This window comes from Sparus aurata, chromosome 5, assembly GCF_900880675.1.
Source record: "Sparus aurata chromosome 5, fSpaAur1.1, whole genome shotgun sequence".
NCBI lineage: Eukaryota > Metazoa > Chordata > Actinopteri > Spariformes > Sparidae > Sparus > Sparus aurata.
Window position 1 is genome coordinate 5,552,284 of NC_044191.1, and position 72,089 is coordinate 5,624,372.

General features: G+C 42.2%; 2 protein-coding genes across 4 annotated transcripts in view; both read left to right on the forward strand.

Moving 5' to 3' along the window:
• Nucleotides 1-26,848: 26,848 nt before the first annotated feature.
• uqcc3 (ubiquinol-cytochrome c reductase complex assembly factor 3) lies at nucleotides 26,849-56,010 on the forward strand. 2 transcript variants are annotated; one of them, XM_030417833.1, is made up of 2 exons: nucleotides 26,849-27,118; nucleotides 55,725-56,010. In XM_030417833.1, the coding sequence occupies exons 1-2, from the start codon at nucleotides 27,005-27,007 to the stop codon at nucleotides 55,851-55,853; spliced, it is 243 nt and encodes an 80-aa protein (XP_030273693.1). In that variant the 5' UTR covers nucleotides 26,849-27,004; the 3' UTR covers nucleotides 55,854-56,010. The 2 variants fall into 2 exon arrangements, 1 of the variants encoding a protein (XP_030273693.1); XR_003984133.1 differs by having other exon boundaries at nucleotides 26,851-27,118; nucleotides 55,697-56,010.
• Nucleotides 56,011-71,638: 15,628 nt separating this feature from the next.
• LOC115582047 (uncharacterized) overlaps nucleotides 71,639-72,089 on the forward strand; it is a 1,600-nt gene continuing 1,149 nt past the window's right edge. For both annotated transcript variants that reach the window (XM_030417760.1, XM_030417761.1), the window contains exons 1-2: nucleotides 71,639-71,936; nucleotides 72,083-72,089. The exon at nucleotides 72,083-72,089 is cut by the window's right edge and continues 176 nt beyond it. In XM_030417760.1, coding sequence (XP_030273620.1) covers nucleotides 71,745-71,936; nucleotides 72,083-72,089 — 199 coding nt within the window. In that variant the 5' untranslated portion in view covers nucleotides 71,639-71,744. The remainder of the gene's footprint in view (nucleotides 71,937-72,082) is intronic.

Consider the following 72,089-nt stretch of genomic DNA (forward strand, 5'->3'; position numbering starts at 1 on the left):
CGAGTCATTAAATAATGGCATACTACCACCGACTTTAAGACTCGCTACAATAATTCTTATTTTGAAACCTGGGAAAACGCCTACCGACTGCTCCTCGTACAGACCTATTAGTCTTATGGGAGTAGACACAAAAATACTGTGTAAAGTTCTTGCCAAAAGGCTAGATCCATATATCCCTTCTTTGGTACACAGTGATCAGAATGGGTTCGTACAGAACCGTCAGGGATTTCATAACATTAGAAGGGTCCTCAACATATTACACTCTAAAAACAATACCAGGGATACAGCGCTGTTATCTTTAGATGCCAGACAAGCGTTCGATAGAATCGAGTGGCCTTACTTGTTCAATTTGTTACCAAGATATGGTCTTGGGGGAAAATTTCTGAAATGGATAAAATTATTGTATACCAACCCTACAGCACGTGTAATGACGAATAACAATTTATCAAGCCCGTTAACATTAGAGAGGTCAACTCGTCAGGGCTGCCCGCTCTCCCCATTATTGTTCATTTTAGCCATTGAGCCCTTAGCCATGACCATTAGAGCCGAGGCCAATTTGTCGGGTATAATAATTGGAGATCATGAACATAGGATATCGTTGTATGCAGACGATGTGATCCTTTATTTGTCAAACTTATCAAACAGTGTCCAGACATTATTACATTTAATTGATAGATTTGGTCAGTTTTCTGGTTACAGTATTAATAATGCAAAATCTTCTATACTTTTCTTGAACAAACATGAAAGAAGTAACCCAGTTATAAATACACCCTTTTCTAATGCGAGGGAGGGCTTTACCTATCTTGGAATTAAGATTACCCCCCAAATTAATACAGTTGCTAAAGCAAACTATGACCCGTTGATGAGAGAAGTACAGGACTTACTTGAAAAATGGACAACAATGCCAATATCATTGATTGGCCGGAACAACATAATTAAGATGACTATCTTGCCAAAATTCTTGTATTTGTTTCAATCACTCCCAATTACCATTGCCAAAATCCTTTTTTAAAGAAATGAACTGTGCGTTTTGTAGGTTTATCTGGAACAACAGAAAACCTAGACTAAGACTCAGATTATTGTATTTGCCATATGAAAGGGGTGGATTACAGATGCCCAGTTTACAGTGGTATTACTGGGCCGCTCAGCTGCGCAGTGCTATGTTTTATTTTGTCACACACTCCCCTCCAGCATGGGTTTATATTGAACAAGCATCAATATCCAAGCTGCCATTAAGCCTATATTTATATTCAGCAGATTTCAAAACTTTAAAGAAAAAAACAACAAATCCCTTCCTTAAAAACTCTATTGATATATGGTTTAAAGCTCATAGACATATCGGTGATACACCCCCCATCTCTCAGTTTTCACCTATTTGGGATAATGCACGGTTTACTCCTGGCAGGGCAGATGGTGGTTTTCAGGTTTGGGCCAAAAGGGGAGTGCAAAAAATTGGAGACTTGTATTTTCAGGGCATTTTACTAACATTTAACGATCTCTGTTTGAAATATTCAATTCCAAAAAAACACTTTTTTAAATACTTACAATTGAAACACTTCATCTCATCAAAGCATCGCCAGGCTATGCATGAGCCACCGCTGCCTTGAGGGCATTGTGTTAAAACACATGAATGGGAAACGGCAAATCTCCACACTATATGCAGCACTTGTTTCGCATGATGAGGAATCTAGTCACGATAGAAGGAGGGCATGGAGTTCAGATATTAAGAAAGCGATTGAAGAAGCTGAGTGGGCGACAGCATGCTTAAAAGCTCAATCACAAACCATTAATACCCGAATGAAACTGCTACAACATAAGAGGTTAATGAGGACATACATAACCCCTGAGAAACTCAATAAATGGTCCCCTGGCATTCCAGATACATGCATGAAATGTTTGATTGAGAAAGGTACTGTCGATTCATTGTGTATGGGAATGTCCTAAGCTGGTAATTTTTTGGAAAATGGTTGTCCGCACTCTAAGTGAAATCACAGGTACCCTGCATAGCAAAGCTCTGTATTTTAGGGATATACCCAGATTGCTTTTTTGTTAACTCTAAGTGTAAGACTCTGATCAACTTTGGCCTCCTGCAGGCCAGGAGGATGATTGCTCTGTCCTGGAGAGAGACTGAAGTTTCCTCTACACAATCTTGGATTAGAGAGATGGCAATGTGTGTTACATTAGAAAAGCTAACTTATGTAATTAGGGGTAAAGTGCAAGAATTTGAAGAGATGTGGGCACCCTTAATGGACTTTCTCAGGCAACAATGGATTACATTTATTTGTAAGGTGATTGAGTGTGACCATTTTTATTTGTATTATTTTTGTTTTATTTTATTTTATTGTATTTTTTTACTTTTTGCATGTGTGTGTGTATGCATCAAAGTCTGCCTGCATCTCACTGTGCAACTAGTGTGTTATGTGTTGATGCGTTTTGTATGTCCTTATTGAAAAGCAATTAAAAAAAATTGTTAAAAAAAAAAAATTAGGCCAACCTAGTATTTATTTGTCACAGATAATGAGTTAAGTTAATTATTTCTTTGATGTGGCCATGAATAAACTGATGAACTGATCAATGTTTCACCCGTTGTAGGGCAGTGTACGCCCAAACACAAATCTTACAGGCTTGAGCTATTTTCACTGTCAAAAAGGTCTTTATTGTCATTGTACAGGGACAGTAGCTACATTTGCTTGTTCATCCCGACACAGTGATACAAAAACAAACAAACAAAACACTGAACATTTATAGCCTACGCACACTCAGCCTCGCTTTCAATAAAACACAAACGCACATTCTATAACTGAGATCAGTTAAATGTGAAAACAATATAGACATCATTCAAAAATGAAAAAAGACAGTTGTTGCTTCAGTTTATTTTTTAAATGGATGAGGGTTAATATGTAAAAGTTGCACAATGTTGAGCTTTCAGAAATGAAAACACTAAGGGCTTAATATAATATTGATCATAATATTAATCATTGTTAACCTACGCATTTACACGGTCAGCAATTTTCTGCCAGCAGCCCTCCCTCGCTCTATTGGCGGCGACAGTGTTACTTTTTGCCGTGATGGTTTCTTTGAATTCTTTATAGCCTTGCATAATAAGAATCTGCTCATCTTGAGTAAAATATGTGGCCCGGGATCGATCCATTTTCGCACAGAAGTAGAATAATATGACGTCCAACGCCCCCTTTTTATGGAAGCAAATTTGTACCATAATTCAAATTAAAATGCATTTACAGAAATGCTTTTTCATTTTCAGAATGTAGCTGCATTTTTTGACTCATAAATAAAATTAGTAATAAATCATCCAAATTGCATTTTCATTTTCTTCTTCAAGACTGCTCATTTTGTAACTTAATTCAAATGATCAAGAAAAGGACATTTAAGATTTAATATTCAAAAGATGGCCCAGCAAATAGGTACCAAAATTCAATTTGAAATGTCAAATTTGAAAATTAAAATGCATTTACAGAAATGCTTTTTCATTTTCAGAATGTAGCTGCATTTTTTGACTCATAAATAAAATTAGTAATAAATCATCCAGATTGAATTTTCATTTTCTTCCTCAATACTGCTTATTATGTAACTTAATTCAAATGATAAGGAAAAGGACATTTAAGATATAATTTTCAAAAGATGACCCAGCAAATAGGTACCAAAATTCAATTTGAAATGTCAAATTTGAAAATTAAAATGCATTAGCCGAAATGCTTTCTCATTTCAAAGTCAGAGCTGCATTTTTGACTCATGAATAAAATTAGTAATACATCATCCAGATTGCATTTTCATTTTCTTCTTCAAAACTGCTCATTTTGTTACACAAAGACAAAGAAAACTGCTTTTTCGTTTTGAAGCCCTCCCCCCGCAAAAAAGGTCCAAAATTCAATTTGAATTCGCAATCCCAAGCGGCGCAGGAGAGTGACGTCAGCGGCCTCTCTTCTTCTTTAGCCCCCAGTCTGACCGACCGTGCTACGCATCTACGTTAGGAGGCGGCGGTGTGCTTATTCGACACTGGAGCAAGAGAAGGGACAAGAGGAGAGTGTGAAGGCTGTGTTGGTAGCATAGACTGTGGTACATGTTTTCAGAAACAGCGGGGAAATCACCACCATGTCCAGTTCTGTACTGCGGTCAAGCCAGCCATGGTTCGCGTTTGCTTGGTTAAATCAGCCGCACATTTTTTTTCCAGTGCGAAATTCTCTAACATTTACGGTGACATTTAATGAAGCCGCTCTGAAGAGCTGCTGGCAGTGACGGTGGGTCAGACTGCAGACTCACAGTCAGACCCATGAAACACACATGGTACTTTACAGTCAGTATTCCCGGTAATAAACTGAAGGTATCAGCGCTGGACCGTACATCGTCGTCGCCCCCATATTGGATGTGGCAGCTCAGCCCCGTGAACTAATACAAGTCAATGGAGTGAACTTTATAAAGCTTCTTCTACAAAGTGCTATAAGCTAATGTCTCTCTCTCTCCCACACCCACGCACCTGCAGCAGGTCACAAAATCACCGGCCGCTTTATAGCCTGGAGCCCCGCCTTTCCGAAACCCCGCTGTTCCGAACATAGACTTCAATTCATCGTAATGGCGGGGTTTCTCTTTTTTTCAAAGACCCCGCTATTCCGAAAAGTCTATTGGGGAAATCCCTCCATTCCGAAACCCCCCACTCCGAACGGACACAATCAGAAAGGAAACGGAGGCTGCACATTTATCCTTTTTTCCTTTGTGGGTTCAAACGGATCATGTGGCGGATTAACCGCAAAACAAGCCTACTTCATATTATTGACATAACGCTCATTATGCTTCAGCTGGACAAATGGCTATGTTGAATTGAAATTATTTTATCATGCTAAATATCCGAAATTGTATGAAAATTGCTCCAATGTGTTATACCGATCTTCGTGCATATTCAGACACAGCCTGATATGGGTTCTGAGCAAAGGAATGTCTATTTTCTCCCCCGGTCTGTTGTCAGCAGGAGCGGGGGCTGCAGGCTCGCGCCTGGGTGAAGTGGGCTCAGGCCAGAGTTCAGCCGCGCTCGAGCCGAGCGGGGAGAGAAAAAATGTGTATTACTTTTGCTCTGTGGGAGATCTCCCACAACAGAGTAGATGAGAAACCAAGGGGGACAGATCTGCCCAGCAAACATCAGAACGCAGAGTGCAGCCTTTGTCTGTCACCTGGTTCAGTATGGAGGACCAAACCTGACATAAGTATAAATAAATAAATAAATAAATAAATGCATAAATGCATAAATAAATAAATAAATAAATGCATAAATGCATAAATAAATAAATAAATAAATGCTGAAATAAATGTATAAATAAATAAATGCATAAATAAATACATGCATAAATAAATGAATAAATAAATAAATGCTGAAATAAATGTATAAATAAATAAAGTATGAATAAAAGAATAAATGCTTTTTATTTATTTATACATTTCTGTTCACCTACATTTATTTATTTCTGTATTTCTGTTCACCTACATTTATTTATTTCTGTATTTCTGTATTTCTGTTCACCTACATATATTTATTTCTGTATTTCTTTGTCCATATGTAAATGAGGAGGTAGGAGGTCCTAACCTCAGTCAAGAGCATGATTGGTCAAATCGGAGAGCCAGACAAAAGCAAACGATTCCTGATCTCAAGCCTCCCTCTCTGTAACGTTGTAAACAGCTCCAGTTAGCTTAATGGCCTCGACCAGTGTGACAGGTTAACTGGCGTTCATTTTAACTTGCGAGGGTCCCAGATGTGCTGGTGGTGTGGTTTGAGAATCCTGTCTGGAGATCCATGTCCGCTAACCAGGAAAAACATTCTGCTCATCGCTCCAAGTCATGTATATGTGTATTCGTTTTGACGTGGCTTGAACACTTCTATCCACACGGAGAAGCCGGGGCTGCGACTTGCAAACCACTGCTAGACGAGCGCTACAGAGCACAAATCGTCCAAAAGTGCATGTTGTCGGTCTCATATCTTTGTCTTGAATCTCTGTACTCTTAAACAACTCATGTGTGGAACAGTATCAAGCATTTGTTCACGCCGAGCAGCTCATGAGCGGCGTGGACACCGCTGTTAGCAGTTAGGTGCTAGTTAGCTATTAGCTGCTCGCTGTAGCGCTAAGAGCGTAGCGTCCAGGTTAACTGTTGACACATGTTACCACCGAGAGTGAGATACATGTCTGGGCTTTCCTATGAACCATTGTCGCTACTTGTGTTTGTATCACAGGTTGATCTGGACGTCTCACGATTTGCCACAGCTGATTGACCTGACGCTGAGCTCGGGCTGGATGTCAAAGTACTCTGCAGACTGTTTGACCAGCAGGCTGTATGACAGTGTACAGTTTTCACACTGACTTAGCTTCAGCTTAATAACGATGTATGCGGCTCGGAACGATGGCTTTAAGCGACCATTTGAACAGTGCGGAATGAAAAATACCCGATGGTAACCTGTGTCACAAGGTAGCCTGGACGCTGCGCTACAGCGAGCAGCTAACAGCTAACATAAGAGCTAAAAGGGGTCTCCACTCCGCTCTCGAGCCGCTCGGCGTGAACAAATGCCTCAGCCTGTTCCACCCATGAGTTATTTGAGAGTACAGACATTCACGACAAAGATATGAGACCGACAACATGCACTTTTGGATGATTTATGCTCTATAGCGCTCGTCTAGATACACATATACATGACTTGGAGCGATGAGCAGAATGTTTTTCCTGGTTAGCGGACATGGCTGAGGATCCCTCTCTCTCCAGACGGGATTCTCAAACCACACCACCAGCACACCTGGGACCCTCGCAAGTTAAAATGAACGCCAGTCAAATTCATAACTATACCATAGCTACATGAACAAATGTCAACAACTGCAGCTAACAGTTAGCTGAGCGGGCTTGCTGGTAGCCAGCAACATTCCTGTACAGTGTACAGGAATCAGCGCTGCTAGTAAGGCAGAAGTAGTAGACCCTCATCGAGCACACTCCTGTAACCAATCATGCTCTTGACTGAGGTTAGGACCTCCTACCTCCTCATTTACATATGGACACAGAAATACAGAAATAAATATATGTAGGTGAACAGAAATACAGAAATACAGAAATAAATAAATGTAGGTGAACAGAAATACAGAAATAAATAAATGTAGGTGAACAGAAATGTATAAATAAATAAAAAGCATTTATTCTTTTATTTATACTTTTATTTATTTATTTATACATTTATTTCAGCATTTATTTATTTATTCATTTATTTATGCATGTATTTATTTATGCATTTATTTATTTATACATTTATTTCAGCATTTATTTATTTATTTATGTATTTATTTATGCATTTATTTATGTATTTATTTATGCATTTATTTATTTATTTATGCATTTATGCATTTATGCATTTATTTATTTATTTATTTATTTATTTATACTTATGTCAGGTTTGGTCCTCCATAGTTCAGCACCCTGGACAGCTGCCTGCGTAACTGGATGTGGGAATTTGATGCATTTGAAGCCGCGACATTTGGTCAGAAACGTCATATATAATAACATTGTTTCGAGTCGTAAACAGTTCTGTAAGTGTAAGAAATAACAATCAATTAGGCTATTAGTGTTATTCCTTCTTCATATAAAGTTGTGTTACAGTCGCACAGCTGGAGACCGCTAACAAAGTTAGAGACAAGAGAGAAAATGTATGAAATCCCGCGAAATGATGTGCGGTCAATATGACTGCTTATGGCGGAAATAGGTCAAACAAATCACATTTTCTTCTCCTTTTGTGTAATTTATTAAAAAAACTATTCTCAATTAAAATACAGACACTTTTAGAAAATGGTTAGAAGTCTGTAATGTTTGCATTTTCTTTACATCGCAGATTGATAACTTAATTGTGATAATGTTCAAAGTTATTATTATTATTATTATTATTATTATTATTATTATTATTATTTCACATAAACACACACACAGCAAGTATAATGGTACTGTGCTAGGTATTCTTTTCGTGGTTCTTGGTGCTTGGAGCAATGTTGTTGTTGTGGCATTCATGCCAATAAAGCGAATTTGAAATGAATTGAATTAATAAACCTTTAGATTCTTGGCTATAGACTGATAAGTGTTGTGATTACAAATGAGCAATACATCCATTGTCAATGGGAATTTAAATTTAAATGTCAGGCGATGTTTTCTTCATGGAAATTATTTTTCGGGCAAACAATTATGAGGGAGCGCGGACGGGGGATCCGTTGTGTGACAGCGGAGCGGAGGGTCAGCAGCTGGATTTTGCACGCACGGTCAGTATTAGTAGGTGTTTGAGGTTTATTACGTTTGCGGACATTATTACATTCAATGTAATAATGTAACAGCCTTTGCGTGCGCACAGTTTGCGTGTATAGGCCCGTGGTCATGATAATCCGTCTATGGCTATAAGAGATGGATACACAATCAATTTCATGTAGTTTTTATTGAATCAAAAATACATAGGTAGCCTATTGTCTTCTCCTCAGCTTTTTTTTTTCTTTCTTCAAAGACAAACTGAGCAGCACTGCTCAATCCACTCAATCCGCTCCAGCTCCACCCGCCCGGCGCTCCTCCGAGTGCCGACAGGACTGCCAGCTCTCCGGCGCGTGGCTTCCCCGTGCACACCCCCTCATACTCTGACTTTGTCCGTGTTACAATAAACACTCCATGCATCCAGCTACAGCCTCCTGTCCGCTTCTGGGTCTCACCTTTGCTAAAGACACCTAACATTAACAGATCAAAACAGAGTAAACGGCAGCTATCCGATATCAGATCCACGCTCCTGCCTGCCCCAGCCAGCCCCCACACACCGGCCTGTCGCCTGCGCAGCCGCGCGGGAGGGGACAGGAGAGACCCCGGCGCTGCTGCAGAGGAGCCGTGGACTGCGATGACTCTGAGCAGCATGTGAATTACAATATAATCTATTTCTCGCCTTTCCCCCGATGATCTGAATAAGTCGCTAAATTTGTCGCTAGTCGCTTTTTCGAAATAACGTCGCTTAGAGGGACTGAAAAGTCGCTAAGTCCAGCGAGACAGTCGCCATGTTGGCAACACTGAAGAAGAGAGGCCGCTGACGTCACTCTCCTGCGCCGCTTGGGATTGCGAATTCAAATTGAATTTTGGACCTTTTTTGCGGGGGGAGGGCTTCAAAACGAAAAAGCAGTTTTCTTTGTCTTTGTGTAAAAAAATGAGCAGTTTTGAAGAAGAAAATGAAAATGCAATCTGGATGATTTATTACTAATTTTATTTATGAGTCAAAAATGCAGCTCTGACTTTGAAATGAAAAAGCATTTCTGCTAATGCATTTTAATTTTCAAATTTGACATTTCAAATTGAATTTTGGTACCTATTTGCTGGGCCATCTTTTGAACATTAAATCTTAAATGTCCTTTTCCTTATCATTTGAATTAAGTTACATAATAAGCAGTCTTGAAGAAGAAAATGAAAATGCAATCTGGATGATTTATTACTGATTTTATTTATGAGTCAAAAATGCAGCTCTGACTTTGAAATCAGAAAGCATTTCGGCTAATGCATTTTAATTTTCAAATTTGACATTTCAAATTGAATTTTGGTACCTATTTGCTGGGTCATCTTTTGAATATTAAATCTTAAATGTCCTTTTCTTTATCATTTGAATTAAGTTACAAAATGAGCAGTCTTGAAGAAGAAAATGAAAATGCAATTTGGATGATTTATTACTAATTTTATTTATGAGTCAAAAAATGCAGCTACATTCTTAAAATTAAAAAGCATTTCTGTAAATGCATTTTAATTTGAATTATGGTACAAATTTGCTTCCATACATTTTATGTGAAAGCGCCAAGAGCACAAAGCAGAGAACCAGACTTGACAAATTAAGCTGATAACCACCCTCGCAGTACCGTTTAACTCTGATTGGGGTCTTGGGGCTTTGTTGAGCTCCATCATGAGCACAAAGCCTGGCTATGTTGAGCCCCCTTCGCAGTACAGGCCTCAGGAGGCAAAGAGGGAGACAGCGAGCGTGTACACAGAGACCGCGAGCGCGTAAAGAGTGACCGCGAGCGCTCAGAGAGTGACAGCGAGTGCGCAGACAGTGGACGCGAGCGCACAGACAGTGGTCGCGAGCGCACAGACAGTGGTCTTTATGCGCGCGGATATTGGCACTGAAATGACGCCATACTGACCCACCTTACTATGTTTTCAGTCTCACTGTGGTCCACACAGTACTCCTGGCCTGCAGCATCACTGGTGCTCCACAACAAAGTGCTCCTACTGTAGATTCCCAAATATACACACGATGATATAACCTGTTAAGGACATTTGTTTAGTATGACTGCTTGAAAAACATCACATTCATAATGTGTTTTCAGTCTCACCATTATCTACTTAGCCCTAATATAGTAGGCTATTGTGTAATTGTATGGGCTGCAATATATGCACAAAATAGCTCAATTTCTATATATATGTGTGCTAAATTTTGAGGGGCTCTATGCTCCGCCATTGCTGGGAAAAAGCTGAACCATTGCAGTGAACAGAGGTGGCGCCACTCTCTCTCTATAGGACTCTACTCCTGCTAGAAACCGCGTGACCAGTGGGAGTGTAAAATGGTTGCCATGAGGCGAGTTCAAGATCAAGCAGCGCTGCGCAGCGCTGCCTAAATCGTGATGCATGCTGGGTAAAATGTGTCCACGATGACCTGGATGGGAGTGGTTTCTGCTCCGCATCTGGTTATCGCGGGAGCAAGGCTGCTGCAGAGCATTCGCGCAGTTGCTCTCCAGGTACTGCGCGACCCTAGACCCACCTTCATGACGTCAGTACTTTGCCCTAATTGGCTCTCATCTGCGCTGACGTATATGACGTCTGTTTCGATGAATTTCCATATCCATAAGCGCCTGTGCCTCTATTCTACTCAAATATCAAATACTTTCAGATAAGTAGCAGCCGTGTGGCTGCACCTGTGGGATAGTCACCATGAATAAACCTATAAAATCCTTCATCTGACGCAACAACCCTGAAAGATGTCGTCAATAAACCGCTCAGTTCTGTCAGCTTAGGGTGATGATGGAGAAGTGGTTAACTGCTGTGTCCAGAGTTATCTGTATTATCCACTCTTATTAATTAACCCTTTCTGTTCCCGTCCCATTAACAATACAAAGAATTATCCTGAGCTATTCTGTGTGTGATGAGATGGCGCAGCGGGACAAGGCATCTGATTCAGTCATTTGTTCTGATTATTGTATTTCATTCATTCAGTGAAATGTATTTCATTCATTGTGAAAAATGTTGCTATGAGAAAATGCTTCATCTTATGTGTCTATAGTTATGCTTATTTGTTAAATGTAGTCAGCAAAATTCCCCTCAGCTGTGATATAATCATGCACCTAAGCACAGTTGTCATCATAATAATGAATAACTGTTGTAATTGTATTGTATTGTTATTAGGCAAGACTTACTATAATGTACCAGTTAGACAAAGTTCAAATGTATTTAATGGTGACATTACAAGGAAAACAGAACATGATCATTTACAGTAAGACAACATTTAGGCTCTTCATCTACTCTTGATGAGCCACTGTGTGACCGTTTTGAAGTGAAGCAATTACAAAGTATCCAAATTTGAAGTTGTTATTGTGACAAAGCTGTCACATTCTGTTGTCTCTAAATATGAACTGTCTGTCTGTATATATATATACATGTTGAGGGGGTTGTTTTACTGCAGCGTCTGGAGTAGTAGAACATACTCGTATTTTCTCTTTAGCCTCTTAGCAAATTTATTTAACAATAAACTGCGGACCGATGTGCGGCCGTCTCATCAGCATGGCTCACACAGAACAACAACTTGGCGCTCACACAGGAACGTGGTGACGTCATGTCTCATGCGCACCGTAACCCTTTCACAATAAAACAGTATATCAGTCTACCGTAATACAGGGAGTAAGGGCGCCATCAAATCACAACACTTAACACCCCCACTCGCTCTTAGCTCTCTGGGTTATCTGAAATACAAATAATACAAATACAAAAACATGGTTTCCCTTTAGCCATGAAAACAAAAACACTCTGCACGTCTAAGTGCCAAATAAATCCTGAGCAAATTTCTTTAGTTTTATCTTGGTGGTTGGCTTTGTCAATACTTCAGCGATCATTTGCTCAGTAGGACAATATTCCAAAATGACCATTCCACTGTTTACAGTTTCTCTTATGAAATGGTACTTAATGTCAATGTGCTTGCACCTTTGCCTGTTTACTGGATTTTTGGCTAGTGCAATGGTACCTTGATTGTCTTCGTACACCTTTGTTTGTGCATATTGGTATTTGTCTATACCCCTGAGTAGTTGCTCCAAGTACATACATTCCTGTATAGCTGATGCTAAGGATATGTATTCTGCCTCGCAAGTAGACAGTGCTATTGTCGCTTGTTTTCTTGCCTTCCATGAGATGAGAGAACTTCCCTCACTCAGACTGGCACAATATCCTGATGTACTACGCCTGTCTGTTACATCTGATGCCCAATCAGCATCACTGTACACTCTGAGACCTAGTTTCTCCGTTTCACTCCTTTTAAAGCATGACTCCTGTTCTGCTGTACCTTTGAGGTATCTGAAAACATGTTTTACTGTATTCCAGTGTTCTTCAGTTGGTTCAGCAAAGTGCTGAGATAATTTACTGACCACAAAAGTGATATCAGGTCTAGTACATGTGGATAAGTAAATTAAACTTCCCACTGCCTCTCTGTACTTTCTCGGCTCTTTCATCTTTTCAGCATCTTCTGTGTACTCTAGTTTTGGCTCACATGGGGTCTCTCTGGACCTGCAATCCTGCATTTCAAATCTCTCCAGTATTTTGGTCACATATCTCTTCTGTGACATTTTAACCTGACCATCTGTTTGGTTAAAATCTATCCCTAGAAAATGCCTCAATTTTCCCAGATCTTTCATTTTGAACCTTTCAGTGAGCATCATCTTTACATTGTTGAGTACACCCTCGTTGCTAGCTGCAATGATAAAATCGTCAACCCATACAAGTAACATCACCTTTTCATTTGGTTTTTCCCTTGTATACACACACAGTGATCTGCAGGATTCTGTACAAAACCATTCTCAGTCACACATGTATGTAACATAGCATTCCAGTTTCTCCCTGACTGTTTTAGACCATAGAGGGACTTTTTCAACTTGCATACTAGCGTTTCACCTGTTTCTGACTTTTTCTCATAACCTTCTGGTTGCTCTATATAGAGTTCACAGTCAATTGGTGCATGCAAATTAGGGGTGTCAACGTCTACACGTGTAAACGGGTACACGCATAACAAATCATAACCGTTTAGAAAAATCAATAACCATTTACACGTCTTTTTTTTCCTCCTCCTCCTCCTCGTTCATTTCAGGGTTTCCCCTACATGTAATTGACTGTAGCCCACCGCCATGGAAAAATAAAAGCCGCCACACCTTAAAAATTCAGGCATAAATAAATCTAGTGGAAATATTTTACCGTCGGCTTCCACCGCGGTCTTTGACGTTAACTAGCATGTCGGATATTTAGCTTGATAATTGGCTAGAGGATTATGGTCACTTAGAGCAGAGTCCTGCACAGGTCACCGCATCTGACCCGTTTTCCGACAGTAGCACAGATTATATTCCGTAACAGAGCCGACCCGCTATAAATTGATACCGATGCCTGAAGGAAAATTGGACGGACGCAATTTTTAAAAGTGAAAGTATGATAATGTTACCTGAAAGCTTCAGATAATAACATTAACTAACTATACACTTAAATGTTCCCACTAGTGCAGTTATCCGCATACATAATAGATGAATGGGGCACAATGTTACGGTGATATACAAAAAATAAATAAATAAATAAAACCCGCAGCCAGTGTCGCGTCACGTCACTTATAGTTGACCGGTGGACGCGATGGCGGCGGTCAACAAGTGGAGCACTGTGTGATTTTTGAACAAACTGCCAGTTGAAATCAAGTTGAGTGTAGGCTATGTCAGGCAAAGTTGGCTTACAACAACAGCACGGGTTCCATGCTAAACCACCTGCGATGGAAACACCCGAACAAGTTGGAGGGAGAGACTGCTGCTGGCATCGGTGCTACCGCAACTGCGATAGAAAGAGATCATAAATCTCCGACGTGTAACCGGGTACACGCCGGTTAAAAGCCCCGTTTACACGTGTAGAAAAAAATGTAAACGTTGACACCCCTAATGCAAATAGGCCGTTTTAACATCCATCTGGTGTAGGATTAAATCCTCCTGTGCTGCCTTTTGCATGATCACTCTCACACTTGTCATGTCAGCTGTGGGTGAGAATGTCTCCTCGTAGTCAGTTCCTGGTTTTTGACTGTAGCCTTTTGCTATGAATCTCGCTTTGTATTTATCTGATCCATCTATATCAGTCTTTAGTGCGTAGACCCATCTGCCCCCCACTGCTTGCTTGTCTTGTGGCAATTTGGTGAGGCTGAAGGTTTCGTTCTTGTCCAGTGATTGCATCTCCTCGTTCATGGCATTTTTCCACTGCCTTGACGTTGTTGATGCTATGGCGTCCTGGTAAGTTTGAGGAATGTCACATACTGCTCTATAACAAGAGTCCACACATGTTTGCAGTTTGTCCACTGTATCCTCAGTCTCAAACTCCTGCAGGTAAGCTAGTTTCTTTCTGATCCTCTGTGGGTTCCTTCTGTTTACAGTCTCAGTGACTCTACTTGGCTGTGAGCACTCAGTCTGTTCAGGTAACGTCCCAGAAATACTACTCTGCATTTCTTGACCTGGTACATTTTGCATTTTGTCATCAACAACATTTTCTTCACTGTTATTGGTCTTTTGATGTACATCCCTATCACCATATCCTATGTGTGACTCAGGTGTTTGAGTTCCTTTTTCAATGGCTGTTTTGGTTGTGAACTTCACCAACCTGTGTTTTTGGACCCTCTCTGTGCCTGGATAGTACACTAGGTAAGCTGGGCTGTTTTTATCGTAGCCAACAAAAATACCTTGCTCACACCTAGAGTCTAATTTCCCTTTCTCTTGCTTGTAAGCGAAACACATTGATCCAAATTTCTGCAGTTTGGATATGTTTAGTACTTTGCCTGTGAACAGCTCGTATGGCGTTTTCTTTGTGCGCCTGCTGTAGCACCTGTTTCTCACATAGGCTGCTGTCTGCACAGCATAGTTCCAAAGTTTATTTGGTAACTTACTATCTAACAGTAAGCATCTGCCCATGTTGTAGAGGGTTCGCCAACCTCTCTCTGCTGTGCCATTTTGGTGGGGTGAATAGGGTGCAGATGTCTCATGTCTTATCCTATTCTTGGTTAACAGTGCCTGGAAGTCTTGGCCTGTAAACTCAGTGCCGTTATTTGAACGAATACACTTGACTTCTCCGTAAGGTGCTACGTCTGCTAAGAACTTTTCAGTAGCTTGCACAGCATCACTTTTTGACTTTAGAAAATATACCAATATGGTACCTGAGTAGTCGTCTGTAAAAGACTGTGTATATTTATGCCCTTCTATGCTCATTGTTGGCATGGGACCGGCTAAATCAGTATGAACCAATTCTAAGGGTTTCTTGGCCTTTGTGTCTGGTTCTCTGTTTCTTGTCTGGGTGAATTTGCCCTGTGTACGCACTTCACACACCTGATTTGGCCTGACTGCACTTCCTTTTATCTCCATGCCTTTCACTACCCCTTGTAACTTTTGCACATCTTCATAATTACAATGACCCAAAATTTCATGCCAAGTTTGGATGTCATGAAATTGTTTACATTGATCGACATTCAACTGAACAGTTGGCAAGTAATACAAATTTCCACTCTCATGGATGTCAAACCTGCTACCATCCTTGGTAACCATGTGACTGTCTCCTTTCTTGAAGGTGATTGTCGCTCCTCCGTTTGTTGCTCTTGCCACTGAAAAGATGTCATATGGGTATGAAGGCATGTACAGTGCATCCCGTAGCTGTGCTCTGTGCTGTTGTCCAGCGCTGTCTAGTAGATCTATCATCGCCGTTCCCCTTCGCTGTGCTGTTCCACTGCATTTGGTGCCGTCAGCTAACTCCACTGAATGGGTCTCCGGCTGGAAGGTGTCATCAAAGTTTTTAAACTTTCCTATGTCGTTCACGATGTGGGATGTCGCTCCTCCATCCACCATGATGCCTTTCATTTTTACGTTGTCTGGTAGTCTTTCATTCTTTGTGTGCTCGGCCTTGAAGAGATGATCTTGGTTACCATTTTCTTCCTCTGCGACCTTTCTGGCACCGTCTTGTCCCCCCTTTTTCTTACACAGGGATTCTTGGTGTGTATTATTTTTGCGGTAATTGCACCACACTTTTCTGTAACACTTTCTTGCCTTGTGACCTTTTATTCCACACTTGTAGCATGTCACATTGGCATCTTCATCTTTTCTGTAGCCAGCATGCGTTTTAGTGGGACCTCTGTCTTGTCTCACATGTGTCTTCATCACATTATCTGTAGACTCTGCGGGGTTCATTTTCTCCACCTCTTCATAGACTCGCAGTCTTGTTTTAAAGTCTGCCAACGTAACATTATCTTCATTTTGCATTACATGGACAGCTAGAGGCTTGAATGTCTCTGGGAGCCCGCCTAGTATCATGACAACAGTTAGTCCATCACTCATGGTCTCGCCCGCTTCTCTCAGAGCCATATTGATGTTCTCTGCCCTTATGAGGTAGTCAGTAACACTCTAATTGTCTGCCATGTGCAACTTGGTCAACGACGTGTACAGGTTTATTATCCTTGGCTTACTTTTTCCAGAATAATGTTCTTTCATTATTTTCAGGGCCTTTCTGCCATTATCAGCTGCTTCATGCCTTATTAGCGACAGGCTTTTATCATCTATCAGTCTGATTAGCTCAGCATAGCAGTCAGCATTTTTCTTTCTAGCTTCAGTTTGCTGTTCTTAATTACCGCCACTTGGCTCCTTCAGGATAGTGTCTTTTAGCTTCAGAATATGTAAGTGACCTAGGAATCTTGTTTCCCAAAGGTCATACTTATCTTCAGATCCGTCGAAGAGAAGCTGTGCTGCAAGGGCTCCTACTGCTCTGCTTGCCATTCTGTCGACGCGCCAGTTTTTACTGTGGCCTTTGTCTTCGCTAACCTAGCTTCTTAGCTTCATTGACTCTCGCGTTATACGTCGCGTAAAACTTCTTTCGAGTTTATATTGTTCACTTATCTCCAAGCTGGTTCACTCACATAGTCCATCGAAGCGCCGTGTAATACTTTACGTTATACTTCTTCACGTTAACTTGTGTCCAACTCTGCCTGGGCCCATAACCTGTTGAGGGGGTTGTTTTACTGCAGCGTCTGGAGGATAAGTAGAACATACTCGTATTTTCTCTTTAGCCTCTTGGCATATTTATTTAACAATAAACTGCGGACCGATGTGACGTCGTCTCATCAGCATGGCTCACACAGAACAACAACTTGGCGCTCACACAGGAACGTGGTGACGTCATGTCTCATGCGCACCGTAACCCTTTCACAATAAAACAGTATATCAGTCTACCGTAATACAGGGAGTAAGGGCGCCATCAAATCACAACACTTAACAATACATATATATATATATATATATATACATATATATATATATATATATATATATATATACATATATATATATATATATATGTATATATATATATATATATATATATATATATATATATAAGTAATCAGATGAATACATCCTCTGAAAAAGTCACACTTGACACGGGTCTTGATCCCTGTCGTCTGCATGCAACACGGCAGCAGTTCCAATGCTCTATTCCCTCAGCCTACATGTTTTGATTGACTACTATTTTGAGCATCTCAGATTGAATAATTTCTGAAGGAGATTAATATGAGAAAAAAGCCAGCAAAGTTCCCATAGCATCAGGTAAGAAAACTGATCGCAGTCGTTGTTGTTTGTAATCAAACATTAATGGAATTTCAATTTCCTCCACTTCTTCGCCGACGAAGAAGGCAAACACCGCAACCTCAGCCAGGTCACGTCACGTCTACGGGAAGAGAGAGTGTCCGACTTCATAGCAGCGTTTGTATCCCCGCCCCTGCCGTCGCCAGCAGATCTCGCTGATGCAGTCAGGCAGCAGGAGGTCAACTTGAACACGCCTATTGTAACCAAGTCAAATCTGGATCGATTGAGAAGTTTCTGGTTTTTAGATCCAATGTTTCGTTATAAAAGCATCCGTGAATCAAAATGCTTGTTTGTTGTCGTTTATGTGTTGATGAGCCAGACGTTGGCAGACGACCAGGATTTTATGGAGGATTTTCTGAAGCGAGAATATTCACTGGCAAAGTCATACCGGGGTAAGTGAAGTTTACTCTATTTTGGGATTTCATCAGTTTAGACGTGTAGCTGAGCACTGAGTAAAAATTAACCCATCCATCCATCCATTTTCATCCGCTTATCCGGGGCCGGGTCGCGGGGGCAGCTGCCTGAGCAGGGACACCCAGACTTCCTTCTCCCCGGACACTGCCTCCAGCTCTTCCGGGAGGACCCCAAGGCGTTCCCAGGCCAGCTGGGCGACATAGTCACACCAGCGTGTCCTGGGTCTTCCTCGGGGTCTCCTCCCGGAGGGACATGCCAGGAACACCTCCCGAGGGAGGCGTCCCGGGGGCATCCGAAACAGATGCCCGAGCCACCTCAGCTGGCTCCTCTCGATGTGGAGGAGCAGCGGCTCTACTCTGAGCTCCTCCCGGGTGACAGAGCTCTTCACCCTATCTCTAAGGGAGCGCCCTGCCACCCTGCGGAGGAAACTCATTTCGGCCGCTTGTATCCGGGATCTTATTCTTTCGGTCATGACCCAAAGTTCTTGGCCATAGGTGAGGGTCGGAACGTAGATTGACTGGTAAATCGAGAGCTTCGCCTTACGGCTCAGCTCTCTCTTCACCACGACAGACCGATACAAAGACCGCATTACTGCGGCCGCTGCACCGATCCGTCTGTCAATCTCACGCTCCATCCTTCCCTCACTCGTGAACAAGACCCCAAGATACTTAAACTCCTCCACTTGAGGCAGGAACTCTCCTCCCACCTGGAGGGAGCAGGCCACCTTTTTCCGGTCGAGAACCATGGCCTCGGATTTGGAGGTGCTGATTCTCATCCCAGCCGCTTCGCATTCGGCTGCAAACCGCCCCAGGACATGCTGGAGGTCCTGGCTCGAAGGAGCCAACAAGACCACATCATCCGCGAAAAGCAGAGATGAGATCCATTGGCTCCCGAACCAGATCCCCTCCGGCCCGTGGCTGCGCCTAGAAATTCTGTCCTTAAAAGTAATGAACAGAACCGGTGACAAAGGGCAGCCCTGCCGGAGTCCAACATGTACTGGGAACAGGTCTGACTTACTGCCGGCAATGCGAACCAAGCTCCTGCTCCGGCAGTACAGGGACCGTACGGCCCTTAACAGAGGGCCCCCGACCCCGTACTCCCGGAGCACCCCCCACAGTATGCCACGAGGGACACGGTCGAATGCCTTCTCCAAGTCCACAAAACACATGTGGACTGGTTGGGCAAACTCCCATGAACCCTCGAGCACCCTGCGGAGGGTATAGAGCTGGTCCAGTGTTCCACGGCCAGGACGAAAACCGCATTGTTCCTCCTGGATCCGAGGTTCGACTATCGGCCGAATTCTCCTCTCCAGTACCCTGGAATAGACTTTCCCGGGGAGGCTGAGGAGTGTGATCCCCCGGTAGTTGGAACACACCCTCCGGTCCCCCTTTTTAAATAGGGGGACCACCACCCCGGTCTGCCAGTCCAGAGGCACTGTCCCCGACTGCCACGCGATGCTGCAGAGACGTGTCAGCCAAGACAGCCCCACAACATCCAGAGACTTGAGGTACTCAGGGCGGATCTCATCCACCCCCGGTGCTTTGCCACTGAGGAGCTTACGGACTACCTCAGTGACTTCGGCTTGGGTGATGGATGGGTCAACCTCTGAGTCCCCAGCCTCTGCTTCCTCTATGGAAGGCGTGTCAGCGGGATTGAGGAGATCCTCGAAGTATTCCTTCCACCGCCCGACGATGTCCCCAGTCGAGGTCAACAGCTCCCCACCTCCACTGCAAACAGTGTTGGTGGAGGACTGCTTCCCCCTCCTGAGGCGCCGGATGGTTTGCCAGAATTTCTTCGAGGCCGACCGGTAGTCCTCCTCCATGGCCTCCCCGAACTCTTCCCAGACGCGAGTTTTTGCTTCCGAGACTGCCCGTGCTGCCGCACGCTTGGCCTGCCGGTACCCGCCAGCTGCCTCAGGAGTCCCCCGGGCCAGCCAGGCCCGGTAGGACTCCTTCTTCAGCTTGACAGCAACCCTTACTTCTGGGGTCCACCACCGGGTTCGGGGATTGCCGCCGCGACAGGCACCGGAGACCTTACGGCCACAGCTCCGGACAGCCGCGTCAACAATGGAGGTGGAGAACATGGTCCATTCGGACTCAATGTCCCCAGCCTCCCTCGGGATCTGGTCAAAGCTCTCCCGGAGGTGGGAGTTAAAGATCTCCCTGGCAGAGGGTTCTGCCAGACGTTCCCAGCAGACCCTCACGATACGTTTGGGTCTGCCAGGTCTGTCCAGCTTCCTCCCCCGCCAGCGGATCCAACTCACGACCAGGTGGTGATCAGTTGACAGCTCAGCCCCTCTCTTCACCCGAGTGTCCAAGACATACGGCCGGAGGTCAGATGACACGACCACAAAGTCGATCATTGATCTCCGGCCTAGGGTGTCCTGGTGCCAAGTGCACATATGGACACCCTTATGCTTGAACATGGTGTTTGTTATGGACAAACTGTGACTAGCACAGAAGTCCAGTAACAAAACACCACTCGGGTTCAGATCGGGGAGGCCGTTCCTCCCAATCACACCCCTCCAGGTAACACTGTCATCGCCCACGTGGGCGTTGAAGTCCCCCAGGAGAACGACGGAGTCCCCGGTTTGAGCACTCTCCAGTACCCCTCCCAGGGACTCCAAGAAGGCCGGGTACTCTGCACCGCTGTTCGGCCCATAAGCCGAAACAACGGTGAGAGTCCTATCCCCGACCCAAAGGCGCAGGGAAACGACCCTCTCGCTCACCGGGGAGAACTCCAACACATGGCGGCTGAGCTGGGGGGCTATAAGCAAGCCCACACCAGCTCGCCGCCTCTTGCCGCGGGCAACTCCAGAGTAGAAGAGAGTCCAGCCTCTCTCAAGGAGTTGGGTTCCAGAGCCCAGGCTGTGCGTGGAGGTGAGCCCGACTATTTCTAGCCGGTACCGCTCAACCTCCCGCACCAGCTCAGGCTCTTTCCCCCCCAGTGAGGTGACATTCCATGTCCCCATGGCTAGAGTCACCATCCGGGGATTGGGCCGACGGGGCCCCCGCCGACGACCGCCACCCATATCCCTCTGCACCGGCCCCTTCTGAACCCTCCCGCGAGTGGTGAGCCCACGGGAGGGCTAAAAATTAACCATAACTAGTAATTCCTTTCACCATAAATTTTAATTTCGCTCAATTTAGCCCAATTCTTGAAAAGCTAATGTTGTACTAACGTTTACCCCTGAGGAGTTTGAAAAAGTTTGTCATTTTTTCACAGAGCCTTAGTGGCTCATTGGGAAGTAGTCACCTGGGTTTCATGTCATTCAGACAGACCAATGTGGAAATATGCAACACTTCGTTTTTTGAGCAAAATGTACAGGAAGTTGTTATTTAATAACTTGAGTATTGTTTGGAATATCAAAATTATTTTAATAACTTTTTGTCAGGAGGGTCCACAGATGCTGTGTGCAAAGTTTGGTGCAAATCGGTGAAATCACCTGGGAGAAGTTCGAAAAAGTAGGTTTGCGACATTTGGAAATAGGTGAAATGGCCTAGGAGGAGTTTGAAAAAGTTTGTCATTTTTTCACAAAGCCTTAGTGGCTCATGGGGAAGTAGTCACCTGGGTTTCATGTCATTCAGACAGACCAATGTGGAAATATGCAGCACTTCGTTTTTTGAGCAAAATGTACAGGAAGTTGTTATTTAATAACTTGAGTATTGTTTGGAATGTCAAAATTATTATTATTTTTTTGAGGCATAGACACCTTTATTTGACAGTGGATAGGTCAGAAAGGGGAGAGAGATGGGGGGCTGACATGCAGTACAGGTCCTCCAGCCGGATTCAAACGGGGGTCCACTGCGTTTGTGGCATGCGCTCTAACCACTGGACTACTTACGTGCCATCAAAATTATTTTAATAACTTTTTGTCAGGAGGGTCCACAGATGCTGTGTGCAAAGTTTGGTGCAAATCGGTGAAATCACCTGGGAGAAGTTCGAAAAAGTAGGTTTGCACATATGGCGAATTTGTGGAAAAAAAACAGTAGGCGGAAATGGGCGTGGCCTATATCACGAGATTCAGCACAATTCAGTGAACACGTGCATAAGGTTTTTGAATGTGTGACAAAGTATATGTGAGTTATAAGCCAAAACACACGTTCCTTGATTATAGCGCCATCTAGTGGTGGAAATTGAGGATAACAATAGATTATGACATTTTTGGGCAGGTGTGATGTATATTACGAGTTTGGTGAGTTTTGGGGTATGTTCGGGCAGTGAAAAATGCGATCAGTTGGGACGAAAAAGTCATCATTCGAAAAACAATAGGTCGAGACCTGCTTGGGCCCTAATAAGAAAGAATTCCTACAGATACAATAGGTCCTCGCAGGTTGCGAGCTGCTCGGGCCCTAAAAATAGAATTTGAGTCTCACTCCCCCGACACTTTAGGGAGTATCAGCGGTGCAACCAGGGCAACTGCACCGGGGCCCAGACGCCATCAGGGGCCCATGAAGGATGAGGGGGGTCTAGAACATGCGTGGGTGGGGCTCCTGGGCCTCTGTAGCTTCTCATAGGGCCATTGAGCTAGGTATTCTTTAGACAGACAAGCCACTAGGCCAATCTTCACCTCTCAGCTGTGTCTGCAGCTTAGCACTGTGGGCCAAGCCGATGCATGTCTCTCTTCCCGGGCTGGGAGAGTTATCATAAGCCGTTTTAATACAGGGCAGCAAGCCGCCAATTTGGCCGTCCTTTTTGCGGCTAGGTCCGCGGATTTAGACAGAGGGCAGTAAATTGGGGGTCTGTTTTGGTCCACCAAATTGCCGCCTCGGAGGGTACACTTATTTCCGCTCCATTGCTATCTAAATCCGAGACGCCAATGTGCCGGCAACTGCGTGAGATGGGCGGAGGTGTCGATGACCTGCTCTGTTGTGCAACACACAGCTGGGGAGTTTTAAAACCAGGAAACAGCTAATCCCAGCAGTCAGTCCATCACTTCACCTGTGGATATCAAGATGAGCAACTGGACAGCCGCTGAGATCCAGGAAATGCTAGCGTCTCCTCGGTCTCTGTAGCTGTTTGGTTGTGTCTGCTTGTTGTTGTAGCGGCAACCTACGAACAGTCGCTACTTTCAAATTAAAAGCCCCCCGCTAAGAACCCAGTTCTAAACACAATGGGGTGCAATGTAAAGCTCTTATTTTGAAGACAAATTGGTTGTCACTGTTCACTGCCCAACTTCGTGCTTAACGTCATGTCACAAGTTTACACCTACCCCAGTGGCGGCCAAGTGGCGGCTTTTGGAAAGGAGGAATATTACACCTGTTTTAGAAAGACAGGGTGGCACTTTGACGCCTTTACCTACCACTCCTAAATGAATGTAGAGGAAACACTGAGAATGCTGCAACACTGTTTTGTTGTGAAGATTCAGAAGTGTTTTGAGGACCACCAATCTTCACCTGACTTTCAATCAGCATGGACATGAGTAGATAATGACTGAATTTTCATTTTTTGGAGAACTTTAAGCATTGCATTAAAACTTAAGTAACTCAATAATAATAATAATGATAATAATAATAATAATAATAATAATAATAATAATTAAAACTGCAAGCAGTGATGAACGGGCCCTCGCAGTCCGCGCGCACGTCGGGGCGTGCTGCTGTCGACGCACGCCGCCGTGGGGCTACCCCCACAACACCTTCCATTTCAGTTTTTCCTACGATTTGGTGGGCTGTTCCTCCTGTCGGTAATAAAGAATGTCTGAAAAGGCTAGAAAGCTGAATGCAGTATTTTATTATCGTTGGAATAAGCAGAATAATGTCCAACATAACACTAGCAGAGGCAAAGTATGCGAAACAGCACGATGGCTTGACATACTGACTGTTAACTACAGATGTGTTCTGTGTTATTTGACCAAAGAAATCACTCAGTCGTTTCAAATCTCAGGGGAAGCCACTGCGTTCATCGCGGAAAAGTTGGGCAGAATCACAACTACAGACATCTTGTTGTGTGCCACATTGACAGGGCAGACCCAACACACAAATGGCTTTCTTATCAAACTGGCTTATTTAAAAATTGTGTGCTGTGGCTTACTACCGCTGACTTATCTATTATGTGGCTCTAAACATTACCCTTCTATTATGCCATATTGTTATGTGCAATTTAGACAAAACTACCTGCAAATGCCATGTACATCTGACTATGTTTGTCATCACTGCACATAAATGAGTGTAGAATAATGCTTCACTTGCCTTCTTTCAAAAATGTATTTATGGCTGTCTATCAGTGTCAAGCTTTTGATCTAAGTTCTGCTTTGTTTGCTAGTTTTTATTCCAAGAAGTGCGTGCTGCCACCTTTTGAAGTTTCAGTAAAATCTGATGAATATGCGGCTGCCTTACTGGAATTGAATGGAATCATTCAGAGGTTATCTAGATAGGATACATGTGCCTTGAAAGACAACAGTGCCATCTAGTGGCGACTTGTATCACGTACACCATAAATTCATGTGCTTCTAAGCAAAATAGACCACTTCCTGTTGGACTGAGAGTGTGGGTGTAAGTGAGTCATTTGTGCGTCTTGTCATAACACACATGCGTGCCAAATTTCATTCATGTACATGCATGTAGGGCGCCAAAATTGACCGCGATAAAACTTACTTCATGTTTCCAGTGGGTTTCCAGTGGGTGGCGCTATGGATATGACACAGTATTGATGCAAAGATCTATTCAGGGCGACTCCCTCTAGATTCCCTCTAGATTTGGCCGAGCTAGGAAATAGTATGGAGGAGTTATCAGGACTTGATGCTTCATGGCGAAGGACTGTTATGGCGGGCTCTGCAACTGCCAGCAGGAATGACGTAGGATAAAGATTTCAATAACTTTTCATCTTCAATGTCAGAGGATGCTACTGAGTGACTTTGAAGTCTGTGGTGTTACATCTGTAGGAGGAGATAATTTAAGTACGAAGATTGGCATAATTCAACATGGCGGCCAAAAGCAAAATGGCAGACTAATTATTGACGCTGAGATTTGTTCGGGGAGACAGCCTCTACAGTTACGTGCAGTTTGGTGTGGATAGGACATTGTATGTTGAAGTTATAAAGCCTCGATGCTTGACGGCGTGAGGACAAAATGGTTTCCACCGCACTGCCAACTTAACCTTGGCGCAGCTGAATGATTTCCATAACTTTTGTTCTTCGAGGCATGAAGAAAATTACTGAGTTAATTTGAAGACTGTGGTGTTTAAGCTCTAGGACAAGATAATTTTCAAAGTAGGCATGATTTGGACAAAAACGCCGCCACACATCTAAATGACTGCCTTCCTGTTGGACTGACACTAGGAGTCCAAATGGGTTTTTTGTGCGTCCGGTCATGAGGAATATGCGTACCAATTTTCGTCCTTCTATGTTACAAGTAGGAGGCGGGGCATCACAATAGGGGGCGCTACAGAGCCCACGCGTCACGGCCACGCCCCTTGACTACACAGATCTCATCAGGGCGACTCCCTCTGCATTCCTGAGAGATTTGGCCGAGATAAGACATTGTATGAAGAAGTTATGAGGACACGATGCTTTACGGCGAAGGATTTGAATTGACCGCTCCACTGTGGCCAGCAGGTATGACGTAGGATAAAGATTTCCATAACTTTTCATCTTCAAGGTCAGAGGATGCTACTGAGTGACTTTGAAGTCGGTGGTGTTACATCTGTAGGAGGAGATAATTTAAGTAGGAAGATTGTCAATATTTCAAAATGGCGGCCAAAAGCAAAATGGCAGACTAAGTATTGATGCTGAGATTTGTTCGGGGAGACAGCCTCTACAGTTACGAGCAGTTTGGTGTGGATAGGAAATTGTATGTTGAAGTTATAAAGCCTCGATGCTTGACGGCGTGAAGAAAAAATGGTTTCCACCGCACCGCCCACTAAAGTTTGGCGCAGCTGAATGATTTCCATAACTTTTGTTCTTCAAGGCATGAAGAAAATTACTGCGTTAATTTGAAGACTGCGGTGTTTAAGCTCAAGGACAAGATAATTTTCAAAGTAGGCATGAATTGGACAAAAACGCCACCACACATCTAAATGGCTGCCTTCCTGTTGGAGTGACAGTATGGGCCCCCCAGACTTTTTTGTGCGTCTGCTCATGAGGAATCTGCGTATTGAATTCTTCTACGCACTTGTGGGAGGCGGGGATGAACATTAGGGGGCGCTACAGAGCCCGCAGGTCACGACCACGCCCAATGACAATGCAGGATCGCAATTTTCGCCAGATGTCACATATATTCCAAATTTGGTGAGTTTTTGGGTATGTTCAGGCATCCAAAATTGCATTCAAACTTGGAGAAGAAAATTTCTGTCTTTCCAATAACAATAGGGACCTCACAGGTCGATGACCTGCTCGGGCCCTAATAATAAAAGACTTGAGTGGGACAGTTGATTATTTTACATTGTGGTCTGTCACTGAAGTCCACGTCACTCAGCTTTATTACCATGTCTCTACACACTCCGACACAGCAGGTGGCGGTACGCATATTTAATATAGGTTTTCAATCCGCCAATAACCACAAAGAAGAGGGTGCGCTGTTGTGGAGAAACCACAGAAGAAGACAAGTATCCCAGCGTACACTGCGGCTGAGTCTTAGGTTACCAAACAGCTACTTGGGCAGCAGCTTGGGCCCTGAATGTGAGTTTATCGGCGTGAATCAGACTGTGTGGCCGTCACCCTCTGAAGGATGAGCCTGCGGACCCTCCTGAGCTCCTCTGCCTTGATCGCCATGTTAGGGCTCGGCTATGGGATGTGGGCTTTGATATCTCCCGGAGAAGAGAGACGGAGAGAGCTCGTCAAGGTGATTCATTCAGCTCGATGGTTTTATTCAGTGCACAGACAAACTAAGTGCTTGAAAAACTCAACTATATAACGAGCTAGTAACTTAGCGAGTGCTGTTGAGTCATGTTTGTGTCTCGAGTGTGACAGGAAGTCCCCCACCAAACTGTAACCTCCTGTCTGATGTCTTCACATGTGTCGTCAGTTCTTGTCTTTTAGGCTACGTTCACACTGCAGTTACAAGTGACCTGAATCCGATTTTTTCGCTTATATGTGACCCATATCTGATTTGCTTTTGACAGTCAGTCAGTGCGTTTACATGACACTCAAGAAAACCGAATTACTGCGTTAGTCTGACTATGATCGGATTTTTAAGATGCATGTATACACCTTTGTCTGACTAAAATCGGACCGGATCGGATTTCTCATAGTCGAATTACACCACGTAGATTATTCGATTGAAAGTCGCACTACTCCTGCATGTATACGTTTCCAGCGGATCGGATCGGATTTTGCGTTCTGCGCAGGCGCGAGATTTTTCCCCGGGGCCGTGAGCCGGAAGTAGACGGACGGCGGCGGCGGCGTCTTTCCTCCGAAATCACCGCAAGAAAGAGCGCCATTGTACACCTAGTTTGTGTAATTATCATGTACACCACATACGAAGTGTACAAAGATGTAGCTTCGTCTCGCTCTTCGTACGCCATCTTTCTTGAATGCCAAGGCAGCTGGTGACGTAAAGAGGTCAGCCGGAGGTGGCCCCGTTAACACTAGTTGAAATGGGTACAGCGCCACCTAGCGTACCGGGGTATGACATGCTTTCGGCCAGTAATTCGATTTTCTTACCGGCATGTATCCACCTGTTTCCTCGGGAGCCTATGGGGGCTGCCATGACAGATAACTACTTCCGCCGGCGGTTTTCTGTTTCCTGTTGCCTTGCAACTGCATGATGGCCGCTGCTGCTAAGCTAGCCCTAAACAACTAGCGTTAGGTCATAAGTGCTAAATTGTTTTGAAAATGAGCTCAGGTACAACATGTGCCGTTGTTGGTTGCCACAACAATTCATGAAAATTGTTTTTTTCAGAAACGTCTCGTGTAGTACATCAACCACTTAGACAAACTTGTCCTGCCCTGCGCCCTACACGCCATGCTGAGGAAGGAGGAACGGAGACTAGCGCGGCTCGCGGCTTTGACACTAAAATAAATATTTGGGTTTATGAATATCTTCCACAGAATAGCTGCTGCATGACTTTCCTAACCCGGCAACGTCCGAGCAGCCGCCTGTCTCCACGACTTCACTTTCCTTCAGCATTATCCACGCTGTATGTTTAGCTTGATTGACACTCTGGCTGGGCGCTGCTGCCTTCCGAAATAACTCGCTGTGTTTCTTCAACAGTACTTTCCCTATGTTGTTACTGTGCAGGTAGTTGTATGCTTTCTGTGCTTTTGTAACTGCGTAATTCTCCGCCGTCAACATCTTCAGAAAATATAAGATAAGCATTAGACCCATTAGCACGGCATTAGCCCGACGTTAGCGATGTAGCTAACGTCGGGCTAATGCCGTGCTAATGCTTCATGTCATCTGCCCACTCCGTGAGAACTGTCCTCACGACTTATTAAAACATCTGTACTGTGTATCCACCTCCGATTTTTATCCATTCTGTCGCTTTCTTTGTGTTAAAAGCCGGTTTTTAGAGCGAGCATGACAGCTACGTTAGCGTAAACACCAAGGTCAGCCAGTTCAACCGGAAGAGCATAACCGAATACCGCTATGAACCATGGGTAAACTCACGAAGTCAGGAATAAGGTGGATACTCGGATAATTGCAGTTGTCCGATTGAGTAGCATAGTCGAACTATGGTTGTAATCTGACTAAGCTGTGCATGTAAACGCACTGAGTGTGTTTACATGCACAGCTTAGTCAGATTACAGCCATAGTTCGACTATGCTAGTCGAACTATGGCTGTAATCTTTCTTGCGGTGATTTCGTAGGAAAGCCGCCGCCGCCCGTCTACTTCCGGCTCACGGCCCCGGGGAAAAATCTCGCGCCTGCGCAGAACGCAAAATCCGATCCGATCCGCTGGAAACTCATACATGCAGGAGTAATGCGACTTTCAATCGAATAATCTACGTGGTGTAATTCGACTATGAGAAATCCGATCCGGTCCGATTTTAGTCAGACAAAGGTGTATACATGCATCTTAAAAATCCGTTCATAGTCAGACTAACGCAGTAATTCGGTTTTCTTGAGTGTCATGTAAACGCACTGAGTGTGAACAGCACAAGTCGCATTGAATCTGACATTTTCTAATCAGATTCAGGCCACATTTAAATGTGGTACTGAATCGGATACGTATCGGATTTTTTTTTGAATGCGACCGCAATCTGAACAGCCAGGTCGCATTTAATGCGACTTTGACGTCATTCTGACCCGCGCTGCACTGTTTTGTAAATGAATGACAAATAAAGTTGATTGAAAATAAAGTGTGCCACAGGCGGGAGCCACGAACATAATCAAAACAAACATGGAGGACAGCAGTGATCCTGCTCGGTGTAACCAGCCACATCCCGATCCCACCACTCCTGGCTCCGACGCCACATCCAAATACTCCTCTGTACGGATGTTGCCGCTATTGCTCCGCATAGAGCCATCATTAAAATATGAATTTTCTTTCTCCTCTTCCTCCTTCGTGATATCACCCGCTCACAAATTTGCCGGCTGCCGCCACACTGTTTTTAGCATTAAGCCATACAGTCCCACATTACCGGTTGCCGTTGCCACGTTCGCTTCCGTAAACACCGCTGTGGCGTGATGTCATCAATGATCAACTGCGCATGCGGGTCACTTCAGAAGCGTGAGCTGTTCACACAGCAATCCGTAGACAGGCCGCATTTAAAGAGGTAATGTGAACAGCCAAACAAAAAATCGGATTTGAGCAATAAATCGGAATTGTGCATTAAGACCTGCGGTGTGAACGTAGCCTAAGTGGCTTCTTTCTTGCTGAGTGGTCTTACAGTGTCAGTCGGCGCCGGACTAGCATTACTGTAGTAATCTATACTTTTGAACATTTTATTCCAACGGCCGACATTGGGAAATTGTGGCCTGTCGCATATTTATCGGTATTGGCATATAGGTGTGCAGGGGCGTCGCTAGGAGTGCAAAACATCCGGGGCTTTAGCCCCGCACAGTGTTGCCTCAGTTGCCTTCAAAAAGTAATCTGATTACTGATTACTCCTTTAAACTCATTTGAAGCTTGATAGTACTTCGTCACCAGCAGAGAGTGTACAACAAACCTTAATATTCTCATCTTTAGCTGACAGGAACTCAAAATAATGACTATGTTTCCAGCTAGAAAAAGGCATCTCTCTCCTCCCTCCATTGTTGTTGTGTTTGTGTCGCTGCCTGGTACAGGGTTCGTACGGGTGCTTGAAATCCGTGAAAGTGCTTGAATTTTAATGTTGTGTTTTCAAGGTCTGAAAGTGCTTTACATTATAATTCTGTCTTTCACAAACATTTGCATTTCCTACGAAAATACAGTGTGAATGCTGAAGACTGAAGCGAAATCTGCTGAACTTAGTGCCAAAAATGCATAAAAGTATAGGTTGAATGTTTGGGAATTTGCAGAAAAAGCTGAATTTTCCAGTAGCTGGTAAGGCAGAAAAGCTTAAAAGCAATGGGTTTAATGGGCTAACAAAGTTGAACATTTTGATAGCTGAACAGTTTCTCTAGCTGAACATGAAGTTGTATGTTTTGAAGGAGTTGAAAAGGCAGAAACATGAATATCTAAAAAGGCTAAAGAGCTGTAGAGTAACAGGGCTAAAAGAGCTTAAAAAGGTGAAAGAAGGCAAAAAAGGTGAAAAGTTAAAGGCTGACGAGGACCAAAAAAGTTTAAAAATGTGAAAAAGGATGAAAAGCTGTAGAGTAAGAGGGCTGGAGAGGTTAAAAAGGTGAAAACATATGAAAAGCTGTAAAGTAAGAGGGCTGGAAGAGGTTAAAAAGGTGAATAAAGGATGAAAAGCTGCAGAGTAAGAGGGCTGGAAGAGGTTAAAAAGGTGAAAACATATGAAAAGATGTAAAGTAAGAGGGCTGGAAGAGGTTTAAAAGGTGAAAACATAAAAAGCTGTAGAGTAAGAGGGCTGGAAGAGGTTAAAAAGGTGAAAAAATATGAACAGTTGTAGAGTAAGAGGGCTGGAAGAGGTTTAAAAGGTGAAAACATAAAAAGCTGTAGAGTAAGACGGCTGGAAGAGGTTAAAAAGGTGAAAAAAGGATGAAAAGTTAAAAAAGTTTGAGGGTGAAAGAGCTAAAATAGGTGAGAAAAGGATGAAAAGTTAAAAAAGTTTGAGGGTGAAAGAGCTAAAATAGGTTAGAAAAGGATGAAAAGGTAAAAAGATGTAGAGTAAGAGGGTTGGAAGAGGTTAAAAAGGTGAAAAGAATATGAAAATCTGTAGATTAAGAGGGCTGGAAGAGGTCAAAAAGGTGAATAAAGGATGACAAGCAGTAGAGTAAGAGGCCTGGAAGAGGTTAAAAGGTGAAAACATATGAACAGCTGTAGAGTAAGAGGGCGGAATGAGCTTAATAAGGAGAAAAAAAGACTGAAAAGGCCAAAAAGTTCTAGAGTAAGAGGCCTGGAAGAGGTTAAAAGGTGAAAACATACGAAAAGCTGTAGAATAAGAGGGCTGGAAGAGGTTAAAAAGGTGAATAAAGGATGACAAGCAGTAGAGTAAGAGGCCTGGAAGAGGTTAAAAGGTGAAAACATATGAACAGCTGTAGATTAAGAGGGCGGAATGAGCTTAAAAAGGTGAAAAAAAGACTGAAAAGGCCAAAAAGTTGTAGAGTAAGAGGGCAGAAAGAGGTTAAAAAGGTGAAAAAAGGCTGACAGGTGAGAAGTTAAAGGCAGAAAGAGCTTCAAATGGCTGCAGACATGCTGCAGCAGGAGCAGAAACACAGACGAAAATGTCCCCATAGGGAATTAATGGGAAAATGCCCCCCCAAATTCCTGCGATTCTTGAGAAAACTATCATAGGTATCGCCAAAATATGCTATATGGTGAGTAACAGGAGACATTGCTGAACGCACCCATGTTATTTTTATTCCTGTAGAGTGCATAATGAGGGCACAGGAGCGAGAGACAAAACATGCACCGTCTGCAATCCTCCAGAAATTTTGGCTCAAAATTAACATTGCGGCTTATGGGGAACATTCAGGAGTGCTTGTCGCTCTCGGGCTTCTAAATCCAAAACCTTAAGTCCTACAGCTGAAATGAGACCATCAGCTGAAACCCAACAAGATTTCCTACATTTATATGCATATATTGTCTATGTCAAGTACAAGATGTGGGATCCAAATCAAGCTGAAGCAAAAAAAAATCCCATTTTCGGAGCTGCTCCTCACTCTGGGGTGCGGCAGTTGATGATGTCACGCACTCTAGCTCACGCAATACACACCCATTATAAACTCAGAAGACAGGCTTAAAATCCTTCAAACTAAAACTGCGACCATTTCAAAACCGTACAAGATTTTTAAAAACTGAATACAAGGTCAATAGTTCAAGGTTTTGTGATTCATTTAAAGTTTGAATGGTGTCTCTCGCTCAATGTATGAGGAACAAGAAGAGGCTGAAAGTCGATGAGTTTTGAATAGGATTTGAAGCTTTTGCCATCTGCTGCAATGTTAAATGTTTTTTGGTAAAAGCTGAATAGTTGAAAAAGTTGAAAAGTTGAAAAGAAGGAGGTTGAAAGAGCTGAAAAAGCTGAACATTTGAATATTCGAATGGTTTGAATAGCTGAACGTATGCTGAAGTTATAGCAGAATGAAATTTGAAAAAATCCCCATAAGAATGAATGGGGAAAATGTTGCATTAAAAGCTTAATATTTCCAAAAGTACAAAAGATTGAAATGAGAAAAATACAAGCAGTAATGTCCTTAAAAAGCTGAACATTTTGATATTGAAATGGTTTGAATAGCTCAAGATTTGAAGAAGGAGAAGAGTGCTGAAAAACGTACGGAAGCTGGAATAATAATAACTTTAACTAGAAACATTTGCATTTCCTACGAAAATACAGTGTGAATGCTGAAAACTGAAGCGAAATCTGCTGAACGTACTGCCTGAAATGCATAAAACTATAGGCTGAATGGTTGGGATTTTGTAGAAAAAGCAGAATTTTCCAATAGCTGGTAAGGCAGAAAGGCTTAAAAGCAATAGGTTTAATGGGCTAACAAAGTTGAACATTTTGATAGCTGAACATTTACTCTAACTGAACATGAAGTTGTATGTTTGAAGGAGTTGAAAAGGCAGAAACATAAATATCTAAAAAGGTTAAAAAGCTATAGAGTAACAGGGCTGAAAGAGCTTAAAAGGTGAAAGAAGGCAAAAAAGGTGAAAAGTTGAAGGCTGACGAGGACCAAAAAAGTTTAAAAAGGTGAGAAAATATGAATAGTTGTAGAGTAAGAGGGCTGGAAGAGGTTAAAGTGGTGATAACATATGAAAAGCTGTAGAGTAAGAGGGTTGGAAGAGGTTAAAAAGGTGAAAAAAGGATGAAAAGGTAAAAAAGTTTAAGGGTGAAAGAGCTCAAATAGGTGAGAAAAGGATGAAAAGGTGAAAAGATGTAGAGTAAGAGGGTTGGAAGAGGTTAAAAAGGTGAAAAGAATATGAAAATCTGTAGATTAAGAGGGCTGGGAGAGGTTAAAAAGGTGAATAAAGGATGACAAGCAGTAGATTAAGAGGCCTGGAAGAGGTTAAAAGGTGAAAATATATGAACAGCTGTAGAGTCAGAGGGCTGGAAGAGGTTAAAAAGGTGAACAAAGGATGAAAAGCTGCTGAGTAAGAGGGTTGGAAGAGGTTAAAAAGGTGAAAATAGGATGAAAAGGTAAAAAGATGTAGAGTAAGAGGGCTGGAAGAAGTTAAAATGGTGAAAAAAGGTGAAAAGGTTTAAGGGTGTAAGAGCTCAAATAGGCAAGAAAAGGATGAAAAGGTAAAAAGATGTAGAGTAAGAGGGTTGAAAGAGGTTAAAAAGGTGAAAAGAATATGAAAATATGTAGATTAAGAGGGCTGGAAGAGGTTAAAAAGGTGAAAAAAAGGATGAAAAGGTAAAAAAGTTTGAGGGTAAAAGAGCTCAAATAGGTGAGAAAAGGTAAAAAGATGTAGAGTAAGATGGTTGAAAGAGGTTAGAAAGGTGAAAACATGAAAAGCTGTATAGTCAGAGGGCTGGAAAAGGTTAAAAAGGTGAAAACATATGAAAAGCTGTAGAGTAAGAGGGCTGGAAGAGGTTAAAAGGGTGAAAAGAATATGAAAATCTGTAGAGTAAGAGGGCTGGAAGAGGTTAAAAAGGTGAAAAAAGGTAAAAAAGTTAAAGGGTGAAAGAGCTCAAACAGGTGAGAAAAGGATGAAAAGGTAAAAAGACGTAGAGTAAGAGGGTTGGAAGAGGGTAAAAAGGTGAAAACATATGAAAAGCTGTAGATTAAGAGGGCTGGAAGAGGTTAAAAAGGTGAATAAAGGATGATAAGCAGTAGAGTAAGAGGCCTGGAAGAGGTTAAAAGGTGAAAACATATGAACAGCTGTAGAGTAAGAGGGCGGAATGAGCTTAAAAAGGTGAAAAAAAGACAGAAAAGGCCAAAAAGTTGTAGAGTAAGAGGGCAGAAAGAGGTTAAAAAGGTAAAAAAAGGGCTGACAGGTGAGAAGTTAAAGGCAGAAAGAGCTTCAAATGGCTGCAGACATGCTGCAGCAGGAGCAGAAACACAGACGAAAACGTCCCCATAAGGAATGAATGGGAGAATGCCTCCCAAACTCCTGCGATTTTTGGGAAACTGTTTCAGTTATCGCCAAAACATGCTATATGTTGAGTAACAGGAGACATTGCTGAACGCACCCATGTTATTTTTATTTCTGTAGAGTGCATAATGAGGGCACAGGAGCGAGAGACAAAACATGTACCATCTGCGATCCTCCAGAAATTTGGGCTCAAAATTAACATTGCCGCTTATGGGGAACATTCAGGTGTGCTTGTCGCTCTCGGGCTTCTAAATCCAGAACCGTAAATCCTACAGCTGAAATGAGACCATCAGCTGAAACCCAACAAGATTTCCTACATTTATATGCCTATATTGTCTATGTCAAGTACAAGATGTGGGATCCAAATCAAGCTGAAGCAAAAAAAAATCCTGTTTTCGGAGCTGCTCCTCACTCTGGGGTGCGGCAGTTGATGATGTCACGCACTCTAGCTCACGCAATACACACCCATTATAAACTCAGAAGACGGGCTTAAAATCCTTAAAACTAAAACTGCGACCATTTCAAAACCGTACAAGATTTTTAAAAACTGAATACAAGGTCAATAGTTCAAGGCTTTGTGATTCATTTAAAGTTCGAATGGTGTCTCTCACTCAACGTATGAGGAACAAGAAGAGGCTGAAAGTTGATGAGTTTTGAAGAGGATTTGAAGCTTTTCCCATCTGCTGCAATGTTAAATTTTTTTGGGAAAAAGCTGAATAGCTGAAAAAGTTGAAAAGTTGAAAAGTTGAAAAGAAGAAGGTTGAAAGAGCTGAAAAAGGTGAACATTTGAATATTTGAATGGTTTGAATAGCTGAACGTATGCTGAAGTTATAGCAGAATGAAATTTGAAAAAATCCCCATAAGAATGAATGGGCAAAATTTTGCAGAAAAAGCTCAATATTTCTAAAAGTATAAAAGGTAGAAACAAGAAAAATAGACCCCGTAATGTCCTAAAAAGGCTGAACATTTTGATATTTGAATGGTTGAATGGTTTGAAGATTTGAAGGAGGAGTAGCGTGCCAAAAAACGTACGGAAGAAGAATAATAATAAACTTCGGAAGAACAATAGTGTGAATGCTTGCAGCATTCACACTAATAAATTCCAGAAGAACAATAATGTGAATGCTGCATTCACACTAATAAAATCAGTAAGAGAACCGTATTATATGTGGAGATGTTTTCTCCTGGGCTCCGCTGAGCCTCTCTGCTCCTCTCTGCGACCTGCCGGTCTGTGTGTGACCCCGCCCCCTTCGACGACAGACAGCAAGGAGATGACAAAATGCCGGGGGGCTGCCGTTTTAATGAGCGTTGGCTTGAAATTGATAACTACAAACAATGGTTAAGATAAGGACTGAATCAAAGAGTGGCGTCATGCAAGGTCTGCAAAAAAGATTTGTAGATTTGTGCAATGGGAGAGTCTGCGCTCTCCAGTCACATGAAATGTAAGTTAAGATTTTTTGAGTAACTTAGGCCAACGCTGCACATTAACACTTTATGTTAACAGCTAACGTTAGCTAAACCATAACACGCTAAAGAGTAATTGATGCACCATTAATCATGTTAAGTGACCTCGTTAAGTTAGCGTCTGAATGTCTGTGTGTCGTTACACATGCAGCCTGGTAGAAAGATGGCTGAGGAGAAGGTCAAATTTGATGCAATTTGGACTGATGACACGTTCAATATTAACAAACTTTGATGAATAAGCGACCAGCGCTCTGTGTCAGCAGCAGGAGAGATGCTCTGTGCAGCACAGTAACACCAGAGCTGAAAGTGCCAGCGTCAGAAACGGGACTGTTCAGTTTGTCTCTGTAACGTCACACTAGTCACGTGTGAAAAGGAAATGTTCACTTTTCTCCACTTTTCATGACTTACTTCTAATAAAGTAAGATTAGATGGCAAGCCAAGATTTCTTACAGATAGGTGACACATTTTGACAGTGTTGGGCAAGTTACTCCAAACATGTAATGCATTATTTTTTTTAACTTGTTACTGTCATTTCAGTAACTTTATTACATTATAATATTACTGTCTTTGAATAGTAAGGCATTACACCACTTACTTTTAAGTTACTTTCACCAAAATTCATAACCACCACCACTGAAAACAACAGTTTGTGAAGGGTTGGCCATGCTAAACATGAATTTCAGTGTTAAAATTGAAACATTTGGGGTGCACTACCTGTTTCAGTCCCATGAGAAGATTTACATCATCAATATGTGTCAAAACTTTTTGTATGTCAACACCCTGGTATCTATTAATATAAGGGAAAGCTGATTGAACCATACATTTTCTAAAAGCTTATGTCCTCTAGATTTGATTAAACATGCATGATGCATGGACATGTCCCACCTTCCTCTATATATCAGGGACAGTACAGATTCCTATAATGCATCAACATTGTATTGAACATTTTTGAAACACACACATAGATTTTCAATGTAGCCTGAATCTATTCATGGGGCAGAAGCTGGTCATGCATCCCAAAATGTTCGATGTTAACACTCAAATTCAGTTCGGGCAGACCTTTCAAAAGCAGCTGGTTGTGTGAGTGTGTGTGTGTGTAGCCTACATTGTAAGGCCCTTTAGCTAAAGTTTATGAATTTTTTATTTTTTTTTTCTGGATACAGACTGACATGAAACAGATTGACGTTATGTCGCTGTTCTGTTGGCTGTTTATATTATAGTCAGTAGCCCAGCAGCACTAACCTGTTGAGGCAATGATAGCTTACCTTGTTATTGCTAGCCTGGACGGGGATCTTGCACACAATTTTTCTAAAAGACGGAGAATCCACTGTTGAAAGTAGCAGCGTATCTTTGACAACATACTCTGCCACAGTCTCCTCACTTCTCGAGGTTCAAGCTTCGCAGAACGGGAGAATGTTAGTTTTTGCTGTTTATTTTTTTCTCCGCTCTCATCCTCAGTTTGCTTTCTTTTGGTTATTAGCTTAATGTTAGTGTGGCACCGCTCTAGATGTTTTGTTAAATTACTTGTGCTATTTCGCGAGGTAGAGAGATCTTTTGGTTTTGCACATTAAGTGCACTTAACTATAATGTTCTTCACATCCTTGTCTCTGAGGAACTGAAAATAATGAGCGTATGTCCATCTCGCGAACGTAGAGTCCAACTTGTCTGCTGCTGCAGTCGTCTTCTCCTCAATCAATAGTTCTCTAGCACTAACAGGAAGTTGTTGGCAAATTTGTATAAAAACAATACACCACTTAATTTCGGGTTTAAAATGCATTTTAACGCACATTATGGGATTTGTAACGAGTAAAATAGTTTTTTTTGTAATGCCTTACATTACTGCATTACAGCAAAAAGTAATGCATTACAGTAATTGCATTACTTTTCTAACGCGTTACTCCCAACACTGCATTTTGAAACATAAAAATGTATGTAAAAAAGAAGATTACAGGGTGCTCTCAGGTCTCTCTTTGTCTCGGTGCAAGTGTGCCTGAAGAACGCCAAGTGGCTTCCATTTTTTTGGATAAAAATTTGTGTTCTCCTTTAATTTCTAAACTTTTTGCTATCATGAAACACAATTTACAGCATAAAACAATGTACATAATTGTGATAAAAAAGTGGAAAAAAAATGAAAATGAGTGTATATTCCTGTAGATATGTATTTTACCCCAGCGAGAAGGTGCTGGAAAAATGTGAAAATGACCCTTAAAAGTGCTTGAAAAGTGCTTGAATTTGACCTTGAAAAATGTGTACGAACCCTGCTGGTATTACACGTGAGTTGTCCTCATGCTGAAAACGTGACTTCTCGCAAACAAGAAGAAAGCAAAAATATATATTTTTACTATGGAAAATGACAAATAATGATAAGTAATTTTAATCTGATTACTGGTTTGGAAATATCAACATGTTCGATTACTCGTTACTCAGTGCGTTTACATGACACTCAAGAAAACCGAATTACTGCGTTAGTTTGACTATGATCGGATTTTTAAGATGCATGTATACATCTTTGTCTGACTAAAATCGGACCGGCTCGGATTTCTCATAGTCGAATTACACCACGTAGATTATTCGATTAAAAGTCGCATTACTCCTGCATGTATAAGTTTCCAGCGGATCGGATCGGATTTTGCGTTCTGCGCAGGCGCAAGATTTGTCCCCAGGGCCGTGAGCCGGAAGTAGACGGACGGCAGCGGCGGCGTCTTTCCTCCGAAATCACCGCAAGAAAGAGCGCCAGAGTACACCTAGTTTGTGTAATTATCATGTACACCATATACGAAGTGTACAAAGATGTAGCTTCGTCTCGCTCTTCGTACGCCATCTTTCTTGAATGCCGAGGCAGCTGGTGACGTAAAGAGGTCAGCCGGAGGTGGCCCTGTCACCACTAGTTGAAATGGGTACAGCGCCACCTAGTGTACCAGGGTATGACATGCTCCGGCCAATAATCCGATTTTCTCACTGGCATGTATACTCGGATAATTGCAGTTGTCTGATTGAGTAGCATAGTCGAACTATGGCTGTAATCTGACTAAGCTGTGCATGTAAACGTACTGACTGAAAAAGTGGTCAGTTACCGGCATCGGTGCCCCAGATAGACTTTTTTTAATGTGGTCGAGGGAAATTTTGAGAATTGGGCTGTTATAGATGCAATTTCAACATAGTTTGAGAAGGAAAGGAAGGCCAATCGTTGGGTCCTCATCGTCATATTTTAATCACAAGCGAATTTCCCCTCACTAGGCCTACTGAGTAATTTTTTTGTTAAAGATATTATAGCCTGTAATAAGACCTGCGCTGTGTGCATAGGCTATAGAGCAGGTAGAACATTCCCTGTTATAAGTTCTTGGCTTCATTGTCTATCTGTATTAAGCCTACAGTAGGCTTTGTTGTTTAACATCTCTCTATAAAAGCAAGGAATCTCTGTCTGTCTGTGTTTGCCTCAAATATCTCTGCGGATCAGGATCAGACTGACCTGAGAGTTTCCACATGGCTGCTGCGTGGTTCAAGGGTGTGCAACGTCGCATTTGTTTGGACTACAATGATACCGTCAATAAATTATTTCAGAAATGCTTTACGAATTCCGCTAGCATTGCTAACCATAGCCACCATAGTCAAGTGTGCACGAGGGATGTAACATGGTAATAGTGACCAAAATTATCACGGCTATCGGAATACCGCGGTATTTTTAAAATGTCTTCAAAATGTTGAAAAAACACTGATAAACTGAAATAATTTCACAATGTTTTATATTTAAATAGATTTATTATATATTAAAATAGTCCGAATCGAAAACCTTAACAAAACATAGCAAAATCAACATTAAACAAGTATAAAAGAATGTATCTAAACTGTGCAGAATAAACCTTTAAATACAGTAGAATGAGATGTAGGGGCAGCAGGACTCGATTGGCCAGCAGACCCTCTCTGTGACAAAAATGAATAGAACATTATTTAGATCATATCACTTTTGTTAGAAAAAGGTTGGATCATTTTTTAGATCAAAACAAAAAGGATTATTGTTAAATTAATTATGAATACTCTATTTTGGCTCTAATCTCTATCTAGACACTTGTTATATTCACCATTTTATATTATTCTTTATATATAGTCTATTCTACAAATAACCTACAAGTATTATATATTTCTGATATTACTAATATATATTGGCTGTCTGTCTCTCTGTCTGCCTGCTCCTCTGTTGTCATTGGACTCGGTCAGTCTGATTGGTCAGATGGCTGCTGAGCCACAGGTAGACGCTGCTCAGGTGAACGGAGCTGAGATGAAAGTCAGTCATCTCAGTCAGTTTGAATTCACTAACTCAGTCCTCCCAGTACGTGTCTGTCTCAAATCCTCCTCACTGCAGCTCTGCATCAATATTTGGGGAATTATCAGGTCGACTTGAAAAAGTGAAATCTACAATTAGTAAGCGGTTCAGATAACGAGCCAAATCACGGATCAGCTTCGTTCAGTTGTACCACTATCTGGTCAGTTTACATTAGTGACATCGGCAAATTAGACAGAGAAAACTCGACATACACATACATCATGCACCCGAGCTTAAGGTTAGCTTACCTTGCATTCGCTGAACAGTTGAGGGTGATGGTCGCGTTAATGTTGCCGCCCCTCACAACAACTTTATCCTCACAGCTCCTGCAGACAGGGCTGCCATCCTCGACCAGCTGTCCCTGAGCGTTCTTATAATAACCAGAATACACCCAGACTTCAGATTTGGTTCTCTTTGAAGGAGGAAAAATGCCTTGAGGGCTGCTACTATCACGTACTCCCTCCGCCATGTCTTCTTCACGACATAACAAGTGCACGTTGCGCACTGCGCATGCGTTTCTCGCAAGTTTTCCACACCGTGGTTATCGACCGCGGCGGTCACCATGCAGTGTTTCCTCTACATTCATTCTAGCCGCCGCTCCTTCAAATTATTTTTTTGTATTTATTTATTTTTTTTAATTGTCGCAAATACACCACCGCCGCATCATAGCTCCACCTTCACAGCAGAGTCCTGCACTGGGTCGAGTGTCGCGAGTGCTGAGGTAAACTAGATAACTATCTTGCTAAGTATCTACTCTTTGGAGTAGATTCCCCCCGCCCTCCCCCAATAACTTACCGGTGCCGTCAACGTTAATTACTCGCGAGAGCGCGGCCTTGAAAGTGACATCACGGCAAGCACCCAGGCACCAGGTCAGAGAGTCAGAGGAGTGTCATCTTGAAAATGGGGCAACGACTCACCGGAGAAAAGGTGGACTTATTAGCTTAAGAAAACTTATAATAGATTTCATAAGTTCACTAGAAATTCGCAAAATATTGATGGCCAGCTAAGGTTACGTAACATATCGGTAGCTTAATTAATTGGGCCCGGTGCCAACTCAACTCAGTGTCGCTAACGTGAGTAAACTAATTGATAGCATTAAGCGAATATATACACGCCATGATGTAACTGCTGACTGCATTTTCAGATGAGCTTGTTCAAATATTTCTCAAAACCCAGAAAAAATCATTGTTCTGAGCCTGGGTGCAATCTTTGCCACTGATTCTACAGCCCCATCAAGAAATTATCATTTATTGTTTTATTTTTTATTTTATTTTATTGTTGTATTTTTGTTGTTATTTTTTATTTTTACATTCAGCCTTTAAAAAGCCATTTTCCATGCCAGCCATTCAATAACAAGGGGGATTATGCTGGGCATAAAAGTAAAATCTGCAGTCAAGTGTCATTTGTTTACACCGCCACGGCTCCCCGGAGAGCCTGCCCCCGCTGCTGAAAAAAATCCTAGAGGAAACACTGCCATGGTAATTAAAACTTAAACGGTAACCTTCACCGTCTGGAATTTTACCATGGTTTACCGTGACACCGGTAACCGTTACATCCCTAGTGTGCACCGGAGCCAATCACTGCACACCATAGCAACGTGCGCACCAGAGCCAGTCACTGCAGAGCCCGACTCCACGACACACCTTAAGAAACAAGTGGATTTATACCTGCAGCGGCACGAGCTGGACTGGGATTTTGCCGGCGGTTCGGTTCCGTTATGTGCATCTAAACTGACTGTTGTGGATTAATGAGACTAAACGAGTCCGGACCGAGTCTGTTCGGGTCTGAGGAGATCCGGATACGCAAGGACAACAAACTGGAATAAGAATCTGTCGATGTTCGTGTGTAGCTAACATTAGCTGCTAGCCCACCCCCACGGCCCACCTCCTGATTCGACGGACGCGATGGCACGTCCAAAACCGGACTTACGGTAAATAATGTCCCCCATGCTTTTTCGTGAACATTGCCATCACGTTTGTGTTACGAGTTTCAAACGTGATTAACTGGAGTAACAAATGAATTTTGTCGGGATCCACTGCTCTCACTCTCCTGGATGAAATCCTGGAAAACAGAATCACGGAATCAGTGAAGGAAAGGGTGAACCGCCATCTTCTTCCCCAAATCTCGGTCTGTTTTTTATTTCCAAAATCATCGTATAAAACAATAAACATTCCCCAGTGAAATCATGTTTCAGTTTCAATATACATTTGTTAGTTTAAGGTTAAACACATCAATACAGTTGTCTCTTCTTCCACACATCAGTGGGCAACAGCTCACACACACACACATATTCACAGAAATCATGTATTTATAAAAATAAACATCACTCTCTTTTAAGTGCAATCATGTCCATCAAATAGACCATGCTTTTATCTCATATAGATATATGTATTTGTTTTTAACACAATAAATCCACAATTAAATCAGTGCAGTAATGTAAATCATAACCACTCTCTGGTTTTAAATCAATACTGAAATGACTTTAGGCTTAAAACATGAAACACAATACACATAGGGAGAACGGTTTAGCTTATGATGATACTTTTTCAAACACAGACCGGACATATAACTGCTTCTGTAAAACTTCAGAAGTAACTCTCTTTAAGTTGTGACCAGTAGACGTTGCTTTCTTTAACATTAACAAGCATTCGATACATGTCAGGATACCTCGAAAACCGAAATAAAGACAGCCAGGGAGTGAGGACATCAGCACACAGAATCACGCTTACACAGACGCAATACACACACGATAGATAGATAGATAGATAGATAGATAGATAGATAGAATTACTTTAATGATCCCAGACTGGGAAATTATTTTGTTACAGCAGCAGTGGGTCCGCAAATAAAACATTTCATACATAACATAAATAGAATCCAATATATACATAGTGTATATATACAGTGCACAGTGTGCTATAAACAGTAAACAATAATAATATATACAACAAAACAAAATATGCAAAATATACTATAACAATAATAATATATACAACAAAACAGTAGAGAGACCAGAGTTCTCTGTCAGGCAGAGGTGAGAGAGTTATTGTATAAAGTGATGGATTGTGGCAGGAAAGATTTCCTGTATCTATTGCTACGACAGCGAAGCTGAAGCAGTCTTCCGGAGAAGGTGCTCCGCTGTCTGACCAGTGTGAGTTGGAAAGGGTGGAGAGGATTATCCATGATAACAGTTTTTTCAGTGTCCTCCTCTCCACCACAGCCTCCAGAGTGTCCTGTTTGCAGCCAATCACAGAGCCAGCCTTCCTGATCAGTTTGTTGAGTCTGTTGGTGTCGCTGGCTCCGATGCTGCTTCCCCAACAAACCACAGCAAAGAAAAGTACACTGGCCACCACAGACTGATAAAAGATCTCCAACATCTTGCTGCACACATTGAAGGATCTCAGCTTCCTCAGGAAGTAAAGTCTGCTCATCCCCTTCTTGTAAACAGCTTCAGTGTTAGATCTCCAGTCCAGTCTGTGGTTGATGGTAACACCCAGGTACTTGTAATCCTCGACCACCTCCACATCCTTTCCCAGAATGCACAGAGGTTGGAAAGCCGTCTTCCTTTTCTTCCTGAAATCTATCACCATCTCTCTGGTCTTGCTGATGTTCAGCCGCAGGTGATTCTGTCCAGTCCACTCCACAAAGTTGTCTACCAGTGCCCTGTACTCCTCCTCCTGTCCCTCACTTATACACCCAACAACAGCCGAGTCGTCAGAAAACTTTTGCAGGTGACACGACCCGGTGTTGTACTGAAAGTCAGTGGTGTATAAGGTGAACAGGAAAGGAGACAGTACAGTCCCCTGTGGAGCTCCTGTATCACTAACCACCGCATCAGACAGAACACTGCCCATACGGACAAACTGTGGCCTGCCTGTCAGGTAGTCAGTAATCCAGGAGATCATTGTGTCGTCTACACCCATCACCCGCAGCTTCTCCCCCAGTAGCAGTGGCTGAATGGTGTTAAAAGCACTAGAGAAATCAAAGAATGTGATTCTCACAGTGCCTCCTCCACCATCCAGGTGCGAATGGGCTCGTTGCAGCAGGTAGATGACAGCGTCATCAACTCCCAACTGGGGCTGGTAAGCAAATTGCAGAGGGTCTAGCAGGGCTCTCACCTGCGGCCTCAGGTTGGCCAAAACCAGTCTCTCCAGCACCTTCATGACGTAAGATGTGAGGGCCACTGGTCGATAGTCATTGAGGTCTGATGGTGTCGACTTCTTTGGAACAGGAACCAGGCAGGAAGTCTTCCAAAGCACCGGTATTCTCTCCTGACCCAGGCTCAGGTTGTAGAGGTGTTGTAGGACAGGAGACAGCTGGCTGGCACATGTCTTCAGGATCCTGGGGCTGATACCGTCAGGGCCTGCAGCCTTCTGCTGGTGGAGTCTCTCCAGCTGTCTCCTAACCTGGCCTGCAGTCACAGTCATGCGGGGGAGGCTGCTGGTGTCTTCAGTGGAGGACGAGGAGGTGGAGGAGGAGGTGAAGGTGGAGGAGGAGGAGGAGGAGAGGTGCTGCACAGGAGAGCTCACAGCAGGGGAGTGAGGGGGGAGGGGAGGAAGCATTTGGGGCAGTGAGGGTGTGTGGGGGTCTGGAGGTGTCAGGGAGACGACAGAAGGCTGTGAGCTGAACCTATTGAAGAACCTGTTCAGCTCGTTTGCCCTCTCCAGGCTGCCCGATGACTGTCTGCCGCTCACCTTACACCCAGTGATCTGCTTCATACCAGTCCACACATCCCTCACATTGTTCTGCTGGAGTTTGGCCTCCAGCTTCCTCCTGTAGGCGTCTTTACAGGCCCTCAGCATATCCCTGAGTTCATGCTGCACTCTCCTCAGTTCTTCCCTGTCTCCAGACCTGAACGCCCTCTTCTTCTTGTTAAGAAGGACTTTCAGGTCATTGGTGATCCACGGCTTATTATTCGGGAAGCAGCGTACAGTCCGGGTTGGCATGGTGGTGTGTTCACAGAACCTGATGTATTCTGTGATGCAGTCGGTCATGCTGTCGAGATCCTCTCCATGTGGCTCAACAAGTGCATCCCAGTCTGTTGACTCAAAGCAGTCCTGTAGTGCGTCAGCAGCCTCCTGAGTCCACCTCCTCACGCTCCTAGTGTGGACAGGCTGCCGCTGAACAAGAGGCATATACTTAGGTGTCAGCAGAACCAGGTTGTGGTCAGATCTTCCAAGAGGGGGGAGGGCTGTGGGACTGTATGCATCCTTAGCATTTGCATACAACAGATCCAGTGTGTTACAGTCTCTGGTGGGGCAGTCAACATACTGGTGAAATGTTGGAAGGGTTTTGTCCAGTGAGACGTGATTAAAATCCCCAGTGATGACAATAAATGCATTAGGATGCTGCGTCTGTATCTGGGCAACAGCGGAGTGGATGACGTCACAGGCCAGCGCTGCATCAGCTGAAGGAGGAACGTACACACCGATAATGACGGCGGATGTGAACTCCCAGGGCAAATAATAAGGCCTCATCCCCACAGTCAACAGTTCAATGTCCGGGGTACAGAGACGTTTCTTCATGTGAACATGTCCGGGATTACACCACCTCTCACTCACGTACAGTGCAATCCCTCCTCCTTTCTTCTTTCCGCTGCTTGTCACGTCCCTGTCCGCCCGAACAGTGCTGAAGCCGGGAATCGCCACACTGTGGTCCGGGATGTGTGAGTGAAGCCATGTCTCTGTGAAACACAACACACCGCACTCACGATATTCACTCTGAGCCTTTATGAATGCATTGTCTCCAGAAGCTAGCGTTTTCGCAGTTATAAGCGCGGCTCTTCAACTTGGCGATAAACATTAAAAATCCACCAGCTGACTCATTAACAGCTACAGTACACCACTACACACTTTAGGAGGAAACAGTCTTTGCAAGTTTTACCGTGTACCGACCTGGAAAACAGAATCACGGAATCAGTGAGGGAAAGAGTGAACCGCCATCTTCTTCCCCAAATCTTGGTCTGAGGGAAGAGGAGGGGTCGCTCACCTTGGGCACCGCGGGGCACCGATACCTGCACTTTGGTTCCGCTTTACTTTCGTTCCCCCTACATTCACATTGCCTTTCACAATAAGAGTTGAAATTACATTAAACATCGAGCTGGTTATTGCCAGCATTAATAATATAATGTGTAAAATGAAACACTCATTTAAAGAACAGGTTTGGACCAAGAATAAACAAAAATAACTTAATGTCCTCACATTAAGGTGTATCACATTTGCGTTGTGTCTGGTGCGGGAAGAAACAGTTAAAACGGGCTTTTCATGAAAGTTTGTCATGAAAGTGTCCGCAATAGAGATCGCAAGTTTTGAGAGTTGAGAGATTTGTGACTTATAGCGTGTTTGGAGTGTATAGTTAGTGTGTCATGTAGTGTTTGGTGTAGTGTGTTTATCGTGTAGTGTAGTCGTTATTTTGTGTTGTGAGTCAAAACAATGAGGAGACTGCTGAATGTGGAACAGGCAGGGAGGAGCTGAGAGAGCCCTGAGGCATTGCCTGCATTTAAATGTAAATAGTTAATATAACTTTGTAAATTTTAAACACTTATGCACAAATTTAGCAAACAACAATTTATATTTGCATTATAAGTAATAAAAATGGTCCGTTAAACATATTTGTGGTTCTCACAGTAAAAAATCTAACTTTTTCCTACTCTGATTTTATGTTTTATGTGATTTTAGGTCCAATTGTGTTAATACAGTATGAAAAAATGACTGTATAGTCACACATGTGAGGTTGTGCTGAAAATAATGACACCACACAAGACAAGGTAAATAGTTTTTAAGGTGAAATATAATGGTAAAATCAAAAGTAGTCAAAAATGGCCAATTATATCCCTGACCTCTTACCTTCAAACACTGCCTCATTTGGCAATCCATGAAACAGCTACTTAACCTCCCACTTTTCTATAGAAATACATGCTTCCTATGGGCATTGCACTAGTTGTCAATAAACCCACAAACGTAATAAAAATCTGCAGTATTTAATGTAATAAACCGATTTCCCACACATGTAATACCTATTACGTTTGCAGGGATTTGTTTGTGAGGACGTGCAAATCTTTATTGTTCCCACAAATGTAATAATACAATGAATAATGGTTGTGGTGGTTGTTGTTTGTTTGTTTGCCTATGGACCTACTAATACTGCTGACCATGGGTGCAAATTCCAGCTGCTGACTCTCCGCTATAACACAACGGATCCCCCCATGACCGAAGTGTTAGTTGGACTTCAGAAGAGCCGGAATTCAACACTAGAATGGCCGTAAGCGGTCATTTGGACCGCTAGATTTAAACTCTGTAAGCTCTCATGTAAATACCCAACTGAGTGATGAATGCATTCATTGTGTCATGATATAAAAAAAAAAAAAAAGAAAGAACACCAAAGTGTACATTTTAATACGTTTAATTATACATTTATCAATATTCATATCATCACACATTAGAGGTGGGTGCAATTCATCGATGTGGTGATGCATCGTGATGCGTCACGTGACGATTTGGCATCGATTAATTAACGTTGATGCTTTGCCACAAGACCGGAACAAAAAACACGTTACCGGAACCTTGGCGCGCGCACCGCCCTGACTGGTTAGTGAGTGGGACCACAACAAATGGAGCAATAACGTTAGTTTCTTTGCAAAATGGTAACAGCTTTAGCAGCCCCCAAAGAGCGGCCGATTCTCTCGCCACCGGGGTTCACTGCAACTGTGTGGAAGCACTTTGGATTTTATGAGAGAGCAAACGAGACGACTGACAAGACCTACGGGATTTGCTGTTTTCAGTGTTTTCTGCCAATAGAGGGGGCTCTCGCGCAAGTGTAGCTTTCACTGGTCAAAGTTAAGTTAGTCCCCCCAGGAATCTATAGATAAAAAGTTCAAATTCCGCGGAGAGAAATGTTGATTCCGCGGAGAGCAATTCTTGATTCCGCGGCTTGAAAGTTAAACCTGGACAGCTGGGGTAGTGGCACTTGCATGCTGTCCCAAAATAGATCTGTGTCAATCACTCCAGAGTCTGAGGCCTTGACTGCAGCTGGGCCAAACTTTGTGAAGTAGAGGTGGATTTCTTTCTTTGGTATTTCTTTGAAACCAGGGATGCTGCTCAGATCCTCGTCCTCGCTGAACAAGATGACACATCTAGGATTGAAAACCCTGCATTCTCTTAAGAACTGCATGGCCGGCTGGGCACCATCCATGTACTTGGACAACTTCTCTTCAGCAAGTTGGTATGCCTGCTCAACTTTGGCCAGGGTCTCTTGGCATATGGGAGATTTGGAACAAAGAAGCGATTACAAGATTCCTCCTTAAGCTCTTTGTTGGCTGCAAATGTGACCTGGAGATCTTCCCATAAGTCAACAACCTTCATTGTGACAGGCCTGTTGCTTTCAAACAGGTCGCAAAGCCGGAGAAGCACTTGTGACTTTTCAACAATGATGTTGAGGTGAAGCTGCAGTGTCATAGAGAGATCTTCATCTTGTGTATTGGCATACAGTTGCTCCATTGAGTTGGGGGCAGACAGGCTGCAGATCTCCATCTCCTCTTTGATGAAGGACTTGTACAAGGCAAAGTGTTATGCATGGTACACTGCTGCCATGTACCATGAGTTCCATGAGTTTCCTTGCACCTGCCATGTAAAACACCTGTGAGAAATAAAGATTCTCCAACAAGATTCATGATATGTGCCAGGCATGTCACGTGGATGGAATTGGGAAACAGGGCTTTGAGGGCAGTCTTATAAGCCTTAAGCGTATATGCAGCATTGTCGGTTCGTTCGTTTGTTTCCTTTTCCGTGAGGGTTGCAGGATGTTGCCGCTTTTTATCTCACTGGGGCCAAATCCAGTTCTACTCTTGGGCAAAGGCCAGGGTACACCCTGAATGAGTCGCCAGCTCATTGCAGGACCCTTACTGATGGCAGTGGCTGCCCCACAGGGTGCCAACTGCACATCAGGAGCAATTCTGGGGTTCAGTATCTTCAAGGATACTTTGGCATGTAGCTCAGTCCCACCCCAGGGGAGCCGGGAATTCGAACCAGTGAACTTCCGATCACTGGTCCACCAGCTCTACCCACTGAATGATTGGCACTGTCTTCCTGGACAAATGCAATCAGGTAGCTGCGTATTTTACCACATTCATCCTTGACGAGAGGAGACACCATTATGTTGAGCACGCAGCGTCCTTCTGCATCAGGTGTCTCATCAAACATGACAGAGACAGGCATGTCTTTGATGAGGTTTTTTATGATATCCTTCTCCATGTTGTATACCTCTGGAAGATACCTACATAGAATTACATAGATAGATACCTTTATTATCCCGTGGGGGGGAAATCAGTCGCCCAAAGTGGTACAGCAGTTTAAGGTTACAAACTTGCAGGTAAGAGAGTAAAAAGAAAAAACATGTTGTGTACCTCTCTTGTAGTTGTTTATGGCTAGGGATGGCTCCTCCATTCACTACTCTGTTTAGCAAGAAACTTCACATCATCGGATTGTCAGATCTGGACAGTGGTGTGTTTGTTGCTGTAAAAGCCTTAATCCATTCCATGCAAACCTGCAAAAACAGAATACAAAACAAAATGCATTGATTAATTGTACATAATTTAATAATTTCAATTTAAAGAAAATGATATATTAAATTCATGGTAAATATCTGCGTACATATTCATCTACCTTGAATAAATTATTTATGTTAAATAAGAGACCATCTTAACAATAAACACTGAGTCTGACTTCTCTCTCTCTCTCTCTCTCTCACTCACACACACACACACACACACACACACACTCACACACACTACTGACTATTTGTGTAGCCTTTGAGCACAGGAATTAATGGCTATATGAAATAAAACAATTCAAATCTAACAGCATACCTTTTCTCGTTCTTCAGCAGCAATGGTATGCCTCGCCATTCTTGATGTTATGGTCGTCTGTCTTTTTAAAGCAATGTCCGCGAGAGTTTCACTCTTTCGCTTCAGATGATTAGCGGAAGACAAGTGGTCTCTTATTGTTGAATTTCTTCTTTGATCCACAACGTTGTTGCATGGTGTGCAGAACAGCTTGCCATCATCCTCGTGTAGTTCTTTATACTGTTTAGCTCTTTCAGCCGCTGTAATATTTTCAAGCTTGGAGTTACTTGCTGTCGGGTGGTTGAGTCGGACAAATCGCTCCATGGTTACGTGCATTCATTGAGGCCACTACCTGGTAGTCGCCGGTTGCTAACCGCTCCGTGTTGGCGTTTCCCGCGTCCACCGGATGCAGTGGGTAGTGTACTTCTACTGTGAGTCTAGAGCCCAGTCTATCTGACAGCGACATCTAGCGGCCGGGATGAAAACTACAAGATACACTGCAAAATGTGATATTCCGCGGAAGGTCTTTGAATCCGCGGACGTCCGAGAAATCTGCGGTAATTTCCGCGATCGCGGCTTCCTGGGGGGACTATTAAGTAGGTCAAAGTGCAAATGTTTACATAGTCATAAAATAAAATATTTTTTCTTTGAAAAATACAAGTCAAATGTTCAAAAAACCTTATTTACTTAATGAGTGTAGTTTTAGAGGAACTGAGTTAATTGATAGGCTATTTATTTACAAATGTAGCCACAGATGAAGATGAAATCAATCTTGTATGGAAAAAAAGCATTAAAAATCGCAATAGTCGAGTAATCTTGGCACTAGTAATTGAATCGAAACGACAATCGTTATAATCAAAGAATCGAAGCTCCCATAATCGAATCGAATTGTGAGGTACCCTTGTTGGAACACCCCTATCACACATGGTAAACCATAATTAATGCATATTTACACAATTTTTTTACAGAGAAAACTCAGCTCGTTTCCATCTTTTTCTTTATAATTATTATTTTATTATATATTAAGTGTTAAAATAAAATGTTTCATAATCAAATAAGTTACTTTTAATTGTTAATTTTCTTGTTCTGAGTTTTCTCTATTAAAATCTTGTGTAAATATATGCAATAATTACATGTGCTATGTGCAATGATAAAAATATTGATAAATGTATATTGTGTGATAAAGATAATTGTTAAAGTGTAAAATATTGTGCTTCATATATAACTTCATCACAATTGTTAGATTACCACAATGGATGTATATCGGCAGACATATTGATATCCCTAATATCGACATCAGCCCCAACGATCGAGTACCAGTTGGGCTCTGGTTTATCTCCAGCATCTTCACAATGTTCTCTGCTGTCTGAGATCTGGGAGTGATTTGCACTTTTTTGCAGTAATAGGCCGTTCTTCTCTAGAGACAGAACCTGTCTCCTTCTTGAGCAGTGTGATGGCTGTGTGGTCCAGTGGGTTTTCTACACATGTTCTGATGTTCATACAGATGAGCACCATACCCTAATCATTCATTTGGAAATTGCTACCCAGTATAAACCAGACTTGTGGAAGTCCACATATTTTCTTTTAAATTGTTTGAGGGCTTAAAAATACTTTCCCAGGTAAACATCGAATTGACTCAAACAAGGTCAGGTAGCCCATCAAAAGGTTCTAAAGCCATGACATACATTTCTGGAATTTCCGAAGCTGTTTTAAGTAAGTGAAATTATGACCCACTAGGATTGGGATATGGTGAATTAAAAGTGAAATGATCTGTCTGTAAACAACTGTTGGAAAAAATGGGTGGGCCATCATGCACAAAGTAGGCGACGTAACAGAAACCACAAACTAAACTAAATCAAAACTGTGGAGTGGCCTGCTGATTGGTTTAGAAGAGATGTTCATCTGTTGCATGTCTGTCCTTCCTGGGAAAGGGATCTCCTAACCCTGTGGCTTTTCTAGAGGTTTCTTCCATCTTTTCTTCCCACTGTTAAAGTTAAGGCTATATAAATAAAACTGATTTCTTTTGATTTACCTGAGAAACTGACAATGCAATCATTGTTACCTTAAACCTGAAAGCTGCATCTGAAGGATAATTACCCTATTGACCCGAATATAGGACGAGGTTTTTTCGATGAAAATTATGTGAAAAAGTGGGGTCGTCTTATAATCGGGGTCTAACCGTTGACACATGCTGATAGTTGTCTGGGTCGCTACACGACTGCAACGGCAGAGGGCGCCAGCTTATTGTAGAGACGTCACTGACACTGTGGCTGAGGTTATCTGTCAATCACAGCGGAGAAGAAGTGACAAGAGATGAAAAATGGAGAGACGCGGTGATTTTACGGAGCAAAGTGGATCAAAAGTGGGGCAAGTTAACAGACATCTGAGGCGGAGCTATGATACTAATTTTAAGATAATGGTGATCAATGCAGCGGAGGCGCCAAACAACTGTCAGCCAGCCAAGAAATATGGAGTTACGGAGTGTAACGTCCGAAGATGGCGGGTCCAAAAAGACCGTCAGAAAACGCTAACAGTAAGAGAAAAGCTTATCGTAGTCATCCAAGCGGCCGCTTCCAAGAGATTGACAGGAGGGTATAGGGCTGCACGATTCTGGAAAAAATGAGAATCACGATTTTTTTGCTTAGAATTTAGATCACGATTCTCTGGCATGATTTTTTTCACAAAATGTTTATTGCACTAATGAACTTGAACAAAACAAAAAAAACATTGTAGTATGGCAGAGGCATACTACTATGCCTCTGCCAAAGCAATGTTTTTTTTGTTTTGTTGAAGTTCTATCATTGGATGAGAAATGATTTTTACAAAAGTAAAAAAAAAAAAAAAAAAATAGTCTCCAAGATGAGAGGGCATCCTTTAATCCCTCATGTTGTACAGTGTTTATTGGGGCCGTATCCTTGGCTAGGTGATATGTGATAGCTGCTGTGGTCAGCTTTCTAAAACGGAGGCGTAATATTCCTCCTTTTCCAAAAGCCGCCTCAGAGGTAGGCGTAAACATGTGACGTGACGTGAAGCCCGAAGTTGGCCTGTGAACAATTGACCATGAATTTGTCTTCAAAATAAGAGCTTTACATCGCACCCCATTGGAGTTTAGAACTGGGTTCTTAGCGGGGGGCTTTTAATTTGAAAGTAGCGACCGTTCCTAGCTTGCGCTACAACAACAAGCTAGCATCTCCCGTGCTGTGTTCCGATATCCATACTTCCATGAGTACACTTAAACATAGTACACTATCCACACTTACTAAGTACGCAGATTTCAGCAGGTGAGTATTGTTCCAAATCTAATACTCCGTGGTGCACCTACCGGAAATTATGATCGCGACAGCCGCCGCGGCGGCAAAAACATCCCGCTTTGAACGGTGAACATAAGACATCTACGGCTTTACTTTTTAACAATTACAATCCTACAATCCTGCAATATGGCTCCGCTGCAGGCGCTGTTGTCTCAGAAGCTATTTTAAAAAAAAAAATCCGAGCGGAGCGCCTCTGCCTGGCTCCGCTTCTTCCGCTACGTAGACAAGATGGCGGCCGTTGAGTGCGCAAAGTGTACATCGTTGCACACTCAACGATTTTGCCGTTATGAGTGCAACATCCGGGTCCTTTAAGTACACTTCTTTTCACCGCGATAGATATCGGAACACCCTACGTACTCAAACTAAGTATAGTAAGTACGGAAAGTATGGATATTGGAACACGGCACTGGATCTCAGCGGCTGTCCAGTTGCCCATCTAGCAGGCGAGGTGGAAATAAGTGTACCCTCCGAGGCGGCAAATCGGCGGACCAAAACAGACCCTCAATTTGCCGCCCTCTGTCTAAAAGCGCGGACCTAGCCACCAAAAGGACGGGCAGATTGGCAGCTTGCTGTCCTGTCTAAAAACGGCTTCTCACTCTCACTCCTTCCAAACACTCAACTGAAGGCGGGCTTCCTCCACTGAATCAAGTGCTACGTTAAGGGAGCGCTTCAAAAAATCCGGGAGGAAAATAGGAGCATTTGTTTGTGATTCAGCTCGAGATATAAAATGCTTCAGAATCGCCATGTGTGGAAATGAGATCACGTGTATGTGTGAATCGAGATCGCGATTTTTTTTAACGATTTTTCGTGCAGCCCTAGGAGGGTATGTGAGTTTGTTATTGAGAGACGAATTTTGGTTATCAGTCTTTTTCTGAAGATTAGTCTTGAAAAGAGGGGTCGTCTTATAATCAGGGTCATCCTATATTCGGGTCAATACGGTAGTTTTCAAAATAATCAGGAAACATACAATCATCTGTCTTCAGTTGCAGTACAACAGCAATAATAGTAACAATACATTTGATTTGTATTGCGCCTTTCAGGGTACCCAAGGACACTTAAGAACAACTAAGAGACTTAACAACACCTAAACAAAGAATAAATGGATAAACAAAAAATACAATAGGATAAAGGAATAGAAATATTGAGTGTTCCAGAGAGTGGGGGCTGTCACACAGAAGGCTCTGTCGCCGAGGGTTTGAAGTTTTGTGTGAGGGATGGAGAGCTGGTGTGTGCCTGAGGAGCGCAGCATCTGTGATTCGGTATAGGGGATGAGGAGGTCAGACAGATATTGGGGGGCGAGGGAATGGACAGATTTATAGGTCAGGAAGCACATTTTGTAAGGGATGCGTGATTTTACTGGGAGCCAGTGAAAGCGGATGAGAGTGGGAGTGATGTGTTGCCAGGGCTTGGTGAGGGTGAAGACCCTGGCAGCAGAGTTCTGCACATACTGGAGCCTGTCCAGGGTTTTGGAAGGGAGCCCAGACAGGATTTCATTACAGTAGTCCAGGTGGGAGGTGATGAAGGCATGGATGAGGGTCTCAGCCACCGGTTGGGAGAGGGAGGGCTGGAGTCTGGAGATGTTTTTCATATGATAAAAAGATGATTTTGTAATGAATTTTATGTGTAAAGCCTGTAAAGTGGCAAGCTGCTCTTAAAACACGAAGAACATGCTGACCTTTACAGGCTCGTTCAATTGCAATCTATCAAATGGAGCAGGTGGATACCAGGATAGAAAAAAATATTGTCATATATTAGGTATGTATAAAGGCAGAAAGACTGTTTTTACCACTGAAATAAAAAAAGTCAACATATGGATGCAATTAAGTTGTATGCTCGTCATCAAACCCTTGTATTTAATTTATAAAAATGTCTGCATTTCCTTTTTTCTGGTTTATTGTAGTAATTTATTGGATGCATCTGCCCATCAGAATCTGCCTGAATCAAATCCACTGAGAATGGACGAGACGAGGAAGAGGAACGCTCTGGTGATGCAGGCACTGAAGGATGCAGCTGAAACCGATGAAAATATTGCGAGCAGGATGGGACGCCACAGATAGACAGGCTCCACCTTTGGACCTTTATCGAAATCTCCAAGTACTAAATACTGCTGGCATGATGTCAGTGATGATTGCCATCTAATATTTTCATTGTATGTGACAACAATTTACCACTGGATGTGAGAAAAATATTAAAGGTTTATTGAAACAGTGATGATCAAGACTGATTATGGTCAGATTCATTAGCATTTATGTTTGGGACAGAATGTAGCCTCCGGTCACGTCATGTTACCCACACTAACGTGCATTGAAAATTTTTTTTAAAATGTAATTATTTCAACCAGTGAGAAGCAATCAGACTAAGCACTTACATGGTTATTAGGCACATCTATTTTCCCATTTAACAGATTATCAAAGGTTTTCACCACTACTCTCTAAAGTTATGTAGATCAGGCTGGATTGGATCATTCTCCTCCGAATCAAGGATTACTTGGTACCTCTGCCACCATCTGTGTATTAGTGCTAGTGTGTAAATGTTTTAAGACTTAAACTGTAAAATGCTTTGGATAAGTGTTATTTATGTAAACAGTGTCCTGTAGGCAGCACACTGTTTCTCCCAAAAAGTCACTACAGCACCAAATGTGGATTAATCTGCCCCTCAAAATAGTCCCCAACAAAAGTCCCCCAACAAAAGCACTGTTTCCTCATGTTTGATATAAAATGCATTGTCCAAATATCTTAGGAAATTACTGAGCATTTAAATAAAGAAAAAATAAAGAAAAATGGAACTACACATTTGGGAGCCACCATATATGCATGTCCCCAGTGGGCTTTGAGCTGAGAGCCACTTGAAAGAGGGCAATTAGAATGTATGGAGAGATTAACAGTGTTTGGTTATTTTCATAATGTATTGATACTGGTGCTTTGATGAATTTGCCCTTTCAGGACTGGTGATAACAAGACACATCCATTAATTCACTGGTTATGGCTGTAAATATTGATGTACACGGTAAATTAAAAAGGCCCTGGTGTGAGAACACAAAAAACTCAAATCATTATTGATGGTATGACATAGGTTTGTCTCACTTCTTGTTCATTTGAAATTGATCTAAACCTGTTGTCAGAACAGTTGTTCTTCACTGACTTGCATTATCATGGCCACTTGATGACATTTCCAGCTCAAATACTTGGCAGCACTCAAATACAAACTATTCATACCTATTCATAATACCTGTTACCAAGTAGCCGGTTTACCTGTGGAATGTTCCAAACAAGTGTTTTTGGCGTATACCACAACATTCAGTCTTCAGTCGCCTCTGTACAAACTTTTGTTACTGCCATCAAATCAGCCATCAGAACAAGCATAAGTTTACAAAAATATATGACACTGATGAGGTCAAACATTAGATATATTTGTACTGTTTTTAAATTGCGTATAGAAGGATTAGCAAAATACGGCCCATCCTGTTTTACAATTGTTTTTATGCGCCATCCCAACTTTATATTGAATCAATGTAACAAAAGGAAAACCAGGGAAACTGTACCATTTCCTCACTTGCTACAGAAAGAAAAGGTTAATTGTGTACATAAAGAAAAATGTACTAATTAAATACATCTAATTCATTTCATCTACAATCATTATAGAGAATCTTAACACCCTGTTCTGGCTTCTTCACACCCCCTTAACAAAAACATGTAACCCTGACCATTATGGCCCGAATCCCCTCTGTGCTCGGTCAGATAATTTCTCTAGAGCTATAGCTCCACCTGTCTGAACCAGTTTGATGGAGATTTGGCACACAAGCTACTAGGACGGCGAATCATTTCTGACAACTGCAACAGAGCCAGAACGAGACACAACTTCACACATTGGCCGTAAGGCAAGAGCTTGTATGATGACAGCAGTTATATTCCAGGTTAGACAACTAAATAGCATTCATATTGAAACACTGTTCAATTTACGCAATCTCACATTTTACTTAATATACATGTGGCTATTCAATTCAGTGCATACTAGAGCTAGGTGGAAAAAACACAATCAAAAATCAGAAAGATTAATCAAAGGCTTCTACGAAAAGAAACGTGATTAAATTCAGTGCCATGGAAAATGTTTGACCTTGTTAATATGGCCCCCGGTGCTAAACATTGTATTTGGTGCACAACAGTGACAGACTTTGGACAAATCTTGACATCCACTTAACTGACAACTGTTATTAAATTGAGAAAGTGAATGAAGCCAAATAACCTGTGATGTCTCATAGAAAAGAAATAACAGAGAAGCTGCAAAAAGGACTGGAACTTACGGTAAGAGTTTGTCTTTATTGTACCTGGCTAGGCACTTCAAACAGTACTGCTAACTCAGAAACTTTTCTTTAATGTATTTCTTACAGCATTATGTCTCATCAATCATACATTTACAAACAGCTAGTAAAAAAATCTACTTAAGTTGATGCAAGCGCATAACTTCGCTCATAAGGTGCTCACAAATTCATGGGAGTTTAATACAATTGGACTTGTGCAGCAAGAATAAGTCTAGAATGATCCACTGGTTGATTGGTCTTCACAGGAGCTACAGTCAGATTAATGCTGCACTTTGGCGGCAACAAGTGGCACATGTTGAACTACAAAATAAACCTTGATCAGTGCAGTAGTTGCAGACCTACTGTGCGATGCTTTAGGTTGAAATTAGATGATTTAAACAAAACAAAAAAAACTACCAAAGCAGTTTTCTCACATAAGGAAAATTATCACAGCATGCTCACTTGTTCAACATCTCCTCCCCTGTTCCATCTTCGCTGTTATGTTTCTTGGGTCTGGGCTTTAGGCCCATGAGGTTGTTCATGGAGTTGATTTGACTGTATGGTTCAGAAAAGCTATGTCAACCTTAAAATGTTCTCTGATCAATAGAAACGTTTGCGTCTGTTTTTCTTCCAGCGTGTATAAATCATTAGTCCTACCACTGCCAGCACACCCAGGCCCAGAATGGAAAAGACAATGGTGAAGAAGAACTGGATCCCGCTCATCCCTTCCTCCTGGACGTCCACTGCAAAGCAAAATGAGGGAGAATCATTTGCAAACACAAACTGCCAATCTTCTAAGTATAGAGTACAGACTGATGTAACAGCATTTATAAATTCAAATTTAATGGAGCAGTCTGCCAATTGCCACACTCTACAGTACTACTTACAGTGCAACTTGACCTGAAAACAGCTGTATAATGTCAGAAACACTTAAAACTATATCAGTTTTGAGAAAAAAAAATCTGATATTGAGTAAATGCTGAAGTATAGCATTAAAAGCTAGGCTTATTCCTTCCCTCTGATTGGGCTTCATTCTTACAAATTTATCATGACAGTGACCCCATACAGACATGTCATATCATTATTTGTACTTTGGCAAAGCCAAATTTTGTTACTGAGCAAAATTAGAAGTTTTAATTAATTAATTAGGCTAAATGTTTCTTTGCAAGAAAATGCAATTTCTAAGCATTGGAAGCCAAAGAACAAATGCTAACACATTGCACTATGAGCGATGCAGTGTTTGTAGATTGACCGACTGGCCTTTCAGAATCAGAATCAGAATACTTTATTAATCCCCGGGGGAAAATTGTTTTTGTTCCAGATGCTCCGTGCAAAGTAGGATAGAAATACAGCATGCCTGGAAACAAGAGCTAAAGATAAATGTATAAATAAAACAGTAAAGTAGACAATATAATGAAATTAAATTAAATGTACAATAAAATAATACAATAATAAAGTAGACAATCTGGAAATATATACAATATACAGTGAAATAGTGTTATAGATGAAATGAGAATGAGTGATTATAGTTTGTTTGTTTTGTTTTATAAACAGCCATTTGAGTCCAATAGTCAGAGGGAGGAGTTGTCCAGTTTAATGGCCACAGGTAAGAATAGCCTTTTTAGACAGGGCAGCAAGCCGCCAATTTGCCCATCCTTTTGGCGGCTAGGTCCGCGGTTTTAGACAGAGATGCTAGCGTCTCCTCGGTCTCTGTAGCTGTTTGGTTGTGTCCGCTTGTTGTTGTAGCGGCAAGCTAGGAACGGTAGCTACTTTCTAATTAAAAAGCCCCCCCTCCGTAGTCAGCTCTTATTGTGAAGACAAAAGGTTGTCACTGTTCACAGCCCAACTTTGTGCTTCACGGCATGTCACATGTTTACGCCTACCTCAGTGGCGGCTTTTGGAAAAGGAAGAATATTATGCCTCCGTTTTAGAAAGACAGGGCACCCTTACTTCGGTGCAAATGTGCCGTTTTTTCTATCTAAAAAGGGCTAATGACTTCCTGTGGCGCTCAGTGGTGCATTAAGGAGCAATTAGTCTCTGGCTGAGGGTGCGCCTTTGTTCGACCAGAGCGTTGTGTAGAGGGTGAGAGCCATACTGAAGTATCGCCCGCAATTTTGACAGCATCCTCCTGTCTGACACTGCAGTCAAAGTGTCCAGCTCCACCCCCAAAACGTCACTGGCCTTCCTGATCAGCTTGTTGAGTCTGTTGGCATCTGCTACTCTCAGTCTGCTGCCCCAGGGGGGTATTCCAGAAAGGAGGTTCAACAAACTCTGAGCCAAGCCCTGAACTCTGAGTTGACTTACCCTTTGAAGCAGTGGTGTAGTGGGGATTTTATCACTGGGGGAACTCGCCCCCCCCCCCAAAAAAAAAACACATGTTATTTGAATTAGGTCACCCGGATAGACCCAAGTTGCAAATGCTTGAGCCATATATCGTTGCAGTTAGTAACTTAATTATTTGTGTGTGTGTGTGTGTGTGTGTGTGTGTGTGTGGTGTTGCTGCCTCACCAAAAACAACAACTAAGATGACCTGTAACTGTATACATTAAGTGTTTGGTATAAGCTATGGTGATTGAGAGAGAGAGAGAGAGAGAGATAGAAAGAGAGAGATGATAAAGGTGGAGTTCTTTTCTGCAATGATTTTGAATTCATTGAATACACATTTAACCCACATCAAATCAGTTGACTCAAAACTGTTGATAAATGAAGAACGCATATAGGTAACAATAAGTACAGTAATACCATAGCTTACCTTTTTCTTCATCAGAGCGGTGACTCTCTCCTCTCCTCCTGTCTCTGTCCCTTCAACCTCTTCATCTCTCTCCTGTCTCATTCTCTGTTGAATTTTTAAAATCAAGTATCAAGTAAGTCTAAGTATACTACTGATTCATGACCTAATATTTTAATGCCATGTTTAGTCACATTATTACTTATCCATCCAAACATCCAAATAATATTATTGATGGATAATTCATACTGTGACTGAACATGGCCTTAAAATATTCTGATTCATTGCATGTCCTTTCATTTTGTTCGCCTCGGCTACATTTACAGTAGGTTACAGGTTAGCATCTCTATTGGCTATCTGTTGCATCTGTAGGCTAGTTCACTATTTTTCTCGTTCTCTTAGCTTATTACAATTCTCACCTTCCTCCTCCTTGCCTGATCATCCTCTGCCTTTCTTGCTGCATCAAATGATAACTTGGATTGATGCAGCCTCTTACCACTACGTTGCATCTGTGCTCTGATCCATTTAATTGCCGATCTAAAAATAGACCTGCAGTCACATCGCGACCGTATTTACTTTCGGTTTTAATGAAAAGAAACTTAAGGAAAAAAATACCGAGGACATGACCTCCGTGTCCTCAATGGTGACTACGGCCCTGCACATACACACACACACACATGGCGCTTCTCGACACACAGATTCAGAATTATGCACATTTTGGCCCCACGGCAAAAAGTGACGAATTATTGTCCTAATAATTGCATGAATGCTTGAAGTATAGACGTATGGCATTGCAAATAGGAGACGGCGCTGCTTCTCTCCTCTCTCATATAGGCACTGCAACCTCACACAGACTTCAAATCCTGCCGTGACCGCGCCCGCAGTGACACAATAAATATTTTATTAATATTTGTGAATTGCAGTATGTTTTATTACATTATTCGAAGCTATACTATAGCGAAAATGATAACAAAGGCAATGTTAAAAAAAAAATGTATTCGAAAAATAAAAGAAAAATCCTTCGCCAAAAAGACTGGGGGAACGCTGTTCCCCCGCGTCCCCCGACCACTACACCCCTGCTGTGAAGTGAAACTCTGAGTTTTCAGTTCCAGAACAGCTGATCTGAGTTAGGTAAGTCGACTCTGAGTATGTTAAAGGTCCCATATTATGCTAATTTCTGCTTCTTAACATGGTTCCTTGAAGTCTAAATGTAATGTTAGTAACATGCTTTGGTCGAAATAAGCTGAAGGATTGAGCACAGCAGGGTTCTTGAAACACCTGTTTCACAGCCCTGCTCCAGGTGGCCTGTTTCAGTGTCTTTCCCTTTAAATGCTAATGAGCTACTGCGCGCCGCCCACGGTGCCGCCCACCTCTTCCTGCCTGCGGAAGACGTGAGGACGGCATCATGTGACCATGGCAACGGCGGAGTTTCTAGAAGTAGGGCCGCCGGACAACAAGAGGCTCCAGAAGAAAGTAAGTAGCCAAGAATGAACATTGATTTTTCTCATTGGTTAGTAGTTAAGTTTGTTACCTCGACATTACTTTTATGTTACTGCAGACTAACGAAAGTTTTACGGGCTTACTGGCCGTCTGCCCCGCGTTGTTTCAAATAACAGCCCCCTTCTCCTGCCTCCAGTGTTTACATCACAAAGCTTAGCCAAACCTTGGCTGGTGTTTACTGCTGTTCAGTTAAAGTAACGCGGATGCAATTTAGCAACAGCCCTTACAAGACAAAAGCGTAACCGTATATTATTATTTACCTTTATGTAGCCAGGTACGTTGCTTGAGAACCTGTTCTTATTTGCAGTGACGACCTGTAATAAGCTACTGCCAGCAATTTTCAAGTTTTCAATAAGCCACAGTTGCCCCCCATCACCTCTCTACCAGCAGAATTGGGTTTTTTTAACCAGTTACAAGGGTTTATAAACTTTAGATATATTATCAAAGAAAAAATGCGACGTGATTAGCGATTATAGTTTCCAGTGAATAATAAAAATTCTGCATAAAAGCAGGTGTTCCTGTGGCAATTGTGTACAAATGCCTACATAACCTGAGAATATCTGCTGTATGGAAATACCACAATTAAGTGTGAACACTGGGCAAACATGGTTGTCATTTTTCTCTCTCTCTTTTCTCTAATCTATCGTCACTCACTTACCTTTAATCATTTCTAGGTAACACGAAGACTACAGCAGCATCCTGAGCCACCATCATGCATGGTGGACCCTCCTGGCCTGTAACCTGTCTGCCTGAATGTATCTGTACTGCAGAAAGCACTAAACATTTATCGGACAGACTATGGACCTTTACGTCTGAGGGGAATAGTGCAGTAAGCTTTTAGTCACATAAATACTATTCATTTATCGCAAAAGTGTTATGATGAAAATGACATAACTGATTCCTCTATCTTACATTGCTTGTGGTTCATCTTTTGACATGAATGAAATAATAAGAAAATAAATATCTGAAGTGAAACAGTTTGACTTTATATATTAACTTCAATATCAATATGAAAATAATAACAAAAAAGTATCTAGTTGCCATGGGTGTAAACATTCAGTGCTGACTTAATATTGAATTGTGTTCAGCCAATATAGCCTACAGAGGCTTTGTAAGCTGGTGCTGGGGCTCTCTGGGGTGGAGAGTGAGAGTTGCGTGGTCCAAGAGGTCTTCAGGGATTATGAGTTTCAGCACCTCTTTCACATATGGGGCAGGGTCCTGGAAAACCTTCTCGAGATCAGGTCCAACAGTGCATCACCTCAGTCTGCAGTGCAATAAACAAAAATGTATGTTTACAGGAAAACTGCAGTAGAACCAAAAAGCCTTGTGCTGCAGTGTTGTAAAGTTTCTCTTATTTCTCCTAATTACTGCTTATTTATACATTATCCTTATTATTTATTTTGAAAACCATCTTAAAAGAATTTAGATTTTAAGTTTTAAGTGTTTGTGTTCAACCTTTTGTGTGATGCCTGTATGTCCATGTGTATTTTAATTTGTGAGGTTCAAATAAAAGATTGTAAAACTTACAGAATGTCGCCTCTGTCTTCACGGGTTCGGCTCTGCACTCTTCCTTCCTGGACTTTGGAAAGCTCAGTTTGAAAAGAGGATCTCCTGATGATGTGCTGGCTTGTCCTCTATCAGCCTTCTCATTGTAATGCAGTGCAGCCAGGTAGAGTCTTGAACAGTAAAAAGACAATAAAACATGAAAACAACTGCATGAAATGGGCAAACAATTTGAAATGTTCTCAACAAGTAATCACAGTTTAATTATCCTGCACAGCATTCCCAGATATGGATAGGAGTAACACATGACAGCACTGTTACAGTATAATTCAAGCACTAAAGGCTGCAACGCGTTACGTTACTCTAACCTGACCTCTTTATTTCAGTAACGAGTAATCTAACGCGTTAATATTTCCAAACCAGTGATCAGATTAAAGTTATTTATTCAAGTCACTGTGCATTACAATTATTTTGGTCATTTTACTTAGTAAAAATATATATTCTTGCTTTCTTCTTGCGTCTCGGGGAGTGATGTCACGTACGTCTGAAGTCACGTTTTAGCCATGAGGATAACTCACGTGTAACACCACGCAGCAACACAAAAATGGAGGGAGGAGAGAGATGCGCGTTTTCTAGCTGGAAATATGGTCATTATTTTGAGTTATTAAAAACAAAAAATCACGAAGGCATTGACTTGTATCAGTTCACGGGGCGGAGCTGCCTCCTCCAATATGACGGCGACATCGACATACAGTCCAGCGCTCAATGAGGTGTCTATGTATATATGTCTATGGTTTAACCTGCAAGCTAGCAAGCCTGCTAGATAGCTAGCCTGCAAAAGACACCAAGCTAACATTAGCTACTGTTACAGGTACAGCTATAGGTATAATCTCCCTCTGTCTATTCCCCATCAATTCACAAGCACAAGAGAAAAGCATTTTGTACTTAAATTTAATACCTGTGGAACTCATTGGAAGTTGATTGAAGATGGCATAGATGGTAGTGTTGTTATAACCACTCAACTCAACCAACGATCTTTTCACAAAACTGAGAAAAACCTTGTCAAACTGTCAAAATCCATCAATATTCCGTGCATGAGCTACTTTATGACATTCGAACTGAAAGTGGGTGAATATCAAAATACATGATAGAAACATTTTGTTAAACCACTTACAAGTGTTATGTTGACAACACTATTGAAACAATTACTTTTTATCACAACTGTACATGAATAAATAGGCCATTTGGCCCTGGACTAATAGGGTATTCTATTTGTCCATTCTATTGGCTCCATTCTATCTTTGTGCTGGCTGCACAAGTCTAATTTAAGGCTCTAACAAAGAAATAGTATGGGTATATTATACATTTTCTGAATCATCAGAGTCCCTTGAGTATTGAAGTTGTTGAGATTTGTGTCCCTGGTGTTCTTTCATGCCACAGGGATAAAAGATAGCATACAGTTTGGGCGGAAATTGTGAGAAAATGTGTGTTATTTCTGGTTTAAAGAAGTCATGTGACGTCTGTGTTTGTCAGACAGATTCAGTACTGGGCTTAAATAAAAGCCTAAAAGGTCCCCTTTCCAACGATACCAAGCACCATATTATGGAATACTGACAATATCCCTACCATGAACCTAAACCAGATATACACCAGATTTCTTAGGGGGTTAGTAACTTCATGAGCTGAAAAAAGTGATGTCGCTACCACCCCTGCACTGCTATCGTGATTTTTCTAGTACTAGGGTTGTATACCTTGCCAAAAAACTATGATAACATTTGTCCCCCCAATGATACCGGTCAACCCCCCTGGCTCATGGACTAGTAGGTACCCCAAGAGTTTGGCTGGGGGAGTCGTGTTCTTTCCTTTTCCAAAGCCTTAAACACAACAGGAGCAGTGCCTACGATGGATCAAACAGTGTGGAATGCCCCACTCCCAGCTAAATGTCACGAAAATAAACAAGCATACATACATCTGCTCCAAGGTAAGGCTAGGCTAACGCTACAGTGATAGCTAAAATGTATACAGTTGCAGATTAAGTGTGCAGGATGCCTCCGGCTCCACCTCCAGCACTGATGATGCAGAAGAGACTCAACAGTATATTGTTGACAGTGGTGAGTGATAAGCCTTTCTCAAATGAATACTGGCGTAACGGGAGTGGAATAGCCTGCCCAATCCCATTACCTCTGTATTGTGTTGAATGTGTCATGGCTCGATCTGCCCCGATTTATTCGGGGACATATGATTGTGTGCACCGTGCTTCTTTTTCTGTGTTTGTTTCTAGTTTCAGTGTGTGATAGAATAGGCAGCAAGATGTTTCAGACAGTGGATCAGTTCCTTTATTGGCACTTTCATTCTCTGTTCAGAGGTCTAAACAAACATACAGCAATGCCAGACGCATGAGAAAAAAACAAGAGTCCCTGTGTGTAAGACGATAACTGATTTATCTAGCTTGCTCTTCATCTGTTCCCATTTTGCAACATCAAACTATATTCTTTCTAGGTGGTAGTCTTCTTCACATCTAACAAAAAGAAAAACACACCATGACATACCTGTGAGCCCAAGCTGCCCCATTATTTGATAATAGTGGGCATGACACTGTTTTAGTTTATAGCTTCCATCTGCCTGCTTGCAAAGGTAGGGACACTCTGTGAAGCTGTTCTTGGAAGGGCACTTAATTTCTAAAAGCCCATAGCTTGGGCTTTCACTCTCTCCTCTCTCTATCACCTTACGGTCAGGTGATGTACCAAGGTGTGGGGCATCAGGATTTACAACAAAACCACATGGATACACTAGATTACCTGTAAGCTTCGTGTACTGTGTCGCTGCTATGGGCTCTTGTTCTACACCTCTTTTCATGGCCTTAGTTTGTACTGATGCTGCACTCTTGAAGCTTGTTGCAAGTTTTTCATGGTCAGCTCTCCTAGAGCAGATTCTTTTAAAAGAGGTTGATGTGATTCAGGCAGACCTTGCATGGAACCACAAGTTGTTTGTGCTCTGTTCTCTGGTTTCCTGTTCCAGAGCTAAAGATTCAGGCAAAGAAATGTTAAGTTATGTGTAACAACGCATGGCACTTTCATTCAGAACTGTGCAGAAGCTGGTGGGTTGGGATGGCAGAGGAAAGTTGGGCAGGTCATCTGGTTGGCTGACAGGAGTTACTCCAGGGTCAACAGAAGACTCTCCAATTTGGCCAACAAGTGGCAGCTGTAAAAAAAAGTGACAAAGTTAAAGGGTTATCAAAAACATGCAAAAAAAAATTCTTCATAGAGAGTCCTGAGCAACCCCCACTTCCTTGGATGCCAGCTAGAAGGGGAGCCTGAGGAGGAGCAGAGTACGGAAAAGGAGAATAAATTAAAAGAAGAAAACAACAACATGAAATTGAAATTGTCTTTAAAAGAAACTGAAATAGAAAGGCTGAAAGCACAAATTAGCACACTTAAAAAGAAAACTCTAACATCTGAACTCCTTGAAAGCAGTGAAATCCCTAAAATGTTGGAATACAGTACTTGGTTTACATATGATCGATTCAACCAACTGTGCACAATATTTGGCATCCCAAATGATCCACACACCACTCAAATAAATGTGCCCCTAAACTACGAGCGCAATGATTGGCAAGTTGCTGAGATACCCCTTCTTAGCCAGTTGCTGTTTGTTTTAATGAAACTCCGCAACAACAAAGACCTAAATAACCTTGCCTTTAGATTTAATATAAACATGCAAACAGCAAGTAATATTTTCAATTCCTGGATTCATTATATGTTTGATGTATTAGGTGAATTACCAATTTGGCCTCACAGAGATGTCATTTCACTAAACATGCCATAAACCTACAAAGCAGACTACCCGTCCACATTTGCAACATTAGATTGTACAGAGCTGAAAATGGAAAGGCCAATGTCACTAGTGTTGCAAAGCCAGAGCTTTTCAAACTACAAAAGCACAAACAGCCTAAAATCGCTAGTTGCCTGTCACCCCTGTGGTGCTGTGATTTTTTCATCTGCCCTCTTCACAGGATCCATGTCAGACAAGGAGATAGTCAGACAGTGGCTATTTGCAAAGAGGGGATGGCATAATGGCTGATAAGGGCTTTTTGATCGAGGAAGAGATGCGAGCAGTCGGACTGCAGTTAAACGTGCCACCGTTTTCAAGATCTAAGAGGCAAATGCCAGCTGGAGATGTGCTGGTGACAAAGCGCATTGCAAAGCACAGGGTGCACGTAGAGAGGGCCATCGCTAAAATAAATAAAAAAGTTCAAGATAGTGTCAGACAAAATTACTAATACAAGGTTAGGGATTATAAATCACATCTGGTATGTGGTGAGCATGCTTTCAAACTTCCAAACACACATAAGTAAGGGACAGTCTGGGACAGTCGTAGCATCACATGGCAACAAATACAAAGTATTACTACATGACATTACTACTGCTTTAACCTGTTATTTTTACTCACCACTGTGGAGCATTTCGTAAGCCTGAGCTGTGGAAGGTGCTATAGAAATACAGATTTCTTGATACTATGTGGCTCAATCCTTGTTTCATGTTTTTATGTGTAGGCCTATATAATATGTCAGCACAGTGATGATTCTTTTTTTTTCTTTTTTTTACATTGTAAGCACCATTTAGAATTTGTAAATGTCCAATTTTAATGAAACTTAAATAAACCTGAGGACCCGGGAAAAATCATATCTACAACAAGTAGTGCTACTTGATTCTGACTGGCTTGCTTGAATCTTCTATAGTTCATCTCACCTGGTTGCTTAGACTGCACCCCACTGCATACTTCCTGCCTCCAACTTCTACCTCAGGTGCAGTTTCATCAGCAATGTAGCTTATGGGTGCATCTGACATCTCCCTCAGTAGACCATACACTCCTGTCCCTAACTCTTTCCTTAACAAATACATTCAGAGGTGAGTATGATTGTCTATCATGTTACACAGTACACAGGAATATATTCAGAACAGTGTGACTGATGGTGTTGCTGTAGAGTACATGGGAACTAAAATACTTACTTATTGTGGATATAGCTGGACATGATGGGTTTCCGCTTGCGGTTGACTTTGGCCTTGGCTACCACCACACTGCTCACAGGTTGTCCAGTTATTTTTTTACCCCTGGCTTTGTGCCACTGCTGGGGCTGGCTTGTGGAGGAGATGTCATCACTTCTGGCACGGCAAAGGTCCAGGGTGTGCATAAGGCCCACAATATGAGAGCAAAAACCTGGTGAACTGATTTAAGACAGAAGTAGCATTAGGTGTTTGTTTTGGAAATGCTATTTGCAGTGACTATGAATTGCTTTTGTCAACCAGCCTTATGACAATAATGTTACTGGCTAGTTACTGCTACTGCAATATTAGAGTGCCTTGACATATAACCTTACATCCATGGACCTAGTGTAACAAGCTAGACTCTGATGACATTGCTTGTTAGCTAGCTTCTTGCTAGCTAGGATAGTTGAAAGGATGTTGACTAACTATCTTACTTTACTGGAGCTGTAACTTGTTAGCAACTATCATACTAATTTGAATATTTCAGTCAACATCCTCCTGAAGCATACAAGTGTCCTGAACTTACCTGGAAGTGCAAGAGCATGACTGGTCCACAAGGCTGTGCTCGTTGCATTTGAGGTAGTAGTCTGGGAGCCAAAGTCTCAAAAATGTGTTGAACCTGACATGGTGTGCCATACTTTTTATTTGTGTTTTTTCTATTAACTTTGACCCTAAGAACCATTAATTGGAGGGTCGGCTCTGCCGGAAATATCGCGAAAAAAAAATGTGGCCATTTTAGTGTATGCACCCTATGCACGAAAAATATTTGTTTCCCTCAACTCCTCAGTGGGTTGGGTAGGCTTTCAATAAATGCATTCCAGATACACAGAACACATGTGCTGACAATATCCACTGAAAAAAATAACATATTTCTACATGATTTTGCATCAATTTAATGCAAAAAAATTAGGCGTTTTCTCACTTTTTTCCAATATTTTCATCTTTACTTAATTGGCAATCAATTATTCCCCCAAGTTATGACATCGGTTAATGTGCCATTCTTTTCACCAAACCGTATACTCATTCCACAGAAAAAAGAAAAAAAATCCAACCAAAATCAATGGATCTGTGGAGATTTCACTGCTAGTTGGCGATCAACAGGCTCAGAACCTCAATAGAATTTTAGGCTACTCTCAAAATTCCGAAACACATATTGGATATTTACACTGGATATTTAATGTGGTTGTTAATGTCCACATTATTAAACATCATGGCCTAGGCATCTTTTTAATTTCAACATAACCCTGTTCTCCCAATGGAAATGTGTCACACAAGAAATATAATACAGCAAAATTACTTTCATTATTTTATTGCCTCAGGTGACATCTATTACAACTTTAACGGAACTAAATGATTTAACATTACTTAATTAACTAGGTGCAGGTGAGGTGAGATAATCAGGAGGGTGGCACACTGCAGATACTGCTCTGGGGACAGACCTTCACTCTCACCACCTGAGGAGACAGCAAACAAGACCGTCAGGGTGGGTTATACAGCAGCACGAAAAAAGCTGAACACCCCCCTCTCTCTAACACACACACACGCGCGTGCGGCCTACTTACGTGTGCCTGTCTTCAAGCGCAAGTTCAATCCTTGAACATCTGTTGGGGTCCCCGGTGCAGAGACATTGCAATGCCACACTTCACATTGGCTCTTGCACAGGAGCATCCTCGGGCACACATGCTTTTCTTGCGGCGGCAGTATTTGCTGTGTTTGACTTCAGAAGGTTTTGCCTCTTTCAGCATCATGGTTGCCACCAATTTTCAATTGACAAGTTGTCTCCCAAAATCCCCCACACCTTAGCTTTCCCATATCATTCATAGGCGAAATATATACACTGCACTTGCACTCTGGTTAGACTATATTGCTTTTCAATGACAATAAAGTTGAATGAATCTCATCACATTTTCATTATTAGTCTATATAAGTCTTATGTATAGCACACATCAAGCATCTGTTGTTGTGTTGGGTATTTTTAATTAAAATCTAACATGCAGTGGTCACATATACTTCTCTTCTCTCTTCAGATGCACTCTTAACATATTTCACCACCAGCCCAGTGGCACAGCATCAGGTGCTCCTGTCCCTCTACCTCAGCACAGCAGAGTGACACAGCATCAGAACTAAAGGCTGACTGGCCATCTCTTCTAACTGACGAAGTGAGATGAGAGTTAGTTCACAGAGGACCAGTTCAAATAAAAAAGCAGTTACACATTTCCCAAAAACAAAGATGGGAGAGTGTCAACATCTAACGCTACTTTTGTAACAGAGTCTTAGTCAATGCTAAAAAAATCAAAAGAAGCTGGCTGATGTACTCAAACAGAAATAATAGCTTGCACTACTTCTGCTGCTAAATGTTTTCACCAAAAGAATACAGACTTAATAAGGAAGGACTAAAGGACTGTAAAAATGCAAGCCACTTGCTGAAGGTTCATGAGGATGGCCAGGCGCACAATACCCATGTGGCAACATGGAAGGAGTCGGAGGTCGTTTTGCAGAGCGGCTGACAATAGATAAGCGAGAGATGGCACTTGCTGAGGCTGAGAGATAATATCTTTGCACAGTGCCTTATTTATATTGTATTTTTATCACTTGTTTCTTTCCTCAGTCTTTATTTGGTGTGATATTTTTTACTTAAAAGAAATAAAAATTGAATACATACATGCAGATTCTGTGTAAGTGTATGAAAATTGATTGTGAAATTGACTGCGATGCAAGAGGGCGCTGGCTAAGATTTTGCCTAGGGCACCAAATTACTCAGAGCAATTAGTAATTTGCTCTGAGTAATTGCTCCACCATTTACATCTGTGCCCCAGTAGATGCACCACATCAGAACCTGTTCATCAGAAAGGCTGGCTTCCGCATCTGCCAAACTATGCCATACCTGGGGGTTTCATGTGATGGCTCTGTTTCCTGTGACTGCTGTGGTGAGGGTGTTATAGAGGCTAAGTGTCCTTACAGGTGGGGGCAGGACACCTCTACTGGGTACCAACAGTGGCTTGAGAACAAAAGAGGACATCTGGAAAGCCTGACAAACTTAAAGAGGAGCCATGCATATTTCACTCAGGTATTTCAATATTTCACCTGCATATACCTGCACACCTCTAATAAGTCTGCAACATTTTGTGCAATTATTCAAGATAATTATCCACAGATGGCATACTGCCTATAATGTAAATATTAGTGTTATGATGATTGCATTGCATTTGATAGGTCCAAA

Coding starts and splice junctions, on each gene's coding strand:
- uqcc3 (XM_030417833.1), top strand. CDS start 27,005: ATGAGCCTGCGGACCCTCCTGAGCTCCTCTGCCTTGATCGCCATGTTA. Junction 27,119..55,724: donor GACGGAGAGAGCTCGTCAAG/GTGATTCATTCA, acceptor TCTGCCCATCAG/AATCTGCCTGAATCAAATCC.